This window comes from Bubalus kerabau, chromosome 9 (assembly GCF_029407905.1).
Source record: "Bubalus kerabau isolate K-KA32 ecotype Philippines breed swamp buffalo chromosome 9, PCC_UOA_SB_1v2, whole genome shotgun sequence".
Taxonomy (NCBI): domain Eukaryota; kingdom Metazoa; phylum Chordata; class Mammalia; order Artiodactyla; family Bovidae; genus Bubalus; species Bubalus kerabau.
The window spans coordinates 111757306-111828751 of NC_073632.1; the positions used below are offsets into that span (position 1 = coordinate 111757306).

The 71446-nt window shown below is 46.7% G+C and overlaps 1 protein-coding gene across 3 annotated transcripts; it reads left to right on the forward strand.

Moving 5' to 3' along the window:
* Positions 1-29951: 29951 nt before the first annotated feature.
* Positions 29952-58966, forward strand: ERMARD (ER membrane associated RNA degradation). 3 transcript variants are annotated; one of them, XM_055536212.1, is made up of 18 exons: positions 29952-30156; positions 33293-33461; positions 34733-34872; positions 35762-35863; positions 36157-36246; positions 38888-38985; positions 39399-39556; positions 40952-41066; positions 41956-42058; positions 46654-46683; positions 47595-47663; positions 49186-49359; positions 55224-55307; positions 56007-56083; positions 56506-56631; positions 56849-57067; positions 57441-57554; positions 58776-58966. In XM_055536212.1, the coding sequence occupies exons 1-18, from the start codon at positions 30082-30084 to the stop codon at positions 58954-58956; spliced, it is 2124 nt and encodes a 707-aa protein (XP_055392187.1). In that variant the 5' UTR covers positions 29952-30081; the 3' UTR covers positions 58957-58966. The 3 variants fall into 3 exon arrangements, with proteins under 3 accessions (XP_055392187.1, XP_055392188.1, XP_055392189.1); XM_055536213.1 differs by having other exon boundaries at positions 39420-39556; XM_055536214.1 differs by lacking the exon at positions 46654-46683 and having other exon boundaries at positions 39420-39556.
* Positions 58967-71446: the final 12480 nt, after the last annotated feature.

Consider the following 71446-nt stretch of genomic DNA (forward strand, 5'->3'; position numbering starts at 1 on the left):
TAAACACTGATTCAGCTTTTCATCCTGCAAGGCATAATATTAAGGCTGTGCAGACGGGCTGCTTCATACTGAAAGAATTAGTGTGTGTTGACTGGAAAAGAAAAAGCACAACCTGAAAGCTGAGACTTGTATTTTATTCAGCAGGCACAGTAAGGACTTCAAGTTCCAGAGACAGGACTCTCAGATCACTCTGAGATAACTGCTCCAAAGAAGCAAGGGGTGTTGGGCGGAGGGGGGCGGCCAGGATATATAGGAGTTTTTGCAATAATGACCTCATTAGAACATCAGAAGATTACTGTTAGTTAAAGAAAATCAGACATCTCAAGTTAAAGAATCCAGTGCTTTTCTCTGTATGAGAAGATCCAGGAGTCTGGGCTCATTGAAACCATTCCTTTGATATGCACCTCAGCTACCTGGGGACAGTATCCTGTTTTCTCCTGAGATCCCTCTGTGCACTGAGGGGGCGGGGAGTGGTGGCTGCAGAGCCTGGCTGCTGGATGCCAGGCGTCCTGCCCCCTTCCTGAGTTCCCTCAGGGCTTATCATCATCATCCTATGGCTATAATACGATGGCTTGATGGCTGCAACATCCTTTGTTTACTGATATTCTGGGCAATAATTTTCATTCACAGATGGGTGAAAATTTACTTGCAACCAGAAAATTTAAGATTTTAAGCTTGACATAGAATGTGAAAAGTAACGAGATACTGATAGAACTACTGGTAAATGTACAATTTGTTGTTGTTCAGTTGCTAAACTGTGTCCAACTCATTGTGATGTCAAGGACTATAGCCTGCCAGACTCCTCTGTCCATGGGGCTTTTCCAGGCAAGAATGCTAGCGTGGGTTGCTATTTCCTTCTCGAGGTCATCTTTCCAAGCCAGAGATTAAACCTGAGTATCCTGCATTGCAGGTGAATTCTTTACCACTGAGCCTCAAATGTACAACTAGAAGTATAAATATGGCTTCAAACCCAACAAAGATGGACAAGTGGGAAAGTAGAAGGGATATTCAAATACGTCACTCATTCCAGTCTGGAGTGAGGATAGGGTAAGTGAAGGCAGAGTCTCTGAGTTAGGAGTGAAATATACAGGGAGGCTGCTTGATATAAAGGTGAGAACAAAGATTTGAGGTTAGGACTTTGGTGTGGTACCAGCTGTGCCACTTCCTAGCTGTGTGGTCATGGATAAGCTAACCTTCCTGACCCTCCAGTTCCTCATTTACAGGGTTAGAATAATAATTTCCATTCATTTATTTCACAAAGGTTTTATGGAAAGCAACTAGGAACTATGTTAGGTGATAGAAATAGAAGGAATCGTGTATTCATCAAATACTACCTTACTATTTATTCTTAGACCCTGAGTTAGGCACTGGCAATAGAGTGCTGAAGAGAAAAAGCCATAAAACTGTATGAGACCATTAGAATATGTAGTTATAGGTGAGAAAAAGGCTCAAGGTCAAGAATTTCAGAGATACTGGTGAAAATAGAGAAAAAGGAAGAAAACTATCAAGTACTGTAAGCTGAGAGTATTTCAGATATGAGACTGGTCAACATGTCATTCGAGAACTCGAGTAAGATAAAGACCGAAAAATGTCCATTGTATTTAAAAATTTGGTAATAACTAACCATCTTATTTGTTGCAAGCTATTTCAATGGTATGGCAGTATGAGAAGCTAAATTGAAGTTGATTAAGGAAGGAATTAAAAGATGCTTGCTCCTTGGAAGAAAAACTGACAAACCTAAAGCACAGACATCACTCTGCTGAAAATGATCCGTCTAGTCAAGGCTATGGTTTTTCCAGTGGTCATGTATGGGTGTGAGAATTGGACTATAAAGAAAGCTGAGTGCTGAAGAATTGATGCTTCTGAACTGTGGTGCTGGAGAAGACTCTTGAGAGTCCCTTGGACTGCAAAGAGATCCAACCAGTCCATCCTAAAGTAGATCAGTCCTGGGTGTTCATTGGAAGGACTGATGCTGAAGCTGAAGCTCCAATACTTTGGCCACCTGATGCAAAGAACTGACTCATTGGAAAAAACCTTGATGCTGGAAAAGATTTAAGACAGGAGGAGAAGGGGATGACAGAGGATGAGATGGTTGGATGGCATCACGGACTCAATGGACATGAGTTTGGGCAAGCTCTAGGAGTTGGTGATGGACAGGGAAGCCTGGAGTGCTGTAGTCCATGGGGTCACAAAGAGTCGAACATGACTGAGTGACTGAACTGAACTGACTGAAGCTGAAGCTCCAACACTTTGGTCACCTGATTTGAAGAGCCAGCTCACTGGAAGAGACCCTGATGCTGGGAAAGACTGAGGACAGGAGAACAAGTGGGCAACAGAGGATGAGATAGTTACATAGCATCACTGACTCAATGGACATGACTGAGCAAACTCCAGGAGATAGTGGAGGACAGGTGAGCCTGGTCCCCTACAATCCATAGGGTTGCAAAGAGTCAGCAACTTAGCAACTGAACTGATTTTGACGATAACAAGGATGAACCAAGGAGCAGATGACCAACATGTGCTCAATGAAAAGGTCCTTGAGTTTGAGTTGATCAAGGAACTGGGAACCTAGAGTACAGAAGCCCTAGTTGCACAATAGCACAGGGAGATAAAAAAAAAAGTGACCATGAAGCAGAAATCATGCAAAGCGATCTTATTAAAAAGTACAGTTCTTCTATGACTGTAAAAACTTTTTCTTAAAACACTGAAAACTCCCTTATTGCCAATTATACATGTATACAGAATTTTCATTGCAAAAGTAGTATTTATTTAGTACACTATAATTTGAAACATGAGAGACATTCAGTTCAGTTCAGTCGCTCAGTCATGTCCGACTCTTTGCGACCCCATGAACCCCAGCACTCCAGGCCTCCCTGTCCACCAACTCCCGGAGTCACCCAAACCCATGTCCATTGAGTTGTTGATGCCATCCAACCATCTCATCCTCTGTCGTCCCCTTCTCCTCTTGCCCTCAATCTTTCCCAGCGTCAGGGTCTTTTCAAATGAGTCAGCTCTTCGCATCAGGTGGCCAAAGTATTGGAGTTTCAGCTTCAACATCAGAATTACTATTTTCTTTCTAATAACTTTGCCGAGAGTAATTTAAATTGTGCTTGCCTTTTTCTCACCCTACAACTTACCTTTTTCTATGCCTTGATAAATTGTCATACTTATTTTGAAGTTTGGATTGGCTTCCAACATTTTATCTTTTGCATTTTCAGTGTTGTAAATTATTTCCAAGAGTTTCTTCAACGTGAAGTTTTAAATCAGTCTCACTTCCTCTCAACATCTTCATCCTTTTGTCATGATCAGTGGCTGTAACTGATCTATGAAATCTGGATGCATATTTCACAGCACTGAGCCACCAGCTAGCTCAGTGTGAATCAGTTCTTGTAGTTGTCTAAAATGATGGAACCAGTCTTTATTGGCAGAAAAGTTTGCTTTTCTGTCCCTTTGTAACTACAGTTTCCCTTTCCACGTTCCATCCCTGGGTTGGGAAGATCCTCTGGAGAAGGAAATGGCAACCCACTCCAGCACTCTTGCCTGGAAGATCCCACGGACGGAGGAGACTGGTAGGCTACAGTCCATGGGGTGGCAGAGTTGGACACGACTGAGCGACTTCACTCACTTTCACTTTTAACATAGTAACTAATTTTGACATTTTCGCCTGAATGCTAGTCAAACTGACTGAGATTTTTATTATTATTATTACAGTTGATACTTGCCTTGTACAGGTCCACTCACACAGATTTTCTCATTAAATACGTCCTACACTCCATGCCTCCTGCGGTTGGCTGAATCTGCCGTCTATGGGGTCACACAGAGTCGGACATGACTGAAGCGACTTAGCAGCAGCAGCAGCAGCAGCCCTTGTGAAACAGAAGGTACTGTATCCAAAGTAGAAGACAGTCTTTCTCAACCAAAAGTGGCTTTCTGTTCCAAAAGCAACTCAAACTGAAAGATGTCCACACAACTTTACCTCATTTTTCCTGCTTCCTGGACTTTCTCCCCACGGTTCCTCCTTCCAGGCAGGCTTAGGTCTCATCCTGTCTTGACTTTGCTGTTTCCTAACAGCAAAACTTGATTTTCAGGTTTCCTAACCAATTTCATTTCTAGCATCATCACTTCTTTGCTGCACTTTCACCTTTTTTGGCCAATTTCCTCTTTCGGCTGTCCATTTTTGTGAAACATCACACGGGTTCATCACTGGGAGGCAAGCAGGTAACATGACTCCACGTTTTGCTGCCTTGTGACCTGAAGCACTGAAGAAGAGCAGTGCAGGGATCAGTGACTGAGAGAGCTCGACCGAAAGCTCGTGACGCTCATCTGCTGTTTACATAACGACTTGGGGACTGCAGAGCTGGATGAGGAATTTGCACTTCATGCAGCTCCTCACGGGTAATCCACTGTGGTCACTGAGATACGAAGCATGCTGTTCGGAGACTGGTGTAACTACAGTGTAGTAAAAAACTTGTGCAAAGTGAGAACTGCCACACTGGGTGATTATCTCTGTGGATATTGAAGTCGCAAAGAGCGATGGCAGGAGTTGAATGGAGAGGAAGCTTGTGATCCAGCAGCTCAGGTTTTCAAGTAATGAGAAGGCACAGCCCAGGGGACTCGCAGGCAACAATCACACACAGAGGTAATAAACTGTGTATCCAGATGGCATAGATGTGCAAGAGCTAGAGCTTTTCACGGTCGGGGGTTGCCTGTCCTACCTCCTGGCTCTGAGGCATGAGGCGTTAGGGATGAGAGAAACACCAGCTTTTACTTGAGAGGGTTGAGTGAGACTCCTCCTCAGGGAGAAGTCAGGTCGCTGTTTTAAGGAAAGAAACTCAATGCATCTGGAGCAGAGGCTGGAACAATAGAGGAACCATGTAAATGAAGGTCAATAACCGGCTATAAAGTTTTGAGAAGCAGGGACTCAGATGAGTGGGTGTCCAGACTCCCGCGGTGACTAAAGGAAACAGGTACGTGACGTTTGACGTGGTTCATCCTTACGGTTCCTAATGCAGAGGGAAAGCGGCCAGAAGTTACGGTTTTGGATGTTTGGCATGCTGCTCTGGTGGCTTCGGTTACTTCACACTTCCATGGCTGGAGTGAGGAAGGAGCTTGATGACCGCAGGGCAGAGGTTTTCTTGGTACAGACACAGCTCCGAGGAGGAGGCAAGGGAAGGAGTCTGGTGCGAGGGAGCAGGCATATATGCGCGCTCTCAGCAGCACACAAAGAAGCGTGTCTAACACAGGTGGGTTAGGAGTGAGACGGCGGTCAGCAGTGTTGCTAGGATTAGAGGTGTTTATAATGAACCTGGAATCCACTAAAGCTTGAGAAATGGAGAATTTTACATTCTGGAGAATCTAGAACCTAAGAGTTTGTATTTACTCCAAGAATGACTGAGGGCTTCTGAGGCAGGGAATGACATAACCAAAGTTATGCTTCCAACATGGTTACATCTTCAGTCTTACAGGTGAAGATGAGACTGGTGGCAAGGAAAGGTCATTGGATCTTCTCCCTGGTTCACCCTTAGAAGCATTTGCCATAATTTACAGAGCTATACTTATTTAATGCTAGCATCCCGGTACAATAAACACTCAGGGGAGGCAAGGGCCCTGTCCATTTTGTTCACTGCTCACACTTTGCATTTCACCCAGCGCCTGGCACATGGCAGACGAGTGGCATGTTGAACTAAACAATCGCCACGTGAATGAATAACAGAAAGGGACCACGGGAATGTGAGAGAAGTGAAGACCCAGACAAGAGATGTCACGGTAGGGGAAAGAGGGATGATGTGAGTCACTTCAGAGAAACAGAGCCCATAGAAGTTCACAACTAAGCACGAATGGGGTTGGGAGAAGGGTGAGAAGAAGCAGTTGAAGGCCATCTGAACTGTCATACCAAATGGTGACAGGGAGCACCTCAAGATTGGCAGCCTCCAGGGTCACGCTACATGCTGGGCGTAAGAGTCTGACTGTATATTACTTCACTCAATTCACAAACTAACCCTCGGAGGAAGGTATAATTCTCACTTTACAAAATCACATTTATAAGCAGTCAGCTCAATACCAGGAAGCGTGTGTTCCCTGATAAAGTCACCAGGAAAGAACACTGAGTAACATGAGCTCCTTTTTAGGTTTGTTATTACTGATTCTCTGCGGCCAAAGTTCGTGAACAATGACCCTGTTTTAAAGACTCTTTGGGCTACAACTATCACGCCTCTGCTGTGTAGTGTGGAGCTGCCAGTACTGGATTATCCAACAGATTATAACACACAAGTGAAAAGAAAACTCTCATCTTTCTGTTTTCCTGTTTATAGATTATTCAACTAATCTGTACTTTTCAGTTCAGTTCAGTTCAGTTCATTCGCTCAGTCGTGTCCGACTCTTTGCGACCCCATGAATTGCAGCACACCAGGCCTCCCTGTCCCTCACCAACTCCCGGAGTTCACTCAGACTCACGTCTATCGAGTCAGTGATGCCATCCAGCCATCTCATCCTCTGTCATCCCCATCTCCTCCTGCCCCCAATCCCTCCCAGCATCAGAGTCTTTTCCAATGAGTCAACTCTTTGCATGAGGTGGCCAAAGTACTGGAGTTTCAGCTTTAGCATCATTCCTTCCAAAGAAATCCCAGGGCTGATCTGCTTCAGAATGGACTGGTTGGATCTCCTTGCAGTCCAAGGGACTCTCAAGAGTCTCCTCCAACACCACAGTTCAAAAACATCAATTCTTCGGCACTCAGCCTTCTTCACAGTCCAACTCCCACATCCATATGTGACCACAGGAAAAGCCATAGCCTTGACTAGACAGACCTTTGTTGGCAAAGTAATATCTCTGCTTTTGAATATGCTGTCTAGGTTGGTCATAACTTTCCTTCCAAGGAGTAAGCTTCTTTTAATTTCATGGCTGCAATCACCATCTGCAGTGATTTTGGAGCCCCAAAAAATAAAGTCTGACACTTTTACTGTCCATTAAATTTGACATGGATTTTCAAGTTCTGGTTATAACTGTGGAAATAGAATGAATTATCACAGACATTATTGGCTGCCTCCCCCAAGCCCACCCCCTGCTTCTTTCCAGAGGAGCTCCCACCGATAGTTGTGTCCACTCTCCACATGGCCATGTGCTTCAGGGAAGTGAGCTCCAGCTGCACCCCAGGGAGCGAGTCATAACTGAGCCGTGGGAACACGATTAAATTCTATCAAGGTAAACTGTACGTAGATGTCCAAGGGGAGAGTAGGAAGACAAAAAGAACCTGGATCCTTGATCAAAGGCCTGGGAAATACAATTTTGCTCTTTTTAAAGATGATTGTGTTACATTTTTTGGTTCTTGCAACTAAAAAGAGCCTGATGAATAGACTAACAAATAGACTGCACACGTGCGAGTGTTTTGATTGGAGGGAGAGGTAGTAGTTAGGGAAGTATTAAACATCTCAACGTCTTTCTTTCAAACTGGGTAAGTTCTTTCAAAACAATGCATGCAATATATTAAGAGAGCATACAAAATACATCTTCCTCTGGAAGTTCTCCGAAATCTATTGTAACATCACTTACTTTGACATTGTACGAGGTTGTGTCCTAATTTCCCACAGCAAATTCCAATTTTCTCAAATCTAACTAGAATGAAGGCAGGAGGAGAAGGGGACAGTAGAGGATGTGATAGTGGGTGGCATGACCGACTCACTGGATACGAGTCTGAGCAAACTCCAGGAGACGGTGAAGAGACAGGAGGCCTGGCGTATGCAGCCCATGGGGTCGCAAAGAGTCAGACACGATTGAGTGACTGAACAACAACAAAACAAGAGTGATAATTTCTCCATAATCCACTATAAACATTCATATATATGAAAAAGGCATATGCATATACTTCTTATACTTTGGGGTTGCTGCTGCTGCTGCTAAGTCACTTCAGTCGTGTCTGACTCTGTGTGACCCCATAGACAGCAGCCCACCAGGCTCCCCTGTCCCTGGGATTCTCCAGGCAAGAACACTGGAGCGGGTTGCCATTTCCTTCTCCAATGCATGAAAGTGAAAAGTGAAAGTGAAGTCACTCAGTCGTGTCTGACTCTTAGCGACCCCATGGACTGCAGCCCACCAGGCTCCTCCGTACATGGGATTTCCCAGGCAAGAGTACTGGAGTGGGGTGCCATTGCCTTCTCCACTTTGAGGTAATACAATGTTAATAAATATGACAACTAGTAAGTATAAAGGTAAAAATCCAGCTTTTACTTGTTTGTTGTTAAAAGAATACAATTAAGAAGCTTCAATTGGAGATACAAGAATATAGTTCATCAAAACTACCATGAAGTTCACAAGTCTATAAATTTTCATGTATTTTAGGAAAGTTTAGAAGTAAGCACTCTTTGATCCATGGAACAAGCTATTCACAGTAGAGAGCGAATACTAAGACCAACGCCACGTAAGTTTCTGTCTCATGCTTCGCGGAAACCCAGCTGTCCCACGCCACATCCCAGATCCATCTGCTGGCAATCTAGGACAGAAATGTTCAGAAGGCCCACTTCAGATCAAACATGTTAAAAAGTAATTCTTTAATCTATACAAGTTTGGTTTCTTCAGAAGTTGCATCACTCACCATCTTAGGAAGTTTTATTTTAAAAGTAATTTGTCCAATTTTCCCTTTGCTGATAAGACTTAATAGTGATGCTTCCTGGGCCCACCTTCTCTTTACTGGAGAGGGTAAGTTGTCTAACACAGAGAGACCACCTTAGCAGCGTGTGTCCCGGGGCAGAAGAGGAGGCGCTCTGTGACTCAAGTCTAGGGGTTCTGCGTGCAGCACCATGCTGTCACACTCCATAGTCAGGCATTATCCTTCCTACCGCAGATCTTCAACCAAAAGTTTGTTAGGGTCTTGTCTTGAAATGAAGAAATGGTACTGATCCTATAAGCAGGCTGTTAGAGAAATCCTAACTCCTTTGCTTCATGTACGAAGCCACACAAAGTCTGATTTTTCTGTGGTGAGCTTCTCCCCTCAGGAGGTTGAGTCTGCTTTTCCACCCCATGAATATGAACTGACCTTGGGACTTGCCCTGAGCAAAATAATGCGACACTGCAGCAGCTTCCAAGAGAGGCCTCAGGAAGTCTTCTGCTGTCACCTCTGGAATGCTGCAGGGAGCCCTGTGTAAGGACACCATTCCTCCTCTGGAGGACGATGGCTTCTGTGCAGGGGAACCAATGGTCACGACTGTGAGCAAGGCTGTCTGGGACCTCTGGGCCAGCTGCATCACCAGATGGCTGAAACTGCACCCCTTTCTTCTGGTGAGAAGAAAGTCCACCCAGCCCATCCAGACTGAGCTGACCCACAGGACAATAAGCAAGCACGTGACTGGTGTCGCAAGCTGCTCACTTCTGGGGTGGTGCTGCCTAAATACACCCCAGTCTCTCTGGTTATCAAGTCAAGCCCGTGTTGTCTTTGCACTCCATGTTTTCTCTGCTGGGACTTTCTGCCTGATCTTTAGCATGGCTGGTTCCTTCTTGTTGTTCAGGCATCAGAGGATGACCTCCCCTTCTCCAGACCACCCCGAGGGGCCACCTGTCCACCTGAAAGCTCCCATTCCCTAAGTGTGCAGGTGGATGCGGTAGAATTCTCTCCTCCCTGGGAGCCTGGTGACTGTCCTGTGGGCAGCAGCCTTCCCTGGGCCAAGTCCTCCCACCATGCTCCCACGTGGAGGTACTTACATTGATTGCCTGACCTGTCTTTTGAATAAATAATACTTTTATAATGAACTTATAACGGTGGTATCCAAATTCTTTGACTGATGACAATATGCGGTCTGCTAATTCAAGTGACAAATGAGAAAAGACTTTGTCGTCATATTTGACATCTTGAAGACTTTCCTTTAAAAAAATTAAGAAAGATATTTTAATTTTCAAATTTTAAATAAAAATTGAAGTAGAAAATGTGTCATTAATATATGCAGCTTTTGGAAACATACACATATCTCTAACCAAATGATATTAAATGGTTGATATGCTTAACAATTTATTTCAATAACAATTTTGAAAAAAATTTGATTTGGTTTTAAAATTATGTTCAATTGCTCTTCATTAGCCATCCTTAGGAGAAGGCAATGGCACCCCACTCCAGTACTCTTGCCTGGAAAATCCCATGGATGGAGGAGCCTGGTGGGCTGCAGTCCATGGGGTCGCTAAGAGTCGGACACGACTGAGAGACTTCACTTTCACTTTCATGCATTGGAGAAGGAAATGGCAACCCGCTCCAGTGTTCTTGCCTGGAGAATCCCAGGGACTGGGGAGCCTGGTGGGCTGCTGTCTGTGGGGTCTCACAGAGTCGGACACGACTGACGCGACTTAGCAGCAGCAGCAGCAGCAATCCTTAAGTTTTCCTTTACTAGGTTACTCTGCCAAACATTTATTAGGGAGACACAAGGTGTTTTTTTGCCACTCGGCCTGTGGAATCTTAGCTCCCTTACCAGGCACTGAACTCACACCCCCTCCACTGGGAGCATGGAGTCTTAACCACTGGACCTCCATGGAAGTCCCTATCCCTGTCTTCTTGTCTCCCTCAGTTAAAGGCCACTTCTTTCTAATCCTGTCCCTATGGCTGCTCACTCTACTGCTTTTTTCTGTGACCTCCAGATGAGTAACATGGAAGTCAAAGACTGCTCATCGTGTTTGTCAGTAAATTAATATATAGCTGGGAGTGGGGAGACAGATGCGGGCCATGAAGCACTGCATTTTTCTACAAACCACAAGCTGGTGAGCAGGTGGCACCTGCCTTTGATTAACTGACTGAGACCAATGACAAACTAACCAATGTTCTAGGTTCTAACAATAAATGGATGCCTACCTGCTAATTTTGCAGGCAAATAAAACCAAATAAATTACCCATTTTTTGGTTGTGCTTTCCTTCTAGAAGGCTTTTGGATCTGAACTGGGTCTAGAAGCATTTAGTTCCTTCAGGCATTTAGCTCAATCTTTTGGACACTTAGCAACATCCATTCTCTTCTCAGTTTGCCTAAGAGGTCCCAGGCTTTATCTATTAATACATACATGTTCCATTTTAACAATTAATGAATAGTTGCTATAGGAAGATACCTACAAGCTCCAGCAGTGTATATTATTTCTGTGTCTAGAATGGTGATAATGTTCCCTAAACACAAAAGAAAATCCCTAGCCTCTTTGTGACCCCAGCCTTCCCCCTACATATTCAATAAGCTGTTCCAAGCCCCTTATGCTCAATGCAGTTCTATAAATGATCACATGTAAACACAACATGAAATTCTGCTATAATACCAAATAAACTTGGACTCAGTCGATGTTGTTGGGCCAAGTGAGAGACACACCAAAATGCCTGCTGTTAGGCCACAGGGTTAATAATTATTTTATTGTATTGAGTTGAATTTATTTCCAAGTTATGAGCCATAATATAGTTTCTGAATATTATCTGGTTATTATTACTTCAGTTTAGAAATGTATCTATGTCTATGGTGGTAGACGGAGGTGGGGGAAATGGGTTTCCCAAATATTCTTCTGTATTAACATATTCATTTAAGAATTAATTCTGACACAGTTAAGGGGATGTAAATCAAGGAAATGGCAACCCACTGCAGTATTCTTGCCTGGAGAATCCCACAGAGGAGCCTGGAGAGCTATAGTCCATGGGGCTGCAAACAGCTGGACATGACTAAGCAACTAAGCACATGAGCACACATTATATTATATACACAAAAGAAGTTAAATGCATGCCTTCTTCCCAACAGCTAGCTTACATCAGTTGTTACTAAGGGAATGCATTTGCACATTTGAGGCGGGGGAGGTAATGTTAAACAAGGAGTACCCTTGGAGGGGGGTTAGGCAGGGTAGAATCCCACAGCGGGAACCTGGTCGTCAGAAATCTCCTGGGTACCTGATGCCCAAAGGTGAAAACGGGATTCAAAAAGGTGGCCCCTTAAACAAACATTCTGAAATTTGAAAGTTTTTAATTTGGCCCTTTATTAGGAAAGATGGTGAAGGGGATTCTTTCCATCTGAACAATGTAGCCTTCAGACACAAATGCTAGTATAATTACTATTGGTATTACAGTATTAACTGTAAAACTGAAGAAGCTTTGTTGGACTAGCCTGAAAACATGTGTCTGAGTTTCAAACAACTGTCTTAAATGAACTTCAGATTCCACCTTGTTTAATGAAGAAGAAAATCCCCAACACAAATATTGGGGATTGCCTATTCTTAGGATGTTTAGTGTAGTCATGAATCAGTTTTTCGCACATATTCAATATGGGTTTTATTTTTTACTCATTCCTTCAAATATGGGAGAAACACGGAACCTGCAAGATAAATAATTTATGGATAATCACGATGGTGTAATCACTCACCTAGAGCCAGACATCCTGGAGTGTGAAGTCAAGTGGGCCCTAGGAAGCATCACTATGAACAAAGCTAGTGGAGGTGATGGAATTCCAGTTGAGCTATTTCAAATCCTGGAAGATGATGCTGTGAAAGTGCTGCACTCAATATGCCAGCAAATCTGGGAAACTCAGCAGTGGCCACAGGACTGGAAAAGGTCAGTTTTCATTCCAATCCCAAAGAAGGGCAATGCCAAAGAATGCTCAAACTACCGCACAGTTGCACTCATCTCACACCTAGTAAAGTAATGCTCAAAATTCTCCAAACCAGGCTTCAGCAATATGTGAACCATGAACTTCCAGATGTTCAAGCTGGTTTTAGAAAAGGCAGAGGAACCAGAGATCAAATTGCCAACATCTGATGGATCATGGAAAAAGCAAGCGAGTTCCAGAAAAAACATATATTTCTGCTTTGTTGATTATGCCAAAGCCTTTGACTGTGTGGATCACAATAAACTGTGGAAAATTCTGAAAGAGATGGGAATACCAGACCACCTGGCCTGCCTCTTGAGAAACCTGTATACAGGTCAAGAAGCAACAGTTAGAACTGGACATGGAACAACAGACTGGTTCCAAATAGGAAAAGGAGTACGTCAAGGGTGTATATTGTCACCCTGCTTATTTAACTTATATGCAGAGTACTTCATGAGAAATGCTGGGCTGGAAGAAGCACAAGCTGGAATCAAGAAATATCAATAGCCTCAGATATGCAGATGACACCACCCTTATGGCAGAAAGTGAAGAACTCAAAAGCCTCTTGATGAAAGTGAAAGTGGAGAGTGAAAAAGTTGGCTTAAAGCTCAACATTCAGAAAATGAAGATCATGGCATCTGGTCCCATCACTTCATGGGAAATAGATGGGGAAACAGTGGAAACAGTGTCAGACTTTATTTTTGGGGGCTCCAAAATCACTGCAGATGGTGATTACAGCCATGAAATTAAAAGATGCTTACTCCTTGGAAGGAAAGTTATGACCAACCTAGATAGCATATTCAAAAGCAGAGACATTACTTTGCCAGCAAAGGTCTATCTAGTCAAGGCTATGGTTTTTCCAGTGGTCATGTATGGATGTGAAAGTTGGACTGTGAAGAAAGCTGAGCACCGAAGAATTGATGCTTTTGAACTGTGGTGTTGGAGAAGACTCTTGAGAGTCCCTTGGACTGCAAGGAGATCCAACCAGTCTATTCTAAAGGAGATCAGTCCTGGGTGTTCTTTAGAAGGACTGATGCTAAAGCTGAAACTCCAATACTTTGGCCCCCTATGCGAAGAGTTGACTCATTGGAAAAGACTCTGATGCTGGCAGGGATTGGGGGCAGGAGGAGAAGGGGACGACAGAGGATGAGATGGCTTGATGGCATCACCAACTCAATGGACCTAAGTTTGGGTGAACTCTGGGAGCTGGTGATGGACAGGGAGGCCTGGAGTGCTGCGATTCATGGGGTCACCAAGAGTCAGAGACAACTGAGTGACTGAACTGAACTGAACTGTTGGATCATTGAAAACACAAGAGAATTCCAGAAAAACATCTGCTTCTGCTTCATTGATTATCCTAAAGCCTTTGACTGTGTGGATCACAACAAACTGCAGAAAATTCTTCGAGATATGGGAATACCAGACCACCCAACCCGCCTCCTGAGAAATCTGTATGCAGGTCAAGAAGCAACAGTTAGAATTGGACATGGAACAACAGACTGGTTCCAAATTGGGAAAAGAGTAAGTCAAGGCTGTATATTGTCACCCTGCTTATTTAACTTCTATTCAGAGTACATCATGATTCATGGGGTCACAAAGAGTCGGACACGACTGAGCAACTGAACTGTTAAATGAAATACCAAAAGAAATTCTTTTTGATTTAGCTTTAATCATAGCATCAACATGAAGATTATTCAGTATGACTACAAAGTACTTTCAGAGACAAATGCTACAAAAAAAAGTCAGTCAGAGTAACTATACTGCCATAAATCTTAACATGGTTTGTCACATCCCCAAAATTAAGATATTGCTATCATATATACCTATCAACCTACCTTTAGTATCTGCTGGACTTTTGTTTGTACTGAATGAGCCTGGAATTTTTTCAATGGCTCCATTCTATATGAATTAGCAAACTTTAGTTTTGCCAGGGCACTCTTCCATTCTTTACCTAGATCAGCAATTGAGTCATCAAATGGAGGCTCTACATACTGAACATCATGAATTGATTCTCTCAGTCTTTCTCTTAAAATTTGTGCATACTGAAAGGAGAAGGAGAGAGACAGAGAAAGATGACTTTTTAAATTCCATAATGAAATTTCAGTTTTAAGGACCCTGGGGCAGTGGGACAGGGCTGACACAAAGCTTGGAAATCCATTACAACAGACATCTATGATTATGTGGTTGCGAAATCCTAGAGTCAATCCTGGCTATCAACTTGGACAAGGAGAAAAAATATACAGGTGTCATCTATCTATCTATAAACACAAAAACACGGAAACACAAATTTGAATGCATAGGTTTAGAACATCCATGGAAGATGCAGAAGAACTAGAAACAAGAGTGGCCTTTGAGAGGGCAACTGAGTGGCTGAAAGACAGTTATGTAAGGAAAACCTTTCAGGTTCCCTACTCTGACACTGGGGCTTCCCTGGTGGCTCAGCGGGTAAAGCATCTGCCTACAATGTGGGAGACCCGGGTTCAATTCCTGGGCTGGGAAGATCCCCTGGAGAAGGAAATGGCAACCCACTCCAATACCCTTGCTGGGAAAATCCCATGGACAGAGAAGCCTGGTAGGCTACAGTCCATGGGGTACCAAAGAGTCGGACACAACTGAGCAACTTCACTTTCACTTTTCTCTCTGACATTATGAAAATATTATCCTTTATTGCCTTCTTATAATTTTAATTATTTTATCTTTGAATAAATAGTACATTTGTTAACTCTTAAGTTTTCATTGAAAAGATAACAAAAGTGGTATATTTGGTATATATGTCATTCCATGCTTTTGATATTCAACATTTATTTGATAACATTCGACCTGCCTTAAAGAACTATTTATTTAGTGGCTCTTATGGTTAAGTACGGAGAAGGCAATGGCACCCCACTCCAGTACTCTTGCCTGGAGAATCCCATGGACGGGGGATCCTGGTGGGCTGCAGTCCATGGGGTCGCAGAGTCGGACTCGACGGAGTGACTTCACTTTCACTTTTCACTTTCACGCATTGGAGAAGGAAATGGCAACCCACTCCAGTATTCTTGCCTGGAGAGTCCCAGGGACGGGGGAGCCTGGTGGGCTGCCGTCTCAGGGGTCGCACAGAGTCGGACACGACTGAAGCGACTTAGCAGCAGCAGCAGCATGGTGAAGTATGGGGTTCCCAGGCGGCACTAGTGGTAAAGAACCTGCCTGCCAATGCAGGAGATGTAAGAAACACGGGTTCCATCCCTGGGATGGGAAGATCTCCTGGAGAAGATCTACTGGAATGGCTACCAACTCCAATATTCTTGCCTGGGAAATCCCATGGACAGAGGAGTGTGGTGGGCTCCAGTCCATGGGGTCACAAAGAATTGGACACAACTGAGCAATTAACACTTTTACTTCAGTTACGAATGGGAGCTTCCCAGGTGGCGCTAGTGGTAAAGAACCTACCTGCAGATGCAGGAAACATGAGATGTGGGTTCAATCCCTGGGTTGGGAAGAGTCAGACACAACTGAAGTGACTTAGCATGCACACACAGTTAAGCACTCTCTGCTCTGAAGTTACAGTGGTGAACTTCATTATAACAACCAGAATTGTTTTACTTGTATTAACTCATAATAAAAGAGGCTGCATCCATGGAGTTATCCTTCTAGTGGAAAAGGAAGTGAAGTCATTCAGTCATGTCTGACTCTTTGCGACACCATGGACTGTAGCCTGCCAGGGTCCTCTGTCCTTGAGATTTTCCAGGAAAGAATACTGGACTGGGTTGCTATTTCCTTCTCCAAAATAGTGGTAATTGCTACACAAATAAAATCATATGACTTGATAGAAACTCACCATGAGGGTTTAATTTGGACTGAATAATTGGAGAAGTCTCTTCTGAAATAAAGTTTGGGCTGATGTCTAATAGGAACGGGAAATAGGCAGGACAAAGTACTTAACATTTTCTGAGAATAAACATGTGTTTGGCATGTATGAATTATTTAGAGTGGGGAAAATAGTAGTAATAGAATAAGGTTTAAAAGGCATCATGTAGGACTAAGTAGAATTTGAAAGGGAAGTTGAAACTTACTCCCAGAACAATGAGGAACCACTGAAGGATTTGAACAGGCAAATGGAATTTATTCCAGGGATGCCTGTTTATTCCAGGAATGCAAGGATGGCTCAGATAACCTCGATGATGTGATAACTCACCTGGAGCCAGACATCCTGGAGTGCAAAGTGGGCCTTAGGATGCATGACTATGAACAAAGCTAGTGGAGGTGATGGAATTCCAGCTGAACTATTTCAAAACCTAAACGATGATGCTGTTCAAATGCTGCATTCAAAATACCAGCACATTTGGAAAACTCAGCAGTGGCCACAGAACTGGAAAAGGTCAAAAAGGCAATGCCAAAGAATGTTCAAACTACTGCACAACTGCACTCATCTCACACACTAGCAAAGTAACACTCAAAATTCTCCAAGCTAGGCTTCAACAGTATGTGAACCAAGAACTTCCAGATGTTCAAGCTGGATTTAGAAAAGGCAGAGGAACCAGAGATCAAATTGCCAACATCCTCTGGATCATCGAGAAAGCAAGAGAATTCCAGAAAACATCTTCTTCACTGACTATGCTAAAGCCTTCGAATGTGTGAATCACAACAAACTAGAAAATTTTTCGATGGGAATACCAGACCACCTTACCTGCCTCCTAAGAAATTTGTATGCAGGTCAAGAAGCAACAGTTAGAACTGGACACAGAACAACAGACTGGCTCAAAACTAGGAAAGGAGTATGTTAAGGCTGCACATCATCACTCTGCTTATTTAACTTACATGCAGAGCACATCATGCAAAATACTGGGCTGCATGAAATACAGGCTGGAATCAACACTGCTGGGAGAAACAGCAATAACCTCAGATATGCAGACACCACCCTTATGGCAGAAAGCTAAGAGGAACTAAAGAGCCTCTTGATTAAAGTGAAAGAGGAGAGTGAAAAGCTGGCTTAAAACTCAACATTGAAATAACTAAGATCATGGCACCCAGTCTCATCAGCTCAGATCAGTCGCTCAGTCATGTCCGACTCTTTGCAACCCCATGAATTGCAGCACGCCAGGCCTCCCTGTCCATCACCAACTCCTGGAGTTCACTGAGACTCATATCCATCAAGTCAGTGATGCCATCCAGCCATCTCATCCTCTGTCGTCCCCTTCTCCTCCTGCCCCCAGGCCCTCCCAGCATCAGAGTCTTTTCCAATGAGTCAACTCTTCGCATGAGTGTTGGGAAGCGTAGTGCAAAATAGCCGAAAAAGGAGAAAGTCCTTGGGAAAATGGCAAAGGGCCAGAAATACCCGGCTTTGCACTGCGGACAGAAAAACATCTCCTGCTTTTGGTTATGCTCGGCGCCAAGAGTTAATAGGGATGTTACTTGTGAAAGCGGATTGTGGGATAAGCCCATGAGTCATTTAGAGTGCGCTGTCCTTGAAATGTTTTTACTGATTATGTGTTAACTCCATATGCACTCTGCTGACCGTATACTTTAAGCTCTTTGTTCCTGCTTCTATAAAAAAGCTTGACTGCAGAAATAAACTTGTCAGTCCTTGCCAGAGACTGTCCAAGTGTCCTTCTTTCAGGTTCATCACTTCCAAGTCCCGGGGAGAAAAATCCCCAACAAGTGGCACCCGAACAGGGACTTGAGAGGAAGGCTGAACAAAGTGACGAGCCCCTGCAGAAAAGGTAAGCAGGATGGGGCAACATAGCAGTAAAATTCCTTTCATTTCTATAATGCATCATTTTTTGAAACAAAACGGTGTTAATGTTTCAAGAGATCAGTTGAATGACTGCTATCATATTTTACTGGAACAGTTCATGGTTCCCAGAAGAGGGGACACTCAATCTAGACATATAGAAAAGGGTTAAAAATAATATTTTGCAAGCATATCGGCAAGGGTTACATGGTCACTCATATGGGCTATCATAGAACAAATTGAAGGGCATAACGTTGATTTGGAAGTAAAAACTATTCGATCTTTACATGAATATGAGCTTAAGGAACAAGATATGCAAGATGCTTTGAAATATAAGAATGTTATGCTCAATCAGACACAATCCTTAGAAAAACAACTTAGAGACATATATATACAGGATATGTCAAAACTGAAGCCACTTAGAATGGAAGTCATTTCATTCAACGGACAGCCCAAATCTGAGGTTTTTCCTTTTGCTCCACCTGTAACAGCAATTGCTAACTTTGCTCATAGTAATCATTTCACTCCTCCTCGGGAGATGCCTGCTTGCACTTTTGCTTTCCCAATACAGTTTAATCAACCTGCCCAAGGCCAAAATACTTGGGCTAATCTAGATTTTGGCCTGTTGTCTAGCTTTAGGAAAGCATGAACTCTGTATGGACCTACTTCTCCTTACTGTATAGAATTTCTTGGAGGATGGGCTGGCCATTGGATGCCATATGATTTTTTTTCAAATAGCAAAGATGATTTTAAATCCTCAACAATTACTGCAATGGCAAATATGGATTAATGATGAGGCCCAACAGCTGATGACTGACCAGCAATCTCATGGTAACCCTGCCAATTTAACCTATGATATGCTCACTGGAACAAGAGCCATGGCCAATATATTGCACAATTAGCTAATATTACCCCTCAGATGTTACATTTCATTAAAGAAACTGCCTGCAGGGCATAAGCAAAGGTTGATAGCACTAACTCTGATGGTTCACTTGTTAAGATTATTCAAGGACATGAGGAGGAATATTCTCAATTTATAGGAAAATTAAATGATGCAATTGAGAAATCTATTAAGGATGTGACTTTACAAAATATTATTTTAAAACAACTCGCTTTTGAAAATGCTAATGAGGAATGTCGATCCATGCTCAGACCAATTCAAGAGACTGGCTCTCTTATGGAATATTTGAAAGCATGTAGGGACATCGGATCTATGTCCCACAGAGCAAAATTTGCAACATTGGAAACCTTTAATGTACAGAAAGCTGCTAATGCCAAATGTTTTAACTGTGGGAAGCCCGGCCATATGAAAAAACAATGTTGCATGCCAACACAGGCCAGAAAAAATAATTTTACTTCTAATAAGAAGAGACCCCAGGAGTATGTCCAAGATGTAAAAGGGGGTTCCACTGGCTGAATGAATGTCACCCTAAATTTGATAAGGATGGAAACACCTTGAACCCCAGTGCACAACAAAAACAACAGGGAAACTGATAAAGGGGCCGTCCTCTAGCCCCACTACGAAAGGAGGACCTAGCGTTATGACGCTACAAGCAGCTACATCTAAGAGTGCTCGCACTGATATACCTAGTCCTTATGATAGGGAACTAATAGAATTATACACCCCCACAAAATGCCCACTGGACATTATGGCCCGATTCCACCTGGGACAGTGGGACTGATTTTGGGACATAGTAGCTGCACAATGAGAGGTTTAATGGTTTTGACCGGTGTTGTGGATGAAGATTATGAAGGGGAAATACATGTTATGGTAAATGTTGTGAAAACGGGAAACGCATACTTACAAAAAGGGGAACATTTTGCACAATTATTACTTTTGCCATATGTTAAACCAATGAAGGCATCTGATAAAGTTCGGCAGGGAAGCTTTGGCAGTACCAACCTTACTGCTACACTATCCACTTTATTAAAGGAACATCAGAAACCCATGCTTACTTTACACATACGGGGAAAGAATTTCACAGGCATGTTAGATACCGGAGCTGACATTTCAATCATTAGAGCTGCAGAGTGGCCCCTCGATTGGGGTAAGGTTGTGGCTCCTTCTAGACTATTAGGAGTGGGTGAAGCTGATGCCACACAAACTTGTGTCAGTGCATCCTATTTACAAGTGTATGGCCCTGATCAAATTGTAGCTTATCTTAAACCATATATTACTAATATCCCTATCAATTTATGGGGACGGGATTTTCTTGAACAAACGAAAGCCACAGTTTCTTTAAATGAACCTTTTTAATGGGGGCCATTGAATTAACACCGCTGCCTCTCAATTGGGAATCTGATACCCCAATATGGACACCTCAATGGCCCCTAACTAAAGAAAAATTGGCAACTCTTACACAATTAGTAAATGAACAATTACAAAAAGCTCATATAGAACCTTCGTTTTCCCCATGGAATTTCCGTTTTTGTAATAAAAAAGAAATCAGGAAAATGGCGAATGTTGATAGATTTAAGAAATGTTAGTCATACCATGTCACCTATGTGGCCCTTACAACCCAGATTGCTCTCCCCTTCTATGGTACCAAAAGGATGGTCTGTAGTTATTATTGACTTACAAGACTTTTTTTTACTATACCTTTGCACCCTAAAGATAGAAAACGCTTTGCCTTTTCAGTTCCTTCTATAAATCACATGGCTCCTGTTAAAAGATTCCAATGGAAGGTGCTACCTCAAGGAATGATGAACTCCCCTATCATTTGCCAATATCTCATATCTGTTTTATTACAACCCATTAGAGACAAGTATCCTACTGAGTTTATAATTCGTTATATGGATGATATACTTCTCTCTATGGAATCTGAACTCTGTTTACAACAGTTATATAATGAAGTTACTATTACTTTTCAAAATCATGGCCTGCTTGTAGTACCAGATAAAATTCAATGGAGAGCACCCTTTAATTATTTTAGGACATGTTATGGAAGAATCTAAAATCAAACCTCAAAAAACTCAAATTTCTGTGCGGTCTCTACGCACGCTGAATGATTTTCAAAAATTGCTAGGAGATATTAATTGGCTACGGCCATCTGTTGGCATCCCCACCTAGGCCTTACAAAATCTATTTAAAATTTTAGAGAGATCCCCTGACCCTAATAGCCCTAGGCAACTAACAAAAGAGGCCAAAGAAGAACTGGCCTTAATGGAGAAACACATTCAACAATCTTTTTCAACTCGGCTAGATTATGATCAACCAGTTTCTTTATATATATTCCCTACTGAACATTCATCCACTGCAATTATAGCTCAGCATAGCCCAATAGAATGGGTATATTTACACACTAAACAGTCTAAAAAAATTGTGTCATATATTGAGAAAATAGGGCACTTAATTGTGTCAGGAAGAAGCCACGTACAAACTTTGACTGGATTTGATCCATATGCAATACACGTTCCCCTTACAAAAAAGGAATTGCAAATTGCCTTACAGTATAACCTGACCATGCAAATGGAATTAAGTGATTTTCAAAATGTTATCTCATTTCATTTGCCAAGAAGAAAATTACGGGACTTTCTACAATGTACTAAATTCATTATAACTAATATCATTGCATCCCAGCCTATTTCTGATGCACCCACCTATTTCACTGATGGCAACAAGAAAGGCATAGCAGGGATTGTCGGCCCTGATATCAAAGAGAAATGACCCACTACCTATTCTTCAATACAAAGAGTTGAACTGTATGCTTTATATGCTCTTTTGTCGCTTCAACCATTATCCTTCAACATATATACTGATTCCAAATACCTTGCTTCCCTTTTTCCTGATTTTGTTACCGCCTTTTTGTACAACCTAGATGAAGAATTATATACTCTCTTTTCACAGACTCAAGCTTTAATTCGTTCACGTACAGAACCTTTCTTTATTGCACATATACGTGCTCATTCAGGTTTACCTGGCCCTCTGGTCGCAAAAAATGATGCTGTTGACAGGCTCATAGCTCCCCTTTTTACATCTGCCAATGATGAACATGCTAATCTTCATACCAATGCTAACAGATTGCACTCTAAATACCATATTCCTCTCACTGAAACACGACATATTATTAAAACCTGTGATGTCTGCGCCCCTCTGCACTTACAAACTACGATTTCAGGAGTTAATCCTTGGGGGCAACAACCTAATTCCCTTTAGCAATCTGATTTCACTCACTGTTCCTTAAGAAAATTTTCATTGCTTTTTGTCTCACTTGATACATTTTCAGGCTTTATCTGGGCAGTACCTGTCTCTTCAGAATCCAACAAACACACCATTTCCACACTTACTCACCTTCCCCATTATGGGGATTCCTTCTATCTTGAAAACAAACAATGGACCTGTATTCACCTCGCATTCATTTCGTTCATTTTTATCAGAATGGAACATAACACACATTACAGGAATACCCTATAATCCTCAGGGTCAAGCCATTATTGAAAAGAGCCCACCGCACTCTAAAACTCATTTGTTAAAACAGAAAGGGGAAATAGGGAAGAGGAGATACACTTCTTATCCCATGAACCCTCAATTACTATTATCTTTAACTAAACTTAACAAAAAATAATTCTGACACTCGTGCAGATAGACATTTTACAGAAGACAAAAACAGCAAATTAGAAATCAATACACCAATATGGTATAAGCAATTTAATCAGTGGCTGCCAGGAATCTTACGACTCCTAGGCAAGGGTTATGGTCTTGTCATTGCAGATGGAGAGGAAATCTGGGTTCCCCTTTACCATGTCCACTACCGAGAAGGACCCCAAGACCGGACTCCCTTGGGAAGTGATGAAGTTGATGTGAAGGGTCTCATCAATGACCCTGGAGGAGCCAATGAGGAAACGCCATCATCTGAATCCTTACCCGACATGGGCTCAAGTGAAAAAACATGACTCGTCAGGCTGAGCAGACACTGAAGAACAAAAGGAACATCATAATTGCTCCTGGTTTAATAGATCAAGCATTGGAGGCTTTCATAAATCTAAGACAAGTTTCTGGACTGATAAGGACATATTGCTGAATTGCTATAATGGGGGCTTATCACCACCACGACCCAGGATTGTTGTCCCCATTGTGGGGCCAGAGCAATGGCACATTTGGAAAATTCCAGCAGCCTTAGAGACTTTGCTAGTGTTTATGGGACTATGGGTGTGTTTCGTCCTTCTAATTATACCTTCCTATACAATAGTACTGGCTATAGTCAATCGTGTGTTCACCTTCCGTACTTGTTTATTGTAGGGCATTTTGATATTGACTTATCAGCCAAGATTGTCAATTGTACTGCATGTGCATTGTATACCTGCCTTAATCACACCATTTCATATCACAATGCTAGCATTGCGCTAAACAAAGATCTGAGTTATGGCTTCCCGTAAACTTAATTGAGCCTTGGACGGATTCTGTATTTCTTCCTGTATTGTTGAAAACTGGACTTAGGTGATCTAAGCGCATCATTGGGTGGATTATTGCAGACATCTTAAGCCTTAGCTCCATTGTGACTGTAGGAACTTTGTCCAGTATGGCTTTACATTAATTCTATACAAAATCATGATTTTATCACTGCTTGGCACAAAGACTCTCATGATCTTTGGACTTGACAAGCTCAAATAGATCAGCAATTACAAACACGAATTAATGAGTTACAAACTGTGGTTATCCACTTAGGAGATCAAGTGCAGCAACTGACTTTCCAAACATGTATACGTTGTCACTGGAATTTTACTTCTTTTTGTCTGACTAACATGCCCTATAATAGCACTGAATATCCTTGGAATAAGGTTAAGGTGCATTTGCAGGATCTCACAAATAACTCAAGTTTAGACATCAATTTGTTGAAACAACAAGTTGCTAATTTTCAAGTTAGGGTACCTAGGGAATTGTATAGCACTCAATTCTATGATACTTTAACCAAAACCCTATCGTCTCTAGACCCTAGAGCTTGGCTTTCAGGAAGCAATATTTTTATATATGTATTAATCACCCTGCTCTTTTTGTCCTTGATTATGGGATACAGAAGTGTCTACTCAAGACTCCATGCCTCCCACAATGGAGTCCAACTAGCAGCCGCCATGCTTAATTTAAAAACAAAAGGAGGATATGTTGGGAAGCATAGTGCAAAATAGCCGAAAAAGGAGAAAGTCCTTGGGAAAATGGCAAAGGGCCAGAAATACCCGGCTTTGCACTGCGGACAGAAAAACATCTCCTGCCTTTGGTTATGCTCGGTGCCAAGAGTTAATAGGGATGTTACTTGTGAAAGTGGGTTGTGGGATAAGCCCATGAGTCATTTAGAGCACGCTGTCCTTGAAATGTTTTTACTGATTATGTGTTAACTCTGTATGCACTCTGCTGACCGTGTACTTTAAGCTCTTTGTTCCTGCTTCTATAAAAAAGATTGACTGCAGAAATAAACTTGTCAGTCCTTGCCAGAGACTGTCCAAGTGTCCTTCTTTCAGGTTCATCGCTTCCAAGTCCCGGGGAGAAAATCCCCAACAATGAGGTGGCCAAAGTACTGGAGTTTCAGCTTTAGCATCATTCCTTCCAAAGAAATCCCAGGGCTGATCTCCTTCAGAATGGACTGGTTGGATCTCCTTGCAGTCCAAGGGACTCTCAAGTCTTCTCCAACAACACAGTTCAAAAGCATCAATTCTTTGGTGCTCAGTCTTCTTCACAGTCCAACTCTCACATCCATACATGACCACAGGAAAAACCATAGCCTTGACTAGACGAACCTTTGTTGGCAAAGTCATGTCTCTGCTTTTGAATATGCTATCTAGGTTGGTCATAACTTTCCTTCCAAGGAGTAAGCGTTTTTTAATTTCATGGCTGCAGTCACCATCTACAGTGATTTTGGAGCCCCAAAAAATAAAGTCTAACACTGTTTCCACTGTTTCCCCATCTATTTCCCATGAAGTGATGGGACCAGATGCCATGATCTTCATTTTCTGAATGCTGAGCTTTAAGCCAACTTTTTCACTCTCCACTTTCACTTTCATCAAGAGGCTTTTGAGTTCCTCTTCACTTTCTGCCATAAGGGTGGTGTCATCTGCATATCTGAGGTTATTTAGATTTCTCCCAGCAATCTTGATTCCAGCTTGTGTTTCTTCCAGTCCAGCGTTTCTCATGAAGTACTCTGCATATAAGTTAAATAAACAGGGTGACAATATACAGCCTTGACGTACTCCTTTTCCTATTTGGAACCAGTCTGTTGTTCCATGTCCAGTTCTAACTGTTGCTTCCTGACCTGCATACAAATTTCTCAAGAGGTGGTCTAGTATTCCCATCTCTTTCAGGATTTTCCACAGTTTCTTGTGATCCACACAGTCAAAGGCTTTGGCATAATCAACAAAGCAGAAATATATGTTTTTTCTGGAACTCTCTTGCTTTTTCCATGACCCAGTGGATGTTGGCAATTTGATCTCTGGTTCCTCTGCCTTTTCTAAAACCAGCTTGAACATCTGGAAGTTCACGGTTCATGTATTGCTAAAGCCTGGCTTGGAGAATTTTGAGCATTACTTTACTAGCATGTGAGATGAGTGCAATTGTGTGGTAGTTTGAGCATTCTTTGGCATTGCCTTTCTTTGGGATTGGAATGAAAACTGACCTTTTCCAGTCCTGTGGCCACTGCTGAGTTTTCCAAATGTGCTGGCATATTGAGTGCAGCACTTTCACAGCATCATCTTTCAGGATTTGGAATAGCTCAACTGGAATTCTATCCCCTCCACTAGCTTTGTTTGTAGTGATGCTTTTCACAGCAAATAGATAGGGAAACAATGGAAACAGTGACAGACTTTATTTTCGTGGGCTCCAAAATCACTGCAGATGGTGACTGCAGCCATGAAATTAAAAGATGCTTGCTCCTTGCAAGAAAACAAACCTAGATATCGTATAAAAAGCAAAGACATTACTTTGCCAACAAAGGTCCATCTAGTCAAAGCTATGGTTTTCCCAGTAGTCATGTATGGATGTGAGAACTGGACCATAAAGAAAGCTGAGCAGTGAAGAACTGATGCTTTTAAACTGTGGTGTTGAAGAAGACTCGAGTCCCTTGGACTGCAAGGAGTTCAAACCAGTCAATCCTAAAGAAAATCAGTCCTGAATATTCTTTAGAACTGATGCTGAAGCTAAAGGTCTAATTAAAAGACACTTACTCCTTTGAAGGAAAGTTATGACCAACCTAGATTGCATATTTTTTTAAAACTTATTTAATTGGAGGCTAATTACAATATTGTATTGGTTTTGCCATACATCAACATGAATCTGCCACGGGTGTACACGTGTTCCCAAACCTGAACCCCCCTCCCTCCCTTGATAGCATATTAAAAAGCAGAGACATTACTTTGTCAACAAAGGTCTGTCTAATCAAGGCTATGGTTTTTCCAGTGGTCATGTATGGATGTGAAAGTTGGACTATAGAGAGAGCTGAGCCCTGAAGAATTGATGCTTTTGAACTGTGGTGTTGGAGAAGACTCTTGAGAATCCCTTGGACTGCAAGGAGATCAAACCAGTCCATCCTAAAGAAGATCAGTTTTGGGTGTTCATTGGAAGAACTGATGTTGAAGCTGAAATTACAATGCTTTGGCCACCTGAAGCGAAGAGCTGACTCATTTGAAAAGACCCTGATGCTGGGAAATACTGAGGGCAGGAGAAGGGGACAACAGAGGATGAAATGGTTGGAGACATCACTGACTCAGTGGACATGGGTTTGGGTGGATTCCGGGAGTTGGTGATGGATAGGGCGGCCTGGCGTGCTGCAGTTCATGGTGTCGCAGAATCGGACACAACTGAGTGACTGAACTGAACTGAAAGCTCTAATACTTTGGCCACCTGAGGCAAAGAACTGACTCACTGGGAAAGAACATGATGCTGGGAAAGATCAAAGGCAGGAGAAGGGGATGACAGAGGATGAGATGGTTGGTTGTCCAACTTGATGGACATGTGAGCAAGCTCCAGGAGTTGGTGATGGACAAGAAGCCTGGAGTGCTGCAGTCCATGGAGTTGTACGAGTTGGACAGGACTGAGCGACTGAACTGACTGAAGGATGGCTCAACATCTGCAAAGCAAGCAATGTGATACAGAAAAAGCTTTGACAAAAATTAATGCCCATTTATGATTAAAGAAAAAAACTTTCAACAGTGGTTATGTAGGGAATGTATCTCAGCATAATAAAGGCTCTATCTCTACATCAAAGGCCCATAGCTAACAGCATACTCATAAAGATACTCATATATTATTTTTTTTAAGTAGTGTTGAATTCAGTTTGCAAATATTTTATTGGGGATTTTTCTATCTATGTTCATCAGGAACACTGGCCTGTAATTTTCTTATTATAAACTTGGCTGGTTGTGTATTAGGGTAATGCTGGCCTTGAAAATTAGTTTGCAAGTATTCCTTTCTCTATTTTTTGGAAGAGTCTGATAAGGACTGGCATTAATTCTTTTACTATTCCGCAGACCCCACCAGTGAGGCCATCTGGTCCTAGTGTTTTGTTTTAGGGAGGGTTTTGATTACTGATTCCATCTCCTCACTAGTAATCGATCTGTGAATTCAGGTTTTCTCTTTCTTCATGATTCAGTCTTGGAAGGCTGTATGTTACTAGGAATTTATCCACTTCTTCTAGGTTGCCCGAATAATTGGCACAGTGATTTCTTACGATCTTTTATATTTGTTATATCAATTTTAATTTGTTCTCTTTTAATTTCTAATTTTATTTACTTGAGTTTTCTCTGAAGTCTTGGCCAATTAGTCCCCTCTCCTCACCAAGGACTCCAAAGATAGTAAAAGTTTTGCCTCAAATTTTCCCATAGATCACTGATGTCTAATTTTTTTTTTGGTTTCCTACTGCCAACTCTAATTCACTAATACTGTTCTACAGTGTCAAATCTGCTGTTGATTCCACTCAGTTTATTTTACATTAGATTTTCAAATGTATGTAGACAAGTGAGACTAATCAAGTTTTCAATTATCAGTAATTTAAGGTTTTGGAATTGTTGGTTGCAAGCAACAGGAACTGATTCTTGTTGACCACATACATAACTAATTGGAAAGACATGATGTAGCTCAGAGAATGGAAGAAGAGGCTGAAGAACCAGGCACTTAAGGCACTTCACTATGCCACTTCAATTTAATCTCGATCATTTTCCTGAATTATTCCAGGGAGAGTTCATCTAATCAGCCTAGTTTTGGTCTCATCGTAAGGATAAAGTTAAGGAGGGTGATTGACAGTCCCACCAAAACTCTATTTAATGGGGAATGAGTTCATTCTCCACAGGAAAACTGAGGTGCTACTATGAAAGAAAATAAATGGGCACAGGAGAGAGAATATCAAAAGATACTTATAATGATTAAATTGTGTGTCCTAATTTTTGTGCTCAGGATCATGAGAGTCATCAGCTACCTAAAAGTTAGGAATGACAATTAGTAACTCATTGTCCTCAGGCACACTTAATGAGTATTTGTGAAGTCTGAGTCTCTTTCCATTTATTCCTCATTTCAAATTTCTGACCTGTAAAAGCTCAGACTTTAGAAACAACTATAATTAATCACATTCATTATCAAATAAGGAATAACTGCCTTGTCCATGTCCCCCTTTCCCCAGATTCTGGCTTGTACACCAAATGTACCCGTCTGTCGTCCCCTCCTTTTGGATTCAAACTTACTTTTCAAGACTTCAGATCTTTAGTAGACAGTAAGTTTATAAACGGCAGTTCAAAATAGAAATACTTTTCACTACTGTAGGTGACCTATGGTTACTCAGACTTACATACAATATGGTTTCTGGGAGCATGAGTTTTAAGTCCAACACATTAAGCAGTCAGCCTTGCTGTGCTCTCAGTTGTGTGAACGTGCCCTTACTTTTTCTCCTTTTGTTTCTCTTTCCTCTAAAACGGAGACAGCAAAGAGCAGTCATTAGAACCTGAAATGTTACCAAGACTTTTTGGGGGGTGGGGGTGTGGAGGGAATCAAGATCTTCAAAAATTCTCTCTCCTCCATCCTGTTGATTATGGGTCCCATTAAGTAGGCATGAAAAGAGTTACAGACAAGTGGACCAGGAGTCCCAGCTCTATTACTACAATTCTGTACCCTTGGATAAATTATTTTCTCTTAAAAGTCTCAATAAAATATGGAGTATTGATCACTAATGGTTTCCAGATTATGGTCACATAGAAATCTGGTGCTGTATCACCAATAAAACTGAATGACATTATCCATTCATTTCAGATAGTAAGTTAATGGGCAGAATTATTTTCAATTTAACACTCTCTTTTTCATGTTCTTCAAATACTGAGACTGCTGCTGTTAACAAAAACTCAAAACATCTCATTGTTCTGCTTGGTATATTCAAATATTGTTTTAAGGCACACATATACTGGCTTCTGGTTAGTAAATCTGCCCTCTGGTTTGAGTAATGACATTAAACACACTAAAATTACGCATTTCTGGAAAAAGTTTCTCTCGGGAAACCTGAGCTGAGTAAATCTGAAGAGAACTGAAGCAGCTGTTTTGGTCCACGCAGTGCTCCACGGTCTACATCACAAAGGCCGGCGAGTCCTGCAGCCCAGAGGGCGGCCCGTGCCCCGTCTTCGCACTCACTGCCTCCTTCTCGAACATGCTAGGCCTCCTCTCTTTGCGAGGCGTCACCGGCGGCTGCTGAGGGGCCGGCATTGAGGGCGCCTTCGCGCCCCGACCGCGCTTCTCCATCGCGCCGGCACGCCGGGCCGCCTTCACCTCCGCCCCAACGCCTCCGCCGCTTTCCGCGCGAGACCGGCACTCGCCGGCCGGAAATGCGTCGCGCCAGCCGGAAATGCGCCTCAGGGAGGGGGCGTGGCGTGCGCGCGTCATCCCTCGGCGTCGCGGCGGGAAGCCGGAAGTCATGGAGGTAGCGTCCGGGTAGCGGCATTCCCAGAGCGCACCTGAGTTCGTCCATCAGGCTGCGACGCGGGAGGCACCGTCTTGAGTGCAGCCGGTGTCGCGGCGGAGGAGGGCGGGTCGTGTCCGCCCGAGTGGGCGCCTGCTGGACCTCACTTCCGCTCTCGTGCTCCCTGGTGTCGCCGACCCCGCGTTCGGTGGCTCAGGTCCTGGCTGAAGTCTGCGAGGACGTGCCGTGGGGACCGAGCCTGCGCCCTGCGCGCGAGGGGAAGCTCTGCAGCCGCCACCGCGAAGCCCAGGAGCTGTTCCCAGGACCGCGGGCGGGCACGCGCAGCGCGCCGTGGCTTTTAGGCTTGGTTCTGACTGGCCTTCGCCCCTAAAGGAAGTGTCCTCTAGGTGGTTCCTTGGCGATGTGGGAAGTATGTGTGGTGATCTGGCCTCTGGTTCACACTTGAAAATTAGAATTGTAGTTGACATCTTTAGGCCACTTTGATAACGTAAAACTAAATCAAAGGGTCTCATTAACTGGCTGCCTCAGTGGGGTTGTCTCACAATAAAGATTTTACTTTCCTCTCTCAAGGATTTCAGTGTCAATCGATTATCTGTGACCAGTTTTTAGCACTAGCTACTACTTGTTGAGTGCTGAGTACTGTGTCTCGAGTACTTTTCAAGTATTATCTCTGATTACTGCAACCATAGAAGGCGGTCATGTTTTGCCCCCTTTTACACTGGAAAGTTTCAGGTATGTTAACATTTCCTAGGCAAGAAGTGGAAAAGAGTCTGAGGAAGAATTCAAATTCAGATCATTCTAGCTCTCAAACAAAACTCATTTGCATTATCCCATGCTGCTCTGGCAAGACACTGAAGTGCCAAGGAAGACAGGGAGGGATGCACACACACAAATGCAGGCTTTGGGGCTTCTAGTGGGAGGACAGGCATGTCCCTGAGTGTAACATGCAGAAGAGATATTGTCTTGAGTGGCAGTTAAAGCGTTGCAGCATCTATTATTTGTTGATTTGAGGTTGGATTTTATTTCTTGATTAACAGCAGGGTCTCTTCTTGTCTAAGAGAGTATGAACTTAAAAAGTTAACCTATAAGCCAACTTCTAGAATTGCATGTCTGTTTGTAGGAGTAGAATGTAGCCATTCCCCAAATCTGAAGGTCTTGGAGCCTTAGAGAGGTCCATTTCAACTCAGGGTGAAAGTGTTAATTGCCCAGTCGTATAGGACTCTCTGCGACCCCATGGACTGTAGCCCACCAGGATGCTCTGTCCATGGGATTCTCCAGGCAAGAGTACTGGAGTGGGTTGCCATTCTTTTCTTCAGGGGATCTTCCCAACCCAGGGATTGAACCTGATTCTTTACCCTCTGAGCCACCAACTGGGGGTAGGAGGAGCCAATAATTCATTTAACTTTTGTTTTTCATTTATCGTGTTCCAGCATCTGCTGTGTCCTGGGCATACAGTGTTGTGTAAGACCTGGTCTCTCTGCTCCAGGATCTTACTGTTTGGTTGAGTCTGAGGGACGACTGTGTTGATCCGGTGTCTACAACCAAAAGAGACTTACAACCTCAGATGTGAAATTCAGGGCCCACTTTACTAGTGGAATAGATGAGTTTTTGTGCAGAAATATCATTTCTGCCTGTCTCCTGTCACTCCAGAACTTCAGCTCATTCCTTTAGAATTCAAATGCTTTTTTAAAATGCAAGGAGTCCCTTTTGATGTGAATGTAACCTTTTTGAGTTGTATTTTTGTTTTTGTCCCGAGACAGACCACAGGAGTTTTCACACTATGATCAAGTGTTAACTAGGAATAAAATTGTTAACTAGTTATATGAGGGATAAAGTGAGATCTATGAAAGTGTGGTGGAGACGACAGCTGCAGGAAGCAGTCACTCCAGAGGACTGAAGGAGCTGAGGGAAGTGGTTGGCATTTTAAAGCTTCGACACTTAGAGGAGAGTCCCTGCATGGCTGAAACTCAGGTCTCTGAGGAGGAAATTGTGCTACAGAGCTGCATGGAAGAGCCTGGCAAGTAGGATGCAGAGTTCTGAAGGGAAGTCACCGGATGCATGGTGTGTGTTTCTGGTAGGCCTTCTCGGGTGAAGCTGGTCCTGCAGGTGTTGGAAAGATTGCAGACTGGGATCAGCTGCTGCAGCGGGAGGCACTGCAACCGCAGGGCAGTGCTCAAAGGAGTGGAAATTTCCCAGAAAGGCGCAGGAAGTTGCCAGGCTGCAGGCAGGAGAAGTGAGTGCCCCCTCCATGCTGTCTTGCAGTGTTCCAAGGAAAGTGTGCTGACTGGCTGAGCGGGTGTCAGCCACAGAGGATTGCCGAATATTCCACACAGATCTCTCAGGGAGTACCTCAATTGCTGGGACCTGAAAGCATTGGTTGACTTCAAGGCTGAGAGCGGGAATGAAGCTTCTGGGGACAGGAAGAGTGGACAGGATAGTGGGTGACACTGACGGGGGTGGGGGAACTGAAGCCAACTGGCTTCCAAATGAGGGCGCTGCCGAGACTTACTGATGTTGGAAGATGCACACCCCTTAACACATCTCATAAAGACACCAGGTCCTTTTCAGATCTAGAATATGATCTCTCTGCAGTTATTGGGCGATCTTAGCGTAATGTCAGGAGAATTATGAAGAATTGGTTTTATTTAACGTTTTATGAAAAAGCAGCATGGTTTGCTGCTTTTTACACTATGTAGGGAGTCGGAATTATGCATTTTGCTCCGTTTTAGCATTATTTAATGTTTAATTCATTTAGTAGCTTGATTTTCTATTTTTCTCAGCCCTCATTTAAAAATGCTTCTTTTGATAACTTTGGGATAATTTGTGAATGCTGAAAGGAAATGCACTATCCATAAAATATTCTGAGCTTCTGTAAATTCTTAGGTTAAAAATACTATGTTTAATAAAATAATATCTTTAAACATTTACTTGAAAATATTTGCATAAGTAATCTTTAGTTAATATTTAATCTCAGTGTTTTAATCATATAATTCTTCTGACATCCAGAAAGTGTGTTAACACAGTAACTATTCCTGAGTATATTCTATAAGACATAACAGAGTTTTCCTGTGACTTAAATATATTATAAAGTTAATATTTTCTGTTAAAAGAGTGTGTTTTATGTTTTATGTTTCAGATATTAGTTGGGGAGCCGATTGCCACCTGTCTTTCTCCTTCAGTGTATGACATGATCTGTAAACTTGGGTTTGAAGTCAGAGAAAGTTGCGACATCAGCAGTATTGTAACTCAAAACGGTGAAGTATGCTGGAAGAAAATTACAGACTGCGTGGTTTATACAGAATCAGGTTTGTATTTTGCCTGCAGCCCAAATGCCCGTCAGTACTGTTCTCTTTAAAATGGCTTAACCTGTAAACTTTCCCTTTCTGACCACTGCTTTTTGGGTTAGAAGATGTTATATTAATAGTACAAGCTTAGCTCAAAGAGAAAAAGAATCGGTGTGGAAAGAGAGGGAGTGAGACCAGAGAAGTGCAGGGGAGTGAGGGGAAAGCTGCAGGTGAGGAGGGGGGTTGGAGGCTGTGTGGGCTGAGGGCTCTCGGCCTGCAGTCCCGGTGGAAAAGGGAAGCAGACAGAAGTCATGAGTTAAGGGTATGGGGTGACCAGTGGTATATACAGTTATTTTACATGTCTTCTGGGCATTCTTGTACCTTTTTTCAAGTAGGGATGTGGACTGGAATATTTTAAAATAGTTGTAAAAATTATAAGCAAACATACTCTGGCCCAGCAGTTCCATCCAGGAGCATACAGGACAGGTCCAGTCACGGGTGTGAGTGTGTGCCTGTGGCAAGTGGCTCCTTGCAGCATTCTGTGACAAAGAAGGGAAGAGCGCTGGAAATAGCCAGATGTCAAGCACTATGGGATTGCTCAAACAAATTATGAAGTGTGTGCACAAGGGAACATTATGTGGGGTGGAAGAGAGTAAGGGGGCCCATCTTTCTGGCCCAGAAATCTCTCTGAGCTATATGGCAGAGCAAAACAATAGGGGGAACATGTAATATTTGCTTGTGTATGTATGAATATTTCTAAATACACTCAAGAAATGTATAACATTTCTTGAAATATGAAAGCTGCTATAGGAAGGAGAACTGGTGCCATGAGAGAGACTTTCACCCTTTTATATTTTTGGATTGTGAACCACGTAAATGTTCAGCCAAAACTTACGGAAAAAACCCTCAAACCGAAAATTCATATTATAAATATGTTCCAAAATAATAATAATTATTATAAATTAATGTCATTGGAAATCTAGTCTAATAATGTTACATTAAAAAGTCAGGTTAAAGTATTATATATACAAACTTACATACAGGTAAAGAAATTAAAAAAATATTTTTTGTCTTATTTGCACCTTTCTGTATTTTTCAAACTCTCTGACAGTTTTTCTTTTATTATCAGGTAAACACATATGTGACTTATTTTCCACAACATGAGTATCTTTGTTTTAAGTTCAGTTTAAACTGGTTCTCAATTTTGTGGAAATTTCATCATTGAAGCACTTTGGCAATGTAGGCGTTTTCGTCACACAATGCAGAGCTCACTTGCTTTCTCGCCCTTGCAGCCCAGGGTCTGGACCACCGGGAAAGCGTGCGGCTGCTGGGCCCTTTGTGCCAGGCTGTCCACCTGCATCTGTCGTCTCTGCCCGAGGGGCAGTTTGAAATGCGATACGCACCGGCGCTCCAGTGGACAGGTGTTCCAGAGGTTTGGCTTTTGAATAGCAACAAAGTCTTAGAAATGAAAGACTGCAGATTCCACTTGGAGGCCTTTGCTCCTTGCTGATTTTAAAGGGGTATCCTCTGTCCTCTGGGCCCTGGGCTGTGAGAAGGCTTGAGTGTTGCGAGGGAAAGTTGGAGCTGTTTGCAAAGCCTGAGCTGAGAGACATCCTTTGCCCAAAGGAGGTTTCTGCATGCAGTGTCAGGATCAGGGTTCGGGGAAGTGGTTTGGTGCATGGGTGCTGCTGGTCCCAGGACAGAAAAATTGGACAGCTCCAAAAAAAAAGAAAGACCTTCCAGACTGATCAAAAGATGTTCTTGAGGCATTGGGACGAGGGGACTTGAGGCGGGGACGCTTGGCTTGTTGAGGGTGGCAGAAGGGAGGTGGGGTAGTTCAAGGTTCAAACTAGCCGTTTCCCTTGGCACATTAAATTATTACAGTAGAGCAGTAACTATAAAAATCTAACTCTAAAATACTTGGCTTTCCTCATACAGAGTGGCAGGGCCTTCCCTCTCCCTGTGTAGTAGCTCGCTTAAGTGGCAGGGTGAGCTGCCTTATTTATGTTTTTAAGACGTAATCAAAATGAGATATAAGATTTATGTCAAAGTATTTGACTTTCCAGTTTACAGTTATGCCAAATTTATTGCTTTTAATAACATTTACATAAAGAACTTCCCAAAACCTCCTTAGGTATTCAGATGTTTTTCTTGATTCTTTGTATTTTGTTATATTTATATAAAAAATGTTTGCCTACACCAACACAGTCATTAAAATATGCTAATTAAATCTTTAGAGGTTTGAATTTCATTAATAAAATTGTGACTTTGAGAAATAATGCTTATTGAACATGAATTCTGACGTGTCTTATTCTAAACAGTTATTTCCTGAAATACTTGGCGCCTTGAGGAGTCCTGAATCTCCCAGTGTTTCCCTCAGCCTCATGAAGCTCTCGTCGTGTCTGGAGCGAGCCCTGGGTGATGTGAGTGTGAGGACTCTTTCACTGCTGGCCGCGTAAAGTGTCTGAATGAACAGTAAACTGTTTTGCAGTTTCACTGAGATTTCTAGATTTTAATTATTATTTTCCTGTATAATCACCTGGCACAGATTTTTGAAATATTTTTCTTTTTGAATGATAGTGAGATCAGAAACATCAGTGTCTCCAGTTCTTTCCTCCCCTCATCTGTACAGACACCTGCTTTGTGGGTGATATTTTGGTTAATGTGATTTGGCTCATTGTAATACAGTTGTTACACGAGTTTGTTTGAATTTCAGGTATATTTACTGATTGGGAAGGACTGCCCCTTTCTTTTAAGAGATCTGCTCGCATCTGAGGAACTTGCTCAAGTCTTTGGGCAGCCTGTGGTAAGCCTGTCCAGTTAAAACCGATGGAGGAAAAAGGGCCCAAAACAATCAATGTTAACTCTATTTTTGTTCCTCAAAAATTGATACTATATTAGGAAAAAATTAATTATCTCAGGGATTCAAGCTTACTTTCCTTTCCCACAGACCCTTTCTGCCAAAATTGCCATACTTCCAGCCAAAAGACACACCTCTCTCTTGTCCTGGTGCTAATGTGCTTTGATGATACCCCTGATGTGATGACCTCAGGTGTAGGAGCCTCTGGTGTAAGAGCTTCTGGTGTGACGAGCAGGTGTGGTGCCTCTGGTGTGACGAACCCATTTGATGACCTCATGTGTGGAGCCTCTGGTGTGATGAGCAAGTGTGATAGCCTCAGGTGTGGAGCCTGTGGTGTGATGAGCAGGTGTGATGACCTCAGGTGCAGGAGCCTCTGGTGTGATGAACACATTTGATGACCTCATGTGTGGAGCCTCTGGTGTGATGACGCTGGAGGAATAGCCTCTGATATAGTAACCTCTGGGGGCCAGGCAAATGAGTAATTTGAAGTCTATTGATCTCATTGATTGTGTATTATAATAGTAATTCTAGAAGATATAATACTAACTTATTCAAGAGTAAAATTTTAACCCTTTAAAGAGTTCAGTTCAGTCGCTCAGTCATGTCTGACTTTCTGCAACCCCATGAACTGCAGCACGCCAGGCCTCCCTGTCCATGACCAACTGCCGGAGTTTACCCAAACTCATGTCCATTGAGTCGGTGATGCCATCCAGCCATCTCATCCTCTGTCGTCCCCTTCTCCTCCTGCCCCCAATCCCTCCCAGCCTCAGGGTCTTTTCCAGTGAGTCAACTCTTCACATCAGGTGGCCAAAGTATTGGAGTTTCAGCCTCAGCATCAGTCCTTCCAATGAACACCCAGGACTCATCCCCTTTAGAATAGACTGGTTGGATCTCCTTGCAGTCCAAGGGACTCTCAAGAGTCTTCTCCAACCCCACAGTTCAAAAGCATCAATTCTTCGGCACTCAGCTCTCTTCACAGTCCAACTCTCACATCCATACGTGACCACTGGAAAAACCATAGCCCTAACTAGACGGACCTTTGTTGGCAAAGTAATGTCTCTGCTTTTGAATATTCTATCTAGGTTGGTCATAACTTTCCTTCCAAGGAGTAAGCATCTTTTATTACAATTTTATCATTTAAACAATCAGTATTTTTAACACGTGAGAAAGTATACCTTTTGCAGCTACTGAAAGTTAAGTTGAAAAAAAATTTAGATGCCAGTTTAAAAATGGGTACTTTTTTAAAGTCTTCTCGAGGCCACATGATCATGATTTTTTAAGACCAGTGAGTAACCTTCAGGCAACTGAATAAGTCAGGTCAAGGTGAAGAAGCAAGCCAGGGTGGTGCCCACCAGGAGGACGTTTACAGACGGGACTCACTGAGAAATTGCTGTCAGTGAAGCTTTCCTGTGCTTCCTGGTGGTTCGTTACGCCCTGCCAGCTTAGGGTCATTTCCTTTGGTGGAGCGTGTGGAGTGAAGTACAGACTGCTTGTCGTCACACTGAACTCTTAAATCCCTTGTTTTGCTCTGTCCTCTGTTTTCTGCCTGTGTTGTGCAGTGAGCCTTCTGTCCACCCACAGCCCTTGCAGCTCCCAGGTAATTTTCCTAGATCCTTGGCATATATACTTGTAATTTCCCAGATGGTATGAACAATTAATTTAAAATAATAGTAAATTTGAAGGAAGTAATATTTAATTATTAATGTTGTTATAGTTATTGATATTTAATTAAGTTCATGTTAAAGTATTTTAAGTTAGTGTGAGAGCCAGGACTACTTGGAGTAGCACAGAAGGACTGGCTGTCAGACGTTCTGGTGCTGAGTTAAAACCCCTTGTGTGAGTTCCTGCCCCTGGGGGCATCCAGAACACCTGTCTCCCCTTCCCCCCAAGTCTGCAGGTGAATGAAGCAGCTTCAGTCCTTTTGTGAGTCTCTGGGAGGCTCAACTCCTCTTTCCTGCGACACGGGTCTGAGTCCTCTTAGTCTCTGAGCAGCTTCCGTGTGTTCTGAATCTCCTGTAACGCGTGGTGCTGCACACCCAGAGAATGCTCAGGGAAGGTGTTAGTGTTGGATCTGGACAAGCAGGATCCTTGTACTGGAGGGTCTTCACTTTGTGTTGATGGGTAGGAGGATGGAGCAGGTGAATGGAGAGCTTCACGTCAGACAGGAGGCTGAGCCTCGTTGCTCGGCTGCCTGCCGTGCAGTCTCGTCCATCGTTTGCCATGGAGTTGTTTTATCTACAGACGGGGCCTCTCAACGTGTGGCCTGGAAGCGGTGTGTCCGGGGGGGGGGGGGGGGGTCCCATCCACTTGTGGCCCTGGGGCCTCTGCACCCTTGGTCTCGCCCCTCCCTGCTGTATGCCTCTCACGTGCGTGGCGCGAGTCCAGCATCTCCCTCAGAGGTCGTCCCCAGGGCGAGCGAGTAAGGAATACGAGCAGAGAGCGTCTGACACGAGTGCTCGGCACGCACGGGTTCGTTCCTGTGGTCCTCCGTGCTCTGCACTCGTGGTCCCCTCGGTTCCGGGGAGGAAAGCTCACGTGGTCCCAGCTGGGTTGGCTCCTGAGTAACCCCGTGCCCTGCCCGCCGCAGATGGACGTGCTCAAGGTCTTCGTGGGCTCTCCGCGCGGGCTCAACCTCCGCAACGTCCTGTGGCACGGCTTCGCGGCCCCTCAGGAGGTTCCGCCCAAGTAGGTGTCTGGGGAGGCGTGCGCGCGCTTTCTTCATATGCTGAGAAGTTTGTTTTGTTTTGAATTTCATATCAAGGAAAGATGTGTTTTGAGATAAATAAGAGAGTTTGGGTTCAGGATGTTGAAGACAAAACTGGATGTTAGTGGCCGAATGGCTGCTGTGGCAATCGGGTTAGATTTCACTGACGGACGCTCAGCAGCGGAGGTGGGGACCTGCACGGCTTCCAGTGGGTGGGGTCCTGGGTTTCAGCTCACCGGCTCCTGAGAGGTCACTGGTCCTCTGCACCACTGCACAGCTTCATCCCCACAGCCAGTGGGATTTTCTGAAATTTGGTACTGTTTTGCTTTTTTAATTTTAAACCTTTTTTTACGTAGAGCTTTTCACATGTGTGCTGGGTTCGTGTCTCTGATAGGTGTCTGCTGTTTCCCGCTAGATACTGCTCGATGATGGTGCTGTTAACAGCAGGCCTAGGCCAGCTACTGGCCGGCTTCCTTCAGCAGACGGGCTTCACGTTGGCCCGCCGACCTTTCGTGACTCTTAGGAGCCTAGAGGATTTGATCGTTTTTCCTGGCAAGTACCAACTTCACGTTTTTCTTTGACTCTGTCTTTGTAAAGGTGTTTATAGCGTTATTAAGCAGCACTGAGACTCAAGCTCTGTGAGAGGAATAGTTACTCTCCAGGGGCAACATGTCTTTGAAAGTTGCATGAAGAACCTCTTAAACTTTGCCACATAAATCCTTACCTCTTCACATGGTGCCCCCAGGTTTGGCACCAGGAGTCTGACAATCACGGCTATGTGAATCAGTGTTAATAGTATTGGTGAATAATATTAATAATGTTGATCAATATCAATAATACTAATCAGCATGAACCAGTATTGATAAAACCGGCGTCTGGTGCAGACACGTGGCTTGGGCCATCTGCGGCGCGCCCTCTCGGCTGTCTTGCTCTGCTCTCTCAATGGCGAAGCCAGAAGTGCCGCTGGCGTTAAGTGCTCGCCTGTGCCACTGGGACTTCCCTGCTGGCTCAGTGCGAAGAACCCATCTGCCAGCCCAGGAGACGAGGGTTCAGTCTCTGGGTTGGGAAGATCCCCTGGAAAAGGAAATGGCAGCCCACTCCAGTATTCTTGCCTGGGAAATCCCATGGTCAGAGAAGCCTGGGGCTGCAGTCCACAGGGTCACCAAGAGCTAGGCACAACCTAGCAACTGAACAGCAACAAATATCACCTTTTTTTTTTTTCACGTTGCAGTCTTACCAGGTTAGTGAGGTTGACGACACAGGACTTCAAGAGAACAGATAAACGCTGTGTCTGCTCCAGGCCCATTCCTTTTCCTGTCTGGCGGTAGACATCCCGTGTCTGTACTGGTTGATGTAAACCCTGGTGGGAAGAGTGCACAGCGTCTTGGCCCCAGTGGTCTTAGCCTTTTGGTATCATGGAATCTTTGGTCGTCTGGTGACTGCCAACAGCATATATTTTTTAAGACTTTACTTGTGTAGAGCAGTTTTAAGTGTACAACAGACTCGGGAAGGAGGTGCAGAGGTTCCCCCACCGGTCTCCCTTGTCAGCGTCTCTCACCAGGTGGGACATCGGTTGCCACAGATAGATGAGCCTACATGGACACGGCATGGTCACCTTAAGTCCAGAGTTTACCTTTGGGTTCACTCTTGCTTCCTGTATCTTTGGAAGATGTATTTTCTTGGTCAGTGTGGTCAACCAGTTGCCCCTGAACTCTTCTGCTCACACAGTTGCAGCCTCTGTGTGGGGGCCCAGGGGTCGCCCTGGGCCCCCACATGGTCACCTGCCGCCCTGGCCTCATTCAGGTAGCCTCTCTCTTAGACGGCACACATTGCCCACGGTCCGTCTTCTTAAAGAGGTCGGCCCAGTGGCATCACTCCCTAAGTGTGTTCACACCTTTTTTCCACTGATCAGTGTGATTGTGCTTAAAAATATTGGCTATTTTACAGATGTTACATCTGAGGTGCTTTCAGTATTAGAAGAAGTGATGAAGAAGTCCACGTTTATACTGAAAATCATGTTGCCATATTGGGAAGTTGCATTAACCAAGTTAAAGTCTCACAGGTACCTGCAGTGTGGCTTTACAGAGTGGTCACTGGTGGCCTGGAGGCCAGGCCTTCCTAGAAGCCTCTGCCTCCCGTACTGTGTTGCTGTTGGAGTAAAAGCGAACAGGAGTTGACCCGAGCATAAATTATCTTCCTGTAATTAATTGAAAGGCATCTTGTAATTGTGTTTTAAACATTTTTTTGTTTTTTGGTACAGTTTTATATAGTTAATAATGATAATTATTTTAATTTAATTTTTATTTTAGAAATTAAGAAATCATTTTGGCTGCTCTGCACACCTTGCAGGACCCCAGTTCCCTGATCAGGGATTGAGCCTGGGCCGTGGCTGTAGAAACCCAGGGTCCTAACCACTCGGCCACCAAGGAGCGCCCCAATAGTTACTTTTTTGAATGGACTTACTAATATTTTTCAAGCTCTTACTGTGACTGAAACACGATGTGCAGTGTTAGAGAATCAGGACAGAGGTTGTCAGTTGCCTCTGTTCCCCGGGGAGCAGGCCCCGGGTGTTGGTCTGGGAGGTCAGCGGGCTCCACTTCCCTCCCCGTTACTCTGTCCTGATGCAGACACTTGATTGGAAACCGTGAGAGCCCACCGGCACCCTGGTGTCTGAGTACTTTCTAGATGAAACAAGTTTGGCAGGTATTTGGTGACATTTTATTCTGCTGCAGCTACTAAAAATGTCTCATCATACATTAAAACACCAGAAAACAGTTTTATTGTCACTCATCCGTGAGACCTTGATTCTGCTTCTGTTTCCCATGTTAGTAAGTAATATCACCCCTCACTGCTTTGGACACACGTGGGTAACCCCTGGAAAGCAGCACCCTTTTTATTATGGTGTTTACCTTTAAAACATGAAGTTTCACTGATTTCCTTCAATTTCACAGGTTTGCTGACTGTGCCATATTGTTGTTGATGCAGCTGGAGACTGGACTTAGGAGGGTGTTTGCTGAAGTTAACGAATGTCCAAAGAGACTTCTCACTGCTGAGGTACGCCTGCCGAATGGTGGGTGCTGCTGGCTGCTGCTGTGCCGGCGGGTTCTGTCCCTAATTAAAGCTTTTACCATCTTGTTTTTGTTTATCGTTAAATGAATTTTCTCGCAAGAACTTTTTTTGGAAGGCTTGACTGTCATTTTTTGTGGTTTCCTATTTTGATTTTGTATAACTTATATTTATCTGTGGGTCTTCCCTTGTGGCTCAGCTCACAAAGAATCTGACTGCGGTGTGGGAGGCCTGGGTTGGGAAGATCCCTGGAGAAGGGAAAGGCTACTCACTCCAGTATTCTGGCCTGGAGAATTCCATGGACTGTATAGTCCATGAGGTTGCAAAGAGTCAGACACAACTGGGCAGGATAAAAATGGGAAAAAAAAAATTCCAAGTCATTTTTTAAACTTAATGATGTCATAAAAGCGGTTGGTGCTCATGCCTTCTCTGTAGCCATGGTTACTGGTGGACATGGGTGGTCTGCAGCTTGCCTTCTCTAAAGAGACTGCTTCCTTTTGGCCAGAGCCGCCGGTGGGGCTTAGAGATGCCTTTGAGTGGCCGTGCCCTAGTGGGCTGTGGGAGAATCCATTAGCTAGGGGAAAGGGAGAATATCTATTATGGGATGAGCACAAGCATCTGCTGTACCTGGTGTTCTTGTTTCTTTCCCTAGTTCATCTTCCTCTTTTTTCCTGGTAAATAGGCATTCCTCAAAAAACCCTGCTCTCAGCCCTCTACTCCTCTTTATATGCATCCCCTGGGAGAGCTCACATAATCCAGTGTCTGAGCTGTGACCTGTGTGGGAGGCAGCACCAGTCAGAAAATACTCTGAAACTAATGGAAATGAGAGCCCCACATGGCACAAGTTGTTGATGCTGCTAAAGCAGTGCTGAGAGGTGGGGTTCAGAGCGTTAAATCCAGCCGTCTTCAAGGCATTCTTTCTCACTCACAGTTCTTTGATCTCCTGTGGTATGTTTGCACCTGTTTGTTGAATATGCTCATAGGAGCTTCCCCAGCTCCCAGATTTACTTTATTTCAAAAGAGGCATTTTTCTTCTTCCACAAGTTTGTTCTCTGATATTCCTTATTATCCTTATTCTAAACATGATCTTGCCCCTCCTCCCGTCTTGTCGGGGCTTCTCCTTCGTCCCTGGACATGGGTGTCTTTTTTCGGTGGGCTCCAGCATCCTCCTGTTGGCAGTGGTTCAGCGGTGAGCCGCAGTTTTGGAGTTCTCGCAGGAGAAGATGAGCGCACGTCTTTCTTTTCCGCCATCTGCTGAAGTGCAAAAAACTAAGATCTTGGCATCTGGTCCCATCACTTCATGGCAAATAGATGGGGAAACAATGGAAACAGTGACAGACTTTATTGGGCTCCAAATCACTGCAGATGGTGACTGCAGCCATGAAATTAAAAGACGCTTGCTCCTTGGGTCAAAAGCTATGACCAACCTAGACAGCATATTAAAAAGCAGAGACATTACTTTGCTGACAAAGGTCCGTCTGGTCAAAGTTATGGTTTTTCCAGTAGTCATGTATGGATGTCAGAGTTGGACCATAAAGAAGGCTGAGCCCCGAAGAATTGATGCTTTTGAACTGTGGGGTTGGAGAAGACTCTTGAGAGTCCCTTGGACTGCAAGGAGATCCAACCAGTCCATCCTAAAGGAGATCAGTCCTGAATATTCATTGGAAGGACTGATGTTGAAGCTGAAACTCCAATACTTTGGCCACCTGATGTAAAGAGTTGACTCACTGGAAAAGACCCCGATGCTGGGAAAGATTGAAGGCGGGAGGAGAAGGGGACGACAGAGGATGAGATGGTTGGATGGCATCACTGACTCGATGGACATGAGTTTGAGAAGGCTCTGGGAGTTGGTGAAGGACAGGGAGGCCTGGCGTGCTGCGATTCATGGGGTTGCAAAGAGTCAGACATGCGTCTGTCCTCTTCATGGCTCTGCATCCAGCCTCGGCGCCGACTGTGCTCCGCCTGTCCTCCACCCTCCTGTGCGTCACCCTGCTGGTCGGTCCTCCCCTGATTTATCCCGTGGTCCATCAGTGCTAGGCCTCGCTGGCTCGTATCTTGCTCACCTGAACTTGTGTCTCACAGGTCTTCGTGCTTCTCCTCCTCCTCTAATCGGTTCTCACACTGCCACTGATTATTTGCTAAGTTTATGAGTATTCCTGTGTCTTCTATGAACCCATCTGCTTAAAAGCCTTTCATGACTTCCAGCGCCTGATTGCACCGCTCACGTTTCTGCATGGTTTAAAGGATCTCAGAGTCTGGCCCCAGCCTTTCTGCACTTTGTTCTCTACTTGATTTCACCAGCATCATGTAGACTCCTTGCCAGTTCCTGGACATGCACACCTTTCCTCTTCCTTGCCCGCTGTTCCCTGCGTGGCCACTTGCGGCCACAGGGGTGACCTCCCAGAGCCTTGTCCACTCGGCGCTAATGCCGCTTTCCTCTGTGCTCTGTTTCTGTCTCGTCTGGAGGTGGCTCTGCACTGCATTTTTGTAGAGGCCTCTGGTGTCGCCCTTGGGCCTGGGATGTCCATGCTTGGGTCTGCTGGTGCCCACACCCAGTGCCTCTCACTGGGCTTTGCCCAGTCCAGTGTCATGGAGTGAAGCCTGGCCTTCAGTGGAAAGAGCTGGAGCCCCAGCGTCAGCTCTCATTCGAGTGTGCTTAGAATGGACTTCACGTGTCCTGGCCGCTCAGGGCCTGGCACGTGTCCTGGCCGCTCAGGGCCTGGCTCTGTGGCTCGTGAACATGGTCATGTAGTTGTCATTTCACCACACAAGTAGACACTGTGCTGTTTCCACAGAGGATACAGTTTATCAAGTAATATCTTAAATTTTAGCCCAGACTTTTATCCAGAATAAACCTAACATCAGTACTGATGAGTGAGTGATAGTCACTCAGTCCTAACTGACTGTTCACGACCCCATGGGCTGTACCTGGCTCCTCTGTCCATGGAATTCTCCAGGCAAGAATACTGGAGTGGGTTGCCATTTCCTTCTCCAGGGGATCTTCCTGACCCAGGGATTGAACCTGAGTCTCCTGCATTGCAGGCAATTTCTTAACCATCTGAGCCACCAAGGAAAGCTACTTTTCCCAGAGGGATGGTATGGGGAGGGAGGTGGGAGGGGGGTTCAGGATTGGAACACATATATACCCGTGGCAGCTTCATGTTGATGTATGGCAAAACCAATACAGTATTGTAAAGTAATTAGCCTCCAATTAAAATAAATAAATTTAAATTAAAAAAAGTAAAGAGACATTTCTAAGTATAAAGACAGATCACCTTAAAAAGTATCAGCAAATACATGCTTGACTTTATTTTATAATCTGTAGACAGTACATTACAGTATGTAATGAATCCATATACCTTTTCCAAACAACCGAGACAGAAGTAGCAATAAAGTTATAAATGACAGTCATCAAACAGATGAAATAAGTTAGATGAAGCTTCTCTCTCAAAGACATGGGGACTGGGCAAGTGGTCAGGAAGGAAATACAATGTGCTTTTAACTTTGTATGAAAAATAATGTTCATACAGTTTACTTATAAGGTGATATACAAATGAAAATACTTTGTAAAACTATAAATTGCTTATGCAAATTCTTATGATTATTTTATGGCGTAAGATCTCTTCAGAGTCAATGGAGGTTGTGAAGATGAGTGAGACTTTGTGACTTTTTAGAAGCTTATGTGTATTAGGGGTGCAAGAGACGATATTTATACCAATGCTGTAAAACAAGATAGAAGTTAATTTCCATCATTTATGGAGATGAGTGAGAAGTTCAGTCTTTTTGAGGAAGTGGTAGGGATATTTAATAAGCAGTTGAATACTTAGAATAGAGCTCAGGAGAGATTTTAGCATCAGCAGAACAGGTTTGGGAGTATAGGGGCTTTAGAGCCATCTGCACAGTAATACATGTTGAAGAATATTTGATAATATTAAAATGAAAATCTGTTAATAAGCATTAATAAGTGCAACATGTTTTTTGGGTGCTCGACCTCTTCACAATACTGATTTGGCATGCTGTGTGTAAAATCGTGCTGACTTCCTCAGAAGCCTTTGAGATGGGCGTTCCTCACTTCTGGTTTAGCAGAGAAACTGGGGTGTGTGAAGGTCCTTGGGGTTTCACGTGCAGAAGGTGCTGAAGTTGGGATTGGAACGTCGAGGCAGTCTGGCCCCGAGCCACATCTGTAAAGCCTGCTGCGCCAGTTACTCAAGAAGCGTGAAAGGCACGGGCTGCTTGTTGGAGAAAATACTTGATTGTGCTCGCTTGCACACAAATACCAGCCATCAGTGGAGGTGCTCTGTGTGTGCGAGTAGTGATTTGTGAAGCCGTGGGATCCTGAATTGCTGCGCGTGTGAGGGCGATAGTCTCACGGGGCTTGTCCGCCAGGTTCGCTGTATCTTCACGCCTTGTGTATCGTGTTTATGTTGTCAGCCACGTCCTTCCCAAAGTGTGGCTAGATAAAGTTTTATTTACAAATGAAGGCTTCATACTTGTGTCCCTGTGCTAGAATTTTTTCCTGCTTTGAATAATGTCACATGACTTGTATTTTGCTTTAATTATTTATTTTCTTTCCTTTTCTGAAGTCAACAGCTCTTTATACTACCTTCGATGAAGTAAGTAAACTTCCAAGATATCTTGAGACAAACAGAACATTGCATTTGTTTAAAATAAAAATTAAAATATAAAATTAAAAATCAAATTAATTTTATTAATTTTAATTAATTAAAATTAAATCAATCAAATTAAAAACCATAAATCATATGCTCGCAGGAAGATATTGAGGACATACTATGCTTATGCTTATTCACATAAGCAGAAAAAAAGAAAAAGCTGATGGTAGTGTTGAGTATAGCTTTCAGGCTAATTATTAATTATGGAAAGGCCATAAAATACATGTACACACATGTATATATGTATAAACGCACCATGTACAGTGTTTGCAGATATACATAAACACATATATACACATATACACAAACTACCCATAAACATACACATACATACATGCACACGTGAGTATGTGTTAGTCGCTCAGTTGTGTCCGACTCTTTGTGACTCCATGGACTGCAGCCCACCAGGCCCCAGGCTCCATGGAATTCTCCAGGCAAGAATACTGGAGTGGGCTGCCATTCACTTCTCCAGGGGATCTTCCTGACCCAGGTATTGAGCCTGGGTCTCCTGCATTGCAGGTGGATTCTTTACAATCTGAGCCACCAGGGAAGCCCATGTATGCACATACATATACGTGAATATACATAAGCACATATACACAGCTAAACACATGAAAATACATGAAAACATATTCACACAATTAAGAATACATATATATATCTTCTTAAACTCATTATATTGGTTAAGAAGACCTTTCTTAAATAGGTGGTTGCTGCTTTAAGATTGTCCTTATTTAATCTGCTTCGGACTTAACACATGTCATGCCACATGTATAGGATCTTTTGATACTGAAAGTTCTGTGTGTATATATGTGTATACCAGTTAATCAACTTACTTCCTTTTGCTGTTTTAGATATTGGCAAAACACTTGAATGATGGTAAAATCAACCAACTTCCTCTTTTCCTGGGAGAGCCTGCAATGGTAAAGTGTCAGGCATTTATAATTTAATACCCTGCTACTAACCAATATGATTAGATCTTCTCAAAAATGACATTAATTTTGTCTTGTTTCCTGCCCAGAAGTGCTTCTGGAGCATTCACACGTCTGAACTCCACTGTCTGCAGCCGATGTTGGCTGAGCTCTGAGCAAGCTCAGGTCCTGTGCTTCATGCTGATTATTCAGATGTCCTTTCCCTAGGACCTGAGGACTTAGTCAGCCTGGTCCTAACAGTGTTTGAATTTGTGGGTTATGTGAATTTATTGATGAAACGTGTCAAAGTGTTAGTCGTTCAGTCATGTCCGTCTCTTTGTGAGCCATGGACTGTATGTATGTAGCCCACCAGGCTCCTCTGTCCATGGGATTCTCCAGGCACGAATACTGGAGTGGGTAGCCATTCCCTTCTCCAGAGGATCTTCCTGACTCAAAGATAGAACCCAGGTCTCCTGCGTTGCAGGCAGATTCTTTACCATCTGAGCCGCCAGGGAAGCCCATATGCGCTGGTAGCAGGGACTCTATTTGCTTTATTAACAACAGCAAAGTCAGATGTGACTAGTAAGATAGAGTGTTGGGTGAGAAGATACTTTTTTAGAACTGTTTTCTATTTGTCAAATTTTTGTATTTTATGAGGATATTGCAGTGACTTCTTTGGACCGTAAATAGAATTTTTATATTTTTTAACTGGGAGTCAGCTGTGTGACATCAGTCACTCCTTTCTGCTACCAGGAAGTTAGCATGATTGAACTAGTTTATCTAAAGCTCTTTGTCATCTTGAATCTCTGTGACTCCTCTGTCCAGCGGCAGTTTGCCTGAATCAGAAAATTTGGTTTTCTGACTTTGTCCTCTGCCTGTGGAAGAGTCCTTGAACATTTGCCATTAAGAAAACAGCCGTGTCTTCACAGGGCTTCAGAAATAAAAGGGTGATCTGAGAAAGGACGTGAGAAAGAGGGACGAGGGGAAAGAAAACCGGTGTTGTCATGAGCCCAGCTGTGGTTCCAGGTGTGGTCAACACAGTCCTCCTCCTTCAGGGGGGTGAGGCTGGGAATGGTGCTGCTGCCAAGCACTGGAGCTGCGCAGGCAGCTCTGCAGCCCTGGTGCACAGTCCTCTGGACTTGCCAGGTTCTTGTCAGTCTGCCAAGCAACGGGTGCAGAAATGCGGCTCCCCGGGAGATCCAGCCTGAGCAGCGGGGCTCCTGCCTGAGGTTGTGGGGTGCAGTTGCAGAGGACAGGGCTTCCCAGGAGCATCCTGCCTCGGGTAGCAGGGTGCCGATACACAGAAGGGAGGTCCCACAGGAGAACGCAGCAGAGGCAGCGGGTGTAGTGAGAAGCCAAGGGATCCCAGGTGACTTGGTGCTTGTCTGCTCTGTGACCTTGACTGACTCTCTCTTCCAGGCTCACTTTTCTGTAATGAACACTGCTGCTTCGGCTTGCCCTTTCTGGGCCTTCAGGCTTCCTTCTTTCTGCTGAGAATACTAACCACATATTTTTTGTGTCCTTTTTTTGGTAGGAATTTCTCTGGGATTTCCTAAACCATCAGGAGGGTCCCCGTCTAAGAGATCGGTTAAGCCATGGGGAAGTCAGTTTACCTGAATTTCCGAAAGAAGCAGCCAGTCAGCTGCTTGCGTTTTGCTTTGTCCTTTTACTCAGATTTATTGATGAAGATCTGTTAGCAGTGTTTAAGGTAATGTGTAGGGAAGAAGACGTTTCATTAGGTTCACTTCTTTCAGTTGAGAGGGAATGGAATTGTTTCCAAATGTAATTAGTTATATTTTAATTATCTTTTGTTTTAATTTATTTGAGTTACGGCGTGCCTCCATCTGAACAGATTACTTGTGGACATGTATTCTCTATAACAAATTAAGATTACTTGATCTCACCTAAAATAAATCATTTTTTTTTTTTTTTAACTCTAAATCTGTATTTATTTACTTATAAAGTTTTAATGGAGTATAGTTGATTTACAGTGTGTTAGCTTCAGGTGTACAGTAAAGTGAATCAGTTACACACACATATATATATCCACTGTTTGAGACTCCTTTCCTGTCCAGGCCACTGTAGTGGAGTGTGTGATCACTGAGCAGGGTTCCCCCGCTGTGCAGTAGGCCCTTGAGTCGCCCGTTCTGTGTGTAGCGGTGTGTGTGTGTCGGTCCAGTCCCCAGTTCATCCCCCGGTCCCCCTTATCCCCTGGTAGCCATGAGATTGGTTTCTGCTGCTGTGACTCTGTCTCTGTTTTGTAAATAAGTTATTTGTACCACTTTTTTATATTCCACATATGAGCGATATCATATGATATTTGTCCTTCTCTCAGTATGATGGTCTCTCTATCTGTATTGCTGTTACGTATCTTTAGGTTTTTCCTCTCTGGCTTATGCATTTGGAGTTCTTCTTAAAAGACCTTTTGTTTTCCAAAATTATAGAAGTATTCATATCTTTCCATTATAGTTCCATAGCTTTTTTTCCATTTACATCTTTTGATCCAGCAGGAATTTATTTCATCTGGGAATCTAGCTTATTTTTTTCTTTAACAAATTGCTTGCAAGTTGGCCAACCCCATTTAGAGAATAAACATCTCTCTGCAGGGTGCCCTGGACTCCAGACCTGGACTCCCTTTTCCTGTCTTTACTAGGTCTTACAACAGATTAGTTGGTGTTGACATTAATACTAACATTAGTGTCTGACATTATGGTCCTGTTTATCTTCTTCAGAATGTGCTGCCTCTTCTCTAATTGTTATTATTCCGGTGAACCTGTGCAGTTAAACAGGAAGCCCACAGGGATGCGCTCCTGATGGATCAATGTGGGGATAATCGATACTTTTGCAAGACTGAGCGCTGTTCCCCGACACAAGTGGCTGCTCAGGCCCCGAGGCCAGTGCCCGCTTCACGCCCCAGCCTCCCCGCCCTCCCTCAGGCCCGAGGCCAGTGCCCGCTTCACGCCCCCGCTTCCCCGCCCTCCCTCAGGCCCGAGGCCAGTGCCCGCTTCACGCCCCAGCCTCCCCGAGGCCAGTGCCCGCTTCACGCCCCAGCCTCCCCGAAGCCAGTGCCCGCTTCACGCCCCAGCCTCCCCGAGGCCAGTGCCCGTTTCACGCCCCCGCTTCCCCGCCCTCCCTCAGGCCCCGAGGCCAGTGCCCGCTTCACGCCCCCGCTTCCCCGCCCTCCCTCAGGCCCGAGGCCAGTGCCCGCTTCATGCCCCAGCTTCCCCGCCCTCCCTCAGGACTGAGCCCCAGAGCTGCGTCCCCCTCCCCTGCCGCCCCCGCACCGACCCCCATGCGCCCCCAGTGCTCAGAGGCCCTCCCACGGCTCCTGTCGCCAGGGAAGCCACGTGTGCTGTGGTGGCCACAGGCTCATCGCTTCAGGTGTGAGTCCTGGCCACCCTACCAGGTCCCAACCACCCCGCGAGTCTGATCGCTCTCTCATCTGTGTAGGTGTCAGAGTAAATGGAAGTTGACTGCATTTCTTCTCCAAGTAACAGCTGGCCATTTGAGTGGTTCTGAGCTGTTGAGAGCTCTAGGTAGTCACTGCTTATACATAGGGAAGCTTTTGACTTCCATGTATTAAATTTCTCAGCTATCAACTCACTGACTTTGCTGTTCTTCAGTGGCAAATCATGTTCGACTCTGCAACCTCACTGCAGCATGCCAGGCTTCCCTGTTCTTCACTACCTCCGGGAATTTGCTCAAACTCATGTCCATTGATTCAGTGATACCTTCCAACTATCTCATTCTCTGTCACTCTCTTCTCCTCCTACCCTCAGTCTTGCCCAGCATAGGCTCTTTACCAGTGAGTCGGCTCTTTGCGTGAGGTGGCCAAAGGATTGGAGCTTCAGCTTCAGCTTCTGCATCAGTCCTTCCAATGAATATTCAGGACTGATTTCCTTTAGGGTTGATTGGTTTGATATCCTTGCTGTTCAAGGGACTCTCAAGAGTCTTCCCCAGCACAGTTTGAAAACATCAATTCTTTGGCATCAGCCTTCTTTATGGTCCAGCTCTCACATCTGTACATGATTACTAGAAAAACTATAGTTTTGACTAGATGGACCTTTGTCAGCAAAGTGATGCGTGTGCTTTTTAATATGCTGTCTAGGTTGGTCATAGTTTTTCTTCTGAGAAGCAAGCGTCTTTTAATTTCATGGCTGTAGTCACCATTTGCAGTGATTTTGGAGCCCACAGAAAGAAAGTCTCACTGTTTCCATTGTTTCCCCATCTATTTGCCATGAAGTGATGGGACCAGATGCCATGATCTTAGTTTTTCAAATGTTGAGTTTTAAGCCAGCTTTTTCACTCTCCACTTTCACTTTCATCGAGAGGCTCTTTAGTTCCTCTTCACTTCGTTTCATTAGAGTGGTATCATCTGCATATCTGAGGTTGCTGCTATTTCTCCCGGCAGTCTTGATTCCAGCTTGTGCTTCATCCAGCCCAGCATTTCACATGATGTACTCTGCATAGTAATTAAATAAGCAGGGTGACAATACACAGCCTTCACTTACTCCTTTCCTAATTTTGAACCAGTCCATTGTCCTATGTCTGGTTCTAACTGTTGCTTCTTGACCTGCATACAGGTTTCTCAGGAGGCAGGTCAAGTGGTCTGATATTCCCATCTCTTGAAGAATTTTCCACAGTTTGTTGTGATCCACACAGTCAGAGGCTTTATCGTAGTCAATGAAGCAGATATGTTTCTGGAATTCTCTTGCTTTTTCTATGATCCAAAGGATTTTGGCAATTTGATCTCTGGTTTTTCTAAATCCAGCTTGAACATCTAGAAGTTCTCAGTTCACGTGCTATTTAAGGCTAGCTTGAATGACTTTGGGCATTACCTTACTGGCATGTGAAAATGCGTGCCATTATGCGGTAATTTGAACATTCTTTGGCACTGCCCTTTGTGATTGGAATGAAGACTGACATTTTTCAGTCCTGTGGCCACTGCTGAGTTTTCCAAATTTGCTGGCATATTGAGTGCAGCATTTTCACAGCATCATCTTTTAGAATTTGAAATAGCTCAGCTGGGATTCCATCACCTCGACTAATTTTATTTGTAGTAATGCTTCCTAAGGCCTGCTTGACTTCACACTCCAGAATGTCTGGCTCTAGGTTAGTGATCACACCATCGTGGTTATCTTGGTCATTAAGACCTTTTTTTGTATAGTTCTTCTGTGTATTCTTGCCACCTCTTCTTAATCTCTTCTGCTTCTGTTAGGTCCATACCATTTCTGTCCTTTTGTGCCCATCTTTGCATGAAACGTTCCCTTGGTATCTCTGTTTTCTTGAAGAGATCTCTAGTCTTTCCCATTCTGTTGTTTCCTCTGTTTCTTTGCATTGTTCACTGAAGGCTTTCTTATCTCTCCTTGCTGTTCTTTGGAATGCTGCATTCAGATGGATGTATATTACCTTTTCTCCTTTGTCTTTCGCCTCTCTTCTTTTCTCAGCTATTTGTAAAGCCTCCTCAGACAATCAGTTTGCCTTATTCCATTTCTTTTTCTTGGGGATGGTTTTGGTCACTGCCTCTGTACAGTATTATGAACTTCCTTCCATAGTTGTTCAGGCACTCTGTCTACCAGATCTCATCCCTTGAATCTGTTCGTCACCTCCACCGTATAATCATAAGGGATTTGATTAGGTCAATTGCGAATGGCCTAGTGGCTTTTCCTACTTTCTTCAGTATAAGTCTGAATTTGGCAATAAGGAGATTATGATCTGAGCCACAGTCAGCTCCAGGTCTTGTTTTTGCTGACTGTATAGAGCTTCTCAAGACTGTGAAGAAGGCTGGGTGCTGAAGAGTTGATGCTTTTGAACTGTGGTGTTGGAGAAGACTCTTGAGAGTCCCTGGGACTGCAAGGAGATCCAACCAGTCCATTCTGAAGGAGATCAGCCCTGGGATTTCTTTGGAAGGAATGATGCTAAAGCTGAAACTCCAGTCCTTTGGCCACCTCATGCGAAGAGTTGACTCATTGGAAAAGACTGATGCTGGGAGGGATTGGGGGCAGGAGGAGAAGGGGACGACAGAGGATGAGATGGCTGGATGGCATCACTGACTCGATGGACATGAGTCTGAGTGAACTCTGGGAGTTGGTGATGGACAGGGAGGCCTGGCGTGCTGCGATTCATGGGGTCGCAAAGAGTCGGACACGACTGAGTGATCTGATCTGATCTGATCTGATAGAGCTTCTCTATCTTTGGCTGCAAGGATATAGTCAATCTTATTTCAGTATTGACCATCTGGTGATGTCCATGTGTAGAGTCTTCTCTTGTGTTGTTGGAAGGTGTTTGCTATGACCAGTGTGTTCTCTTGGCACAACTCTGTTAGCCTTTGCCCTGCTTCATTATGTACTCCAAGACCAAACTTGCCTGTTACTCCAGGTATCTCTTGACTTCTTACTTTTGCATTCTAGTCCCCTAGGATGAAAGGACATCTTTTTTCGGTGTTGTTTCTAGAAGGTTTTCCAGCCCTTCATAGAACCGTTCCGCTTCAGCTTCCTCTGCACTAGTGGTTGAGGCCTAGATTTGGATCGCTGTGATGCTGAGTGGTTTGCTTTGGAATCAAATTGAGATCATTCTGTCGTTTTTGAGATTGTACCCAAGCACTGCATTTCAGACTCCTTTGTTGACTCTGAGGACTACCCGTTTCTGCCAAGGGATCTAGCCCACAGTAGTAGGTATAATGGTCATCGGAATTAAATTCACCCATCCCTGTCCATTTTAGTTCACCAGTTGCTAAAATGCTGATGTTCACTCTGGCCATCTCCAGTTTGACCACTTCCAATTTACCTTGATTCATGGACCTAACATTCCAGGCTCGTATGCAGTGTTGTTCTTTACAGCATTGGACTTTACTTTCACCACCAGACACATCCACGGTTGGGTATCTTTTCTGCTTTGGATCAGTCTCTTCATTATTTCTGGAGCTGTTTATCTGCTCTTCCTCAGTAGCAAACTGGACACCTACTGACCTTTGGGTTCATCTTCCGGTGTCGTATCTTTTGCCGTTTCATCCTGTTCGTGGGGCTCTCACGGCAAGAACACTGGAGTCGTTTGCCACTCCCTTCATCAGTGGACCACATTGTATAATAGTCCACAGACTCGGGTTTGCCAGTTATACAGGTGTGTCAGCTGTAAATAATGTAATTTTTGTACTCTTTTAAAAATACTTATGTCTGGCAGTTGAGTGTTTATAGTATGTAATCCTCTTCTAGTTATATTCATTTTTAATGTTTAAATTCTTGTTGTGTCCTAGTTTTTCAGGAGAATCTCTTAGAGAGTCCAATTGTTTGGACTCTTTTTCTCATTTATTTCTGGTTTTGCTGCATTGTGGACAGAGTGGCATTTGTAATTGATCACTATTAATCAGCCTTATTTAAGATAATTTTGTTGGGTTATGGCTTGACTACTTTATCAAATCCATTTTAATGAAGAGTTTTCCTTCTTTTAGCTGAGAGAATTATGTGTAGGGAGTTAACAGGAAGTCAGGACTCTTATGTGACCTCAGATGCAATAGCAGAGAAGCAGAAGCCTGACCAAAGTTGTAGTAACAATGGTCTGTTTTCTCTAAACCAGGAAAAAGCAGCGGTGAGGTCACTGATTCACCTTGCAGGAACCTACGTTTCTCGCTGCCACCCAGCTTCTCAGCTTAAAAAACAGGTATGTGGGGAGGGGTGTGCAGGTCCACAGTTGTAGAGATTTGACGGGTGCAGGCTGCCTCCTCCAGCCCGGCTTCGGGTCCCCAGACCTGGCTCTGTGGCTTGTGTGCCTCCCAGATGTGTGGCCTTGGCCTGGCCACTGCATCTTTCTGGGGTCTAGCAGGTGAGGTGATGGTGGGTTTGCGTCCTCGGTGTTTTTAGTACTCTGTGGGTGACTGCGTGCCGTTAACCCAGGACCTGTCACAGGTGGTGCTTGGCAGTGGTGAGGGACGTCAGCTTCGTCTGACCAGCTTTTGTTAACCTGTAGATTAAACAAGCAATAAGCTTGTGAGCATCTCTACCCGGATATTGTGATTGGAGAGTGGCTCAGAAACTTTATTTTACATATGGCAGGAGGTACCAGGCAGGAAGGTGGGGTCATGTCCAAGAATATAATCGTCACAATAGCTGCTAGTAGGAATTCTGAAAGGAAGCTGTAGGATCAGTGCAGGATGGGTTGGGGAGATTTGCAGAGGTGTCGGAGAGAAGCCGAGCCCGGAGTGGACGGTCCCCAGGAGCGTCAGGTGGGAGGGGCTGTCGACACTTCCTAAGGATCTCATGTTTTCACCTGCCTTCCTTTACCTACGTTGACCAAATAACAGATGCCCACCAAGTTTTCATATGCAGCCTCTGTAACAATTTTACAAATACGGCATGTTAGGTGCTGAGCTGTGAGGGGAGCATTGGAGCTTGGCCTCTGCTGCCTTTGCCCGAAGAAGCTGAAAGGGAGCCTGTGCGGTGAGTCCTCACAGAAGCCTCACAAAGCTCTGTGAACCTCAGCTCCAAACAGTGTCTTCTCTGGCAAGACTGTCAGGAGACAGGTCCCAAGGAGGAATTACTAGGGCTAGGTGCTGGAGGGCCGAGACTGGGGGTCTCAGGGCCCAGTCGTGGGGGAAGCGTTTGCAGAGACCTAGGGCTCAAGCATGAAGGCAGGCCTCCTGGGCAGGTGGGTGGCATCCGGCAGAATAGTCAGGTGGTGGTGCCTCTGTCATTTACCTTTACCTTAGCCTCCTACGTGGCTTTTTCATTTCATTTTGGGGAAAGCAAGTTGCAGATGAAGTGCTTTGCCCAGGGAACCACTGAAACAAACATCAGTTTGCACTGGCCCTAATTGGGCAACTGCTCCTTGTCACATGTCTTTAAATGTTTCCTGTCTTCAGATCAGAAGGTGATTCTGAAACAGATGCCTGCAGCTCTTTAATCACAGAAATCGTGGCTGAGCTGTGTTGCCATGTACCTGAGACACACCGCGCTGCCGACCTCCCAGGGCCCCTTCCTCCTGAGGAGTGAGTCCAGGGCGCCATGGGTGCTTGGGCCAGGGGGAGGTGTGTTGGGTTGCAGACTAAGCGGAGGAGCTGTTAGATAAGCCCTGACGGTGCGTGTGGCGACAGACATTCTCACGCGGGATCTGCCGAGTCTGACGCCTGTGACATGGCCGCGGCAGGTGTGCAGGCCGCCGGCCAGGGACAGACAGGCCCTCAGGACCGGCTCTCCACCCCGCAGGTGGCCCCGGCTGCTCCACGTGCTCTGCAGCATCCCCGTGCGGACCCTCTTCTGCCCCCGAGCTGTCCTGGAGGTGCTGGCTGTGCTCCGGAGGGTCAGCGCCCACTGCCGCCGCGTCTGTGGCCAGGTAGCCGTGTGCGTGGAGCTGAGGCGCCGGCAATGGGAGGACCGAAGCCTGCGCTCGCGGCAGAGGCGGAACTACCTGCGTCTGGTGCGCAGGTGCGTGCTGCGTGAGCTGGTGGGCGCAGCCCTGGTGCGCGGAGCCCTGGTGCGCAGGTGCGGGGTCTGCTGAGTGGAGCTATCGTGGGCGGAGCTCTCCTGGGCGGCTCTCAGCTGATGGGCTTCTGCTCCCACTTCAGAGAAGGCTTATTTTCGAGAAAAATTGCAATAAGTGTCACTGTAAATACCACCTGTAAGTTTAGAATATGGGTTCTACAGACCTAGCGAATTTTTGGATTTTAAAGGTAACAGCAGATTTACCCGGCGGTGCCGGCATTGTGTGTGTAGAATGTGCTGCATCCTCACGAGGGCACCTTATAAAGGTGATAAATATTTAACACTTACTAAATTTTAACTGATCTTATGTTTTTAGTATGAAGCTTCTGTCTCCGATGCTTTACCTGATTTTATTGCTGATTGCGCTGGAATTGATCAACATTCACATGGTTCTTGGGAAGAATGCTTCAGAATACCAGCAGTACCTGAGGTCAGTGTGCACACTTTAGAACACCAGCGGTATCTGGGTCAGCGTGCACACTTCAGACCAGCGGTATCTGGGTCCGTGTGCACACTTCAGAACCAGCAGTATCTGAGATCACGTGCACATTTCAGTACACCAGCGGCATCTGGGTCCGTGTGCACACTGCAGGTGAAGCTGTGTGTCAGTATTTTGAGTTGTGCTCCCTCCTATCTGACCCTGAACTGCTCTTCTCTGTGGGTTTCAGTGCAAGTCAGTGAGCCTTTAGAGCTGACAGTTCAGAAAGCTGAGTGATCTGCATGTGAATGATTTTGGAATCCCTCCCTCAGGGCCATGGGAACTCTGTCCAAACAGCGATACTGGGAGGAGGCTGTGGGGAGGCTGCACCACCCTCAGCTGCGCGGACACCGGGAACTGGTCTGGCTGGTCCAGCTGGTCTGGCTCTAATCTGCAGACCGTCTGCTGCAGGGCCATGTAGGCACTGTAGGGCAGTGCCCCCCGCCCACTGGATGCCAGCAGCCCCCAGTCGTGACAGCCACAAAGGGCTCAGACGCCCCCAGTGCCCTTTGGGGGCACAGTCACCTCAACTGAAAGCCGCAGGCTAGATAGGGGGCTGTGGATGTTCATTGTATTCTTTTAACTTCTAAGTGTAAAAATTTCAAAAATTCATAGTTGGGGACAATTTTGGGCTACTTGGGAAACTTTAAGGAGAACTTGGGAAATGTGGATGTGGCCCTTCTTCTCGCCAGTCAGAGGGAGTTCCCTGTGGGCTTCCTGGTGAGTCATCTTCCAGCAGAAGCCTTTCAGCAGCATGGCTGCTCCCAGCAGCATGTGTCTACTGTGGCAGGGGGTGGCCCCTCCAGCGGGGGGTGAGGCTAGTGGGGTGGAAACAGGAGGCACAGCCCCCGAGGGTCCAGTGTCTTGAGGGTCTGTTATGTGAGTGTGGTCCAGGCGGCCCCTAAGGCCCCATCAGCAGAGCGTCCTGCGTGGGCCTGGGAGCGGGTGCGCTGCGTGGCGCGTGGACGTCCAGCCTGTACACTGGCGCTGGCGTTCTCGCCTTCATCCAGTTAGCCTTCTCTCATTTCCATGTTGTATGTATTTCCTTTTCTGGAATCTTCAGGTGAAAATTAGCTAGAGTACTTCAGTTGTGATTCCAGAATGAAGGGGATGCACTGAATCCTTGTTGCATTTACAGTGGGATAGATAAATTACTTTCTTTGTTTGAAACAGGTTCTTAAAGTGCGTCTTGCAGTACACAGAGAACCTTGCAGCTTGCACCAGGCAAGACAGGAACAAGTGGGACGACGCTGTCCGTCTCACACGCACGGCTTTGTTGAAGATTTGGACTTTTATTGAGAAGAAACAGATGTTAATGCATTTAGCCAAGAAATCCACCAGTAAAGTCGTCTGATAAGTCAGGATGCCTCGGGCTCTATCAGAAACCCGACTGACTGCGTGAACTTCATAGCCTGTGAATTGAAGACCCAAGGGCAGGGTGTGTTTCCCAGGGCATGGCATCCCAGGGCAGGTGGTTTCGGGGCTACTCCAGCAGGGCCCCGGGCTTCCTGCCCTGCGGTTCTCCAGTCGCTTTCCGGCTTCTGGTGTGAGCCTCAGGTGGATCCCTGGGAAGCAGTGGCCACAGCAGTTTGGGGCCTCGTCTCCCAAACTGCGTCCTACACAGAGGAGAGTCTTCTCACTCAGCCGTCACCCAGGTGTGGGTGGCTACATCTTACTGGCCATAGTGCTAATCTTGAAACGACGGCTGTGACCAGGACCCTGCCCTGCGCTCACGGGTCAGGCTGGGTGGACATCCACCCTTGGACCAGCCATTGGAGCACGGCAGGAGGCCTTGGGCCAGTCACCCCATCCTTGGAGCAGAGGGTGAGGTGGATGGGATGCAGAACTCACTGGAGAAAGGTGGGGAGGAACAGCTCCTGGAAGGCCCTGGGCAGCAAGCCTGCTGGTCAGCATGTCCCCGGGGGTCCAGGTCTGGCAGGTTTAGCGCAGCCCCTGGGAGGACAGAGTGAGACGGGCTGCAGACCCCCAGGTCAGGCTCACGGGAGGCCCCGGGCAGCACTCCAGGAAGCTCCTCGTCCACAGCAGCAAGGCGGGAGGGCCTCCAGGAACCCCTGCAGGGCTGCCCTGAAGCCCGAGTCTGTGTCCCCTCGGCTGTGCCCCTCCCCCGCTGGCCGCACAGCCTCCTCCTGGCGTCGCTGGCGAGTCAGCCTCCTAGGAAGGGCAGCCTGCCACGTGCTCTGGCTTCTCTGCCATCAGAGGTCGGCGGGGAGGCTGCCGTGGGGCGGGAGGGGCCACGTGACCACAGACTTTCCTGGTCCAGCTGTCGCTTCTCCAGTTCAGCAGTGGCCCCCCCTTGTGACTGAACTTACAGGATAAAGACGGGGTAAAGACGTGGGTGAAGACGGGGACGCCTCCTGCTTCTGTCTACTGTGACGCAAGACCCCCCACGCCATTGCCCCCCTCAGAGGAGGTCCTGTGGTCGGTCACAGCCTCCAGGCTGGACTCAAAATTATAATTTAGAGGATAACCGCTCGTAACCCCGCTGGTGTTGGTGCTGGAACGGGGCTGGCGGGGAGGGAAGAAGTGGCCGAGCTGTGCGGTGACCACGGGACCCGAGGGCCGGGCCCCTGGGCTGAGGAGCCCTTCCTCTCTCATCGCTGCCTCCTCCCTCCGCTGCTCACCTCTGGTCGCCGGTCCTCACCTGGCAGGTTGACCCAAACGTCACTCCTCAAAGAGCTTTCCCGCTAGAAATCTGGTAACTGTCGTTGTCCATTGCCTTTTACCCCTGGAGGTGGGGATGCTGGGAGCTTTCCCAGGGCCCCCGCCTGGGCCGCAGCTGTCCCCAGGGGCGTGGGGAGCAGGCCCCCAAGTCACAGCCCTTTGTCCTTTGCGTCCCTGGCAAGGCTGCCCTGAGCCTGTCTGTGGCAGCGTTTTCTTGAGAACAGAAGTGTCCAGGCCAGCCGGCTCCCAGTGCACCGCCCCCAGCCATGGTTCCAGTGGGGCCGGGGCCGCTCCCCGCCTCTGCCACCGTGACCGTGGGCTCTCAGCAGGGACACAGCCGAGGGCACTGCCCTCCCCGCTGCATCCTCCGGGGGCTGCTCGGGGCTGAGGTGGGTGTGACTGCTGCCCTCCTTGCTGAGCACCGGTAGCTGATGTGACGGGGTGGGGGGTTCCCTGCGTCACCAGATGCCAGGGGCGGGCCCTTCCTCCTCACACCCCTGCACCCCTCTGACCCCCTCATGTTGACCCCTAGGCTCGTTCCCCTGGGCCCCTGACCGCTGACCTCCCTGACCCGGCGCGCTCCTCCCGTGGGTGTCCCTCACTGCGTGGTCCCTCCTGGGACTGGACCCGCAGCGGTTCCGGGGCTGCCGTGTGGCTGGGCACTGCCGCTTTGCCCTGCAGGTGATGTCCACAGACTGCAGAAATCACAGAACTCTTCACGCTTTGGGCAGCCATCACGGTAGGTACACAGGTAGGTACACGCGAGGAGGAGTGAGCTTGTGACTGTTACCCCCACCGTGGAGCGAGCGGAGCCGGCTGCTGCACGGTGGGGGTGTCAGCAGGTGGAGAGGGGGGTACTCAAGGGGGGCTGCCTGATGCTCAAAGGCTCAGACGCGTCTGCAGCTGGTTCCATCAGGAGGAAACTTGGAGCCCTGGGCAGAGGCAGGGTCCTGGTCTGTGCAGGGTCCCCAGGTCCTGGGGTGGGGGGCTCCTGGTCTGTGTGGGGTCCCCAGGTCCTGGGGGGTCCTGGTCTGTGCAGGGTCCCCAGGTCCTGGGGTGGGGGGCTCTTGGTCTGTGTGGGGTCCCCAGGTCCTGGGGGGTCCTGGTCTGTGCAGGGTCCCCAGGTCCTGGGGTGGGGGGCTCCTGGTCTGTGTGGGGTCCCCAGGTCCTGGGGGTCCTGGTCTCTGTGGGGTCCAAGAGCAGCAGGGAGCTGGCTCTCACAAGGAGAGGAACTGCCAGGCTTTGTCCGGGAGCCTCGGTCTGTGCTGTGGGCCTGTGTGTGGCTTCCGTGTCAACATGGATGCGTGTCCACCAGGCCTGGTGGCCCAGACTACAGGGTGAGAGCTGCCTTCACGTCCACCTGCAGGTCTTACTCTGGGTCTGCTGTGAAAGCAGCCATTTGGCTGGGGAACCTGTTAGCGGCCACTCAGCAGGCGCCAGTCCTGTAGACGTTGCTCCCAGGACTCAGAGGCCCCTGGGCGTCTCTGCTGCCTTGGTGGCAGGTGAGGTGCCTGCCTGTCCGTCCCCTGAAGTGCATCCCGGCCTGCTTGGTGCTGGGTTTACGCTGCAGCCTGTGGCCGTCCACACTCCGTCAGGCCGTCTCGGCCGCCGTGTTTGCTGCCCATGTCACGCCATCAATGGGGCCGCGGGTTCCAGGCTCTGCTGACCCCTGGAGACTTGGCAGAGCCCTCACGAGGCTGTGGAGATGGAACCAGAATGCTGCTGTGGGCTCGGCCACGGGCGTGGGGTGGGGTGCCCGCCCGCGGGTGCTGACCGGAGGCCGGGGCTGTGGCGATCTGTCCCGCGGCGGCGTCGCGGTCGGGGTCGCGTCTGATTACGTGAGCCCCCATCCGCACTTCCCTGCAGCGACCCCTCTGCTCCGCAGGCCACAGGCTGTGGGCTGCGTGACCCCCGGAGGCTCTCAGCGCGCTACCGGCTTCAGGGTCGTGGGGAGAGTTCATTCTGCCTGCTTCTACTCTGCCCTTCCCGCCACGGCTGAGGGCCGGGTGACCCACCGTCCTTCACGACGAGGCCCGGGTCTGAGCTGGGGCCGGGGCCACAGGAGGGTCGGGGCGCTCTGCTGCCTGTCTGCTCACAGCCAGCCCCCCAGCCCTTCCGCAGATTGAGGGCGGCCTCAGTGGCGGCCCTGCCTGCCTGTCTAAGGGGCGCTGGGACGAGGTAGCGCAGAGGCCTCGGCTGCATCTCTGACCGGCTCTGCCTGCAGCCGGCACAGGACCAGGCGGGCGAGCAGGCCCAGAGAGACGCCCCTGCCGTTGGGCGTCAGCATCGCTTCCCAGAGCAGACCAGCCGCTCCTGTCTCGGGGCTTCCTCGTGGGCTGATGGGGATTCTGACGCCAGTGCAGTTCCTCCGTGGCCTGCTTTCTCTCCCTGATTCAGCTTCTCACACACTGTCCCCTGACTCAAAAGTTTCTTTTATTTTATTAAACCAAGTAATTTCTCCCATTTGAACTGTTCCAGGAGGTCTCATTTCTGTCAGCCTAGAAAGTGAAAGTGTTAGTCACTCAGTCGTGACCGACTCTGCGACCCCATGGACTGTAGCCCACCAGGCTCCTCTGTCCATGGGATTCTCCAGGCAAGAGCACTGGAGTGGCTGGCCATTTCCTTCTCTGGGGATCTTCCTGACCCAGGAATCAAACCCGGGTCTCCTGCATTACAGGCAGATTCCCCGGGGAGCCGCCAGGGAAGCCCCGTCACCCTAGATGTCTGACCAAATGGCTTCCCTTTAGGGACGTGCTGTGGACCCAGGAGGTGAGCAGCCCCGCACGAGAGGCAGAGGGTATAGTGGGCTCTGCTCTGAATTACAGGCTGTTTTTCTCTTGCTTTTACGCTGATGGTTCCCAGACCCTGGTCCCCTGGACTGCTCAGCACCAGCACCACACGGGCCATGTCAACTCACCAAAACCCTCCTCAGATGTCCAACCCCAGCCTCTCAGAGTCTGTCTTCCAACTGTTCCCCCGAGATGGTCTCCTGTCCTGCCCGCCACCCTCACGTGTCCCGCCTGGCCTTCCAGGTGGGCTGAGTTCCCGTGGGAGAGAGTGACCAGACGCCCACCTCCAGGGGGTGCTGTCGCGTGTCCCAGGACCCCAGCCTGGGCCTCTCACAGGGAACAGCATGGGTCCTGGGTGTCACCGTGTCCTCAGGCCTTTCCCGTGGGTCCTGTGCAGCGGAGGGCAGCCACACGACACCCACGACGAGCGCTGTGCTGGCTGGGGGTCCGGGCACTGGGCACGTGGCTGCTGCCCTCTGGCCGGCCCTTGGGAGGCCGCATTGCTCCTGCCTGAGGCCGGGCTGGGCACTGTCCACGGAATCAACCCCTCCCTGCAGCCTGTGTCCTGCCGACCATCTGCTCCTGGAGGGAAGACCCTGCCTCTGTCGGATGCATCCTTGCGTCCTCCCCGGGCGGCAGGCACAGCCAAGGGGGCGAAGGGCGTTGTCCTCAGACGAGGTCCGGTGTGGGCTCTGACCCTCGGGCAGGAGGAGGGGGCCGGCCAGTCCACAGTCCGCAGGCAGGAGTCGCGGTGAAGCTGGGGCTGGCTCTGAGGGGCCTTGGTGTGACACTGTCTGTCACTGATGCCTGGGGTTTGCGCCAGGCTCCCCGGATTCTCTACATCCTCTGCCGGCCCAGTACGTCCAGCCGACGGAATTGCTGGGGAAAGGAAGGAGGTGAAGGTTGGCTAGATCTGGTCCCCACGCAAGGCAGCAAGCTCTCTGAGCTGTTACAGAGTGAGGTCGGGAGGGAGCAGCTGGTGCTGCGCGGAGGCCCCAGGCTCCATGCGGACACGCCCAGAGTAGAGCCTGGCTCCGTCTATCACTCACGGGATCGGCCCTTCGCCCTGAGCTTTCTCCGGGGAGGCGTGTGGAAAGGAGCGCCCCTCCCGTTAGGGTGCCGTGATGAGCATGTGCGGGGCGCGCCAGCCCCTCCTGACCGGGGCGGCCGTCTGTCAGTCCTGCCGGCCTTCCGCGAGGCCCGGAGGAAGGACGGTGCGGAGATTCGGAGGCAGTCGTGCCCCGCGCGTGCGGAGAAGGCCCCCACCCCATCCCCACCCCCAGAGTCTCTGCAGACGTTTCTGTGCACGAGGTGGACGGGACACAGCTGCCGCCTCCTAAGTCCTCGTCCTCCTGCTGAGCTAAGAATAGCCCTGCCCGGGCCTGGGCGGTGCCCTCTGAACTATGTGCCAACAGAGCCGGAGCCGACTGCAAGCAGGCCCTGCCTGTGCCGGCCATCAGCGTGCGGACGCGGGGTGGAGGGGGTCGGTGGGGACACTTTCCCAGGCATTCCGTGGGGAATCTGCTCCTGTGAATCAACATTGGGTTTCTCAGATCGGAGATGCTCTGATCTCTGTTAACGCTGTTGTTGACTTGCTGGGCCTGTTTCGTGGGGTTGCGTTTCCTCTGTGGGGACACGGGGTGGCGCTCTTGAGCAAAGCCAGGCTGAGGGACTGCGGAGGGAGCGAGAGCCTCCCGGAGGGAAGGGCCTGCCCCGTCCTCTCCTCCCGCCTTGCCTGCAGTGGGCAGAGCTCGGCTTCCCGGGAGGGTAAAGAGCGGCGTGCCAGCTTGTCGGCAAGTATGGCGGGGCCAGTCCCCGGCCGTGAGTTTTCATCAGCCAGCCATGTCCCAGTGGAGACAGGAACTCCATCCCTAGGAGGACAGCCCGGCAGGCTGATCCTCGAGGCTGAGAGCAGACTGCCCCGAAGAAGCTCTTTGTGTGCAGATGGGTTGACTTCCTACTGAGAACAACGTTCAGGATTTACTGTGGGAGAGGTCTCCTAGTTCAGTTCAGTTCAGTTGCTCACCCGTGTCCGACTCTTTGCCACCCCATGAATTGCAGCACGCCAGGCCTCCCTGTCCATCACCAACTCCCAGAGTTCACCCAAACTCGTGTCCATTGAGTCAGTGATGCCATCCAGCCATTTCATCCTCTGACGTCCCCTTCTCCTCTTGCCCCCAATCCCTCCCAGCATCAGAGTCTTTTCCAATGAGTCAACGCTTTACATCAGGTGGCCAAAGTATTGGAGTTTCAGCTTCAACATCAGTCCTTCTAAAGAATACCCAGGACTGATCTCCTTCAGAATGGACGGGTTGGATCTCCTTGCAGTCCAAGGGACTCTCAAGAGTCTTCTACAACACCACAGTTCAAAAGCATCAATTCTTCAGGGCTCAGCTTTCTTCACAGTCCAACTCTCACATCCATATATGACCACTGGAAAACCCATAGCCTTGACTAGATGGACCTTTGTTGGCAAAGTAATGTCTCTGCTTTTGAATATGCTATCTAGGTTGGTCATAACTTTCCTTCCAAGGAGTAAGCGTCTTTTAATTTCATGGCTGCAGTCACCATCTTCAGTGATTTGGGAGCCCAGAAAAATAAAGTCTGACACTGTTTCCACTGTTTCCCCATCTATTTCCCATGAACTGATGGGACCAGATGCCATGATCTTCGTTTTCTGAATGTTGAGCTTTAAGCCAACTTTTTCACTCTCCCCTTTCACTTTCATCAAGAGGCTTTTTAGTTCCTCTTCACTTTCTGCCATAAGGGTGGTGTCATCTGCATATCTGAGGTTATTGGTATTTCTCCCGGCAATCTTGATTCCAGCTTGTGCTTCTTCCAGCCCAGCGTTTCTCATGATGTACTCTGCATCTAAGTTAAATGAGCAGGGTGACAATATACAGCCTTGACGTACTCCTTTTACTATTTGGAACCAGTCTTTTGTTCCATGTCCAGTTCTAACTGTTGCTTCCTGACCTGCATATAGGTTTCTCAAGAGGCAGCTCAGGTGGTCTGGTATTCCCATCTCTTTCAGAATTTTCCACAGTTTATTGTGATCCACACAGTTAAAGGCTTTGGCATAATCAATAAAGCAGAAATAGATGTTTTTCTGGAACTCTCTTGCTTTTTCCATGATCCAGCAGATGTTGGCAATTTGATCTCAGGTTCCTCTGCCTTTTCTAAAACTGGCTTGAACATCAGAAAGTTCACGGTTCGTGTATTGCTGAAGCCTGACTTGGAGAATTTTGAGCATTACTTTACTAGCATGTGAGATGAGTGCAATTGTGTGGTAGTTTGAGCATTCTTTGACATTGCCTTTCTTTGGGATTGGAATGAAAACTGACCTTTTCCAGTCCTGTGACCACTGCTGAGTTTTCCAAATTTGCTGGCATATTGAGTGCAGCACTTTCACAGCGTCATCTTCCAGGATTTGAAATAGCTCAACTGGAATTCCATCACCTCCACTAGCTTTGTTCATAGTGATGCTTTCTAAGGCCCATTTGACTTCACATTCCAGGATGTTTGGCTCTAGGTGAGTGATCACACCATCGTGATTATCTTGGTCATGAAGATCTTTTTTGGACAGTTCTTCTGTGTATTCTTGCCACCTCTTCTTAATATCTTCTGCTTCTGTTAGGTCCACACCATTTCTGTCCTTTATTGAGCCCATCTTTGAGGTGCAGAGACCAACTCCCACATGGCATTGTGGGGTGGCTGGGCTGCCGAGAAAAGCCTGCAGGGTTGCAGGCCTCCCGAGAGCATGACCACAGCCAGTTTACAGCCCCACTAAGTGACTCCAGCCAAACTGCATCCCTGGGCTGTTGCAGCACCCCAGTGTTAGAGTCGAGCTTCACCTCCAGGGAAGAAATGTTTCCAGGGCCCCAGGACCTGGGAATGGGGCACCAGAGTGAGTTAATTAGGGACCCTTTACCATCGATTCAAGATCAGATTTGAAGCCTTTCCCAAGAGCCTGGATGAAGCAGAAAGTTCTGGCGTGTCATTGGATTCCTTTAAAAGAAGAGTGGTTTAGATTATGTTCGTAAAAGCTGCCCTTGCACAGGCCTGATGCATGGATTGCAACTGGGTGGCCCAGCACATATGTAACCACCAGGGCGGCGTTCCTTCCAGGGCACCTCGTGGTCCTCACGCGTCCATACCCACGCCCTCCCCTCCCCCGGGTGGGACTGCCCCTTCATGACTGAGGAGGCCTGGGGGAGCTGTCTCCTCCTGTGGAGGGAGCGTCTCGGTGGGGCTGGTCCTTCCCCGCAGGGTGTGTGGCCAGCGTGGGCTCGGTCACACCCTGGTCAGTGTGGCCCTGAGATGTGGCCTCTCCTCTCCATCAGACAGTAACCCTGTTTCTACAGGGCTTCACAGGTGGATTATCTCGAACGGATTCCCCCAGCAGCCCTGTGAAGGCACATTCCCGCTGCTTTACAGGCACAGAGGATGCACCTGGAGGGCCCGGTTCTTACTGGGTCAGATTCCTGTGTTTCTGTTCATTTCTTTGTCTTCTTCCTTGTTCAGTTCAGTCGCTCATTCATGTCTGACTCTTTGCAACCCCATGGACTGCCACACGCGAGACCTCCCTGTCCATCACCAACTCTCGGAGCTTGCTCAAACTCATGTCCATTGAGTCGGTGATGCCATCCAACCAGCTCATCCTCTGTTGTCCCCTTCTTCTCCTGCCTTCAATCTTTCCCAGCATCAGGGTCTTTTCAAATGAATCAGCTCTTCGCATCAGGTGGCCAAAGTATTGGAGCTTCAGCTTCAGCATCAGTCCTTCCAATGAATATTCAGGGTTGATCTCCTTTAGGATGGACTGGGTGGATCTCCTTGCAGTTCAAGGGACTCACAAGAGTCTTCTCCAACACCACAGTTCAAAAGCATCAATTTTTCTGTGCTCAGCTTTATTTATGGTCCAACTCTCACATCCATACATGACCACTGGAAAAATCATAGCTTTGACTAGGTGAACCTTTGTCAGCAAAGTAATATCTCTGCTTTTTAATATGGTGTCTGGGTTTGTCATAGCTTTTTTTCCAAGGAGCAAGCGTCTTTTAATTTCATGGCTTCAGTCACCACCTGTAGTGATTTTGGAGCCCAGGAAAATAAAGTCTGTCACTGTTTCCATTGTTTCCCCATCTATTTGCCATGAAGCGATGGGACCGGATGCCATGATCTTCGTTTTCTGAATGTTAAGTCAGTTTTTTCACTCTCTTCTTTCACTTTCACTTTCTTTCTTCGTCTTCTGCCATTAGGGTGGTATCATCTTCTCCTGGCAATCTTGATTCCAGCTTGTGCTTCATCCAGTCTGGCATTTCGCATGATGTACTCTGCATGTAAGTTAAATAAGCAGGGTGACAATATACAGACTTGACGTACTCCTTTCCCTATTTGGAACCAGTCTGTTGTTCCATGTCCAGTTGTAACTGTTGCTTCGTGACCTGCATACAGATTTTTCAGGAGGCAGGTAAGGTGGTCTGGTATTCCCATCTCTTGAAGAATTTTCCAGAGTTTGTTGTGATCCACACAGTCAAAGGATTTGGTGTAGTAAATAAAGCAAAAGTAGATGTCTTTCTGGAACTCTCTTGCTTTTTCTCTTCCTTGTAGTAGTTGATAATTCTGATTTCTCTGGCTTAGATGAAAGTGAAAGTTGCTCAGTCGTGTCTGATTCTTTGCAACCCTATGGAATTCTCCAGGCCACAGTACTGGAGTGGGTAGCCTTTCCCTCCTCCAGAGGATCTTTCCAACCCAAGGATTGAACCCAGGTCTCCCGCATTGCAGGCGGATTCTTTACCAGCTGAGCCACCAGGGAAGCCCAAGAATACTGGAGTGAATAGCCTATCCCTTCTCCAGGAGACCTGCCCAACCCAGGAATCGAACCAGAGCCTCCTGCAATACAGGTGGATTCTTTATGAACTTAGTTATCAGGGAAGCCCCCTAGATGAAAGTTACATACTAAGATGACATAACTAATTAAAAAAATAAGTATTTTATTCCACTATGGGCAAGACATTCTGCCACGGAGACTGAAGAGTCCCAAAAGGCCACAGAGACAAAGGCAGGAAGTGCCTTCCAAAAGACACTGAGTCTGGGGTAAGCAGGGGCCCTGGATTTCCTAAGCCCCCGCTGTCTCTCACCTCCACCTGTAGTCTGGGCTGGAGTCATCACATTGGCCCTGGGGACTGCTGGGTGAGAGAGGGGTGAGAACAGGCCTGGGAAGAATGACAGATGCAACAAAGCGGAGCCGGGAAGGCCGAGGAGGACCAGCTGAGGCAGCGGGGAGGCTGGGGCTCAAAGGAAGACACGACCCAGAAATGTCCCTTGAAGTGGCCTGGGGGCTCCCATGGCTCTGGCAGTCAAGGTCAGGCGGGTGGGAGGGTGCGGGAGGCAGGAAGCACAGACTGTGTCCCGGGGGTTCAGTGGAGAAGGGGAGGGGTTGGCAGGGGCTCTGGGGAGAGCTCCGGGGGGCCAGGGCGACCACTGCGACTCGGGGCTCAGCGTGTCTGCAGGAGAAGCTGCGGAGTAGGGAAGGGGGTGCTGGAGCAGGTGAGATGGACAGGGGTGCAGAGCCAGGCAAGGCTCCTGACCTCAGAGGAGAGAGGGAACACGCGGTGCAGAGGGTTCCTGGGAGGAAGAAGGCTGGTGAAATGGGCGCAAAGCCGCTGAGCGCAGTGGACACAGCACAAAGGGAAGGGAGACAGATCAGAGGGCAGGCTGAGCGTGGGGACTTCTGGGTGGGGCTGGGGGGCCATGAGGGCTGCGGCCGGCAGAGGACGGCACTGCCGGGAGCCTCGGGGCAAGGACGCCTCGGGGGCACGCACCTCAGGGTGAGCTGGCTCCATCCTCCCTTCTTCCTCTGGGGAGGGTCGGCCTCGCCTACTTGTAAATGAGGGACCCAAGTCTGAGTCTGACCATCGCGTCTGGGGCAGGGACTCAGGACAGCTGCTGGGAGCACTGGGGCAGTGGGAGGCCCGTTTGCTTCGTGCTGTTTGCTACGACGCAGCAGGAACTCAAGGAGGTGTGAGAGTGGACGCCGGCAGGCCAAACGCGGGGGTGCTGCCGCCTGTGGAGTGTGTGCAGGCCATTGCGTCCAGATGGCCGCTGCGCATCCAACCCTGTTGCTGTGCTTGTCACACCCTTGGGGGCCCCTCCTCTCTGCACCCCACCGGCCACCCGGGGACCCCCGAGGTCCCATGTGCCCGGCTCTGTCAGCTGAATCCCCAAGGTTCCTCCACCTTCTGCGGGCACCTGAAGACCAAGGCCCCAGGACATCTCCACCCTGAGGAGGATGCCCACCCAGCAGGAGGCCCACGCCGGCACCCTGCTCTGTGGTGTTTGTCACCTCCAAGGCCCCCACGTTCTCACAGTCCCCTCACGTGGGTCAGGGGCTCTGTGAACCTGGCGGGTCTGCCGCCCAAGTGACAGCTTTGCTGTGACCGCCAGGACGTGCCCCATGGGTCTGAGAGGAAGCAGTCATCTTGTCCCCGCCAGCCCCTCTCTCCTAGGACATTCATGACAGAAGGTCTGTTTCCTTAGGATGTAGTGGGGGCCATGGTTTTCAGACCAACTGGCTGCTGGAGAGGCAGCGTCTCCCTGACTCCCCCGCTCACCTGTGACCACCTTTGGGCCCATCACATCCTTGGGTCCCAGTGGACATTGAAGTGGAGAGAGCAGGTCAAATCCTGCAGCTCCTTCTGTGTTGGGGGCTCCAGATAGAGAAATCGAGTGTGGCCAGGCTACAGGGTTAGGGGTGTTAGCCTCCATAGAATCAGCACAAATTTCCTGTGTCTACTCGGTTTGATTGACAGCTCTGATCTCTTCTCTGGTTGATTCCAGGAAAGGATTTTTGCTAATCTAATAGGTTTCCTATTACAATATGGTGGAGCTTCTGTTTATACTTTTTCCCTGACTATCTAGTTAAGGTTTTTGCCCACTTACCTATTGGGTTATAGATCTTGGCCTTTCTTTTTGATTTCTAGACACTCTTTATATACTGAGGATATAGCTTGTGACAGGAGGAGAACACACACATTTTCTCATTGTCTTTCTTCTTAATTTGCTGATGGTAGATTTTATGCAGAGGTTTTTATCTTTGTGGAGTTGAATTTATAAATCCTTCTTTTGTTTCATTTGGATTTTCAGTTTTACTTAGAAGAGTCCTTCTTTGACTACAAGATTATATAGGAATTTGCCCATGATTTCTGTTAGTACTTTTATGATTTTATGTTTAAATATCTGACTCATTTGGAATCAGTTTTGATGTACAGTGTGAGACGTGGGTGTGGCTTTTATCTTTTATTATTCACTTTGTTGGAGAGCTGCCCAGCGGTTCTAAAGCCATTTACCCCAGTCCCTTTTTCACTACTGATC

Excerpts from the sequence above, each read along its gene's own strand:
- ERMARD (XM_055536212.1), top strand. The coding sequence starts at position 30,082 with ATGCGCCTCAGGGAGGGGGCGTGGCGTGCGCGCGTCATCCCTCGGCGT. Across the intron at positions 41,067-41,955 it reads ACCAAGTTAAAGTCTCACAG|GTTTGCTGACTGTGCCATAT; the intron begins GTACCTGCAGTG and ends TCAATTTCACAG. Across the intron at positions 49,360-55,223 it reads ATCTGTTAGCAGTGTTTAAG|GAAAAAGCAGCGGTGAGGTC; the intron begins GTAATGTGTAGG and ends TCTCTAAACCAG.